The 72,089-nt window shown below is 45.5% G+C and overlaps 1 protein-coding gene and 1 pseudogene across 1 annotated transcript; one reads left to right on the forward strand and one right to left on the reverse strand.

Moving 5' to 3' along the window:
* Positions 1-10,616: 10,616 nt before the first annotated feature.
* LOC127318795 (uncharacterized) lies at positions 10,617-29,327 on the reverse strand (annotated as a pseudogene).
* Positions 29,328-39,466: 10,139 nt separating this feature from the next.
* On the forward strand, positions 39,467-41,433 carry LOC127318784 (WAT1-related protein At5g07050). Its single transcript, XM_051349260.1, has 4 exons — positions 39,467-39,785; positions 39,885-39,947; positions 40,132-40,248; positions 40,351-41,433. Exons 1-4 carry the CDS (start codon positions 39,592-39,594, stop codon positions 41,141-41,143), a joined length of 1,167 nt encoding a protein of 388 aa, XP_051205220.1. The 5' UTR covers positions 39,467-39,591; the 3' UTR covers positions 41,144-41,433.
* Positions 41,434-72,089: the final 30,656 nt, after the last annotated feature.

Here is a 72,089-nt window from a genome sequence, read left to right on the forward strand (position 1 = left end):
ATTGAGTGGCTAGCGAAGGATAAGGTAGTGGTGAGACGGAACACTTTAAATAGGTGTGAAGTGGAAGTGTGTGATTGCACGCAGCCAACTAGGGTGCGTTTTCTGAACATGTGTATATTTAATCTCGGCAAATATCAACTACTAATTTAATGTTCTATGTTTTTATATAATTTTCAAAAATAAAAACATAATTCCCACTAGAGCTCCATAATCATAATAACCAAATTACAAGAAGTAACACTCCCTTTGTCCCAAAACGAAAGAAGCACGGTCTTTGATGCATGTTTTGACCACTAATATATACCAAACTATATGGATTTGGAATTTATAAGTGATATTTTTGCATTTGTCTTCAAAAGTTCTTTCATTTGACATATTTGTATATTAATTTTAGATACATATAATAAATACAAATCATAGTGAATTATGAATTACTAAGCAACGAAAATGAAGACCATCTTACATTTTGGGACGGATGGATTATATTTCAGGAACATAAATTTATGGTGGCTATAGAACCGTACTATTTCCTATGACATGTTATGAAAGTTTTTGAAAGTAGAGAAAATAGGGTTGTGATAGTTGTTAAGCTTCATGCACTAGCCACTTGAACCAAAAGTCCGAACTGATGAAAAGGGCTAGGCAATCTACTTATACACTTAAACACCCCCTCTCACGTGTGAAGGGAAGACGAGAAGACAAGTCAACACGTGTAGAGAGGCAAAGAGGCAGCGGGAGGCCGGGTGCGGCAGGAGGCTGCGAGAAGAGAGGGGGGGAGAAGAGATAATTTTTAGAATAAATTGTGAAAGCCAGAATTTAAACTCGAGACCTGGGGCTCTGATACCATGTTAAGCTTCATGCACTAGCCACTTGAACCAAAAGTCCGAACTGATGGAAAGGGCTAAGCAATCTACTTATACACGTCAACAATAGTAAGTTCCTACTTTTCTAGTTCAGATAGCTCACAACGGTGCGTGTGTAACCCCCATAAAGTGACACGTGCACATATCCAAAGAACAAAGTATTTTATAAAATTGCGAAGATATCAATATTAGAGCAGTATAAAATAAACTATTGTGATTTCAAATTTGAAAGAAGTCGCTATCCATGAAAGTCAACTCTTAAATAGAAAGAGTTAACAAAAAGGTCGGCCCAAAAAAGTTGACCAAAACATTCAAACAATAAATATGAAATTGGTTTTGTACATCAAAAAGTAATAGTCTACTAGGAAAATAAGCTAAAAAGGGGTTATATGGCTTGAATCTACGGTTGATGGGGGTGCGCACGCTACCGCTGTAGGTACCGAATGGCCTCTCTACTTGTCAAAATTGCACACTTTTTGTTTCCTTTTCAAGCTTCCAACTTTGTAGTCATATTGTCTTATGCATCTCACTTTGAATGCATTTTGCAACATGTGTCTCTTAGTAATAGGGAGAGATATTAGGAAGATGGTCTCCAAGGAGGTGCCTCTATTGTTGAGACATTATCAAGAATGTCGCGTACAATGCCTTTACATGTAGGCTAAGAGATATTATGGAGAATATCTTACAGTTGATGTCCCTATCGCTAAGGCATTCATGGAAGTGTCTCTCTTAATACCTCTATAGAAATCTGGAATAGTTTTTAAGAGACATAGTGGAAATTGTCTACATAAAAATGTCTCTACTGCTCGTATTTATTGTAGTGGCAAACGATGAACGAAGAAAAGTCATTGCGAAGGCCCTCATATTCGCAGACGGTTGGTGGAACACAATCGTTCGTGGAAGTTTTCCCATCGCACAAGATTTTAGAAACCGCGTACGATGTAGAGACATATCGCCCACCCTTGCATACTGACGGTAAGGTTTATCGTGTGCGACAGGCAGTTTCAGCCGCGTGTGAAACCTGTTATGTACTAGTGTCCGAAAATTATCTCACTCTGAAATGTGAAATGTGAAATTCTGAAGGGAGTGATAACTCCATGACTATGTGATGCTTTAACTTTTGTAGACCGAAGATCATTGTGGTACATTGCTAAAGAGTAGACATGTATGCTAATTAGAGTTGGTAGTGAATCAGAAAAGCTCAGCGAAGCATATGCCGTAAATTGAATTGGTTTTGGTGTTCTACTATTTTATATGTACTCATCAAGCTTAGTCATGTCCAGATTTTTTGGGCGTGTCGAGTTTCCAACATGAGTGCGTGACTGACGCCGATAGCAAAAGAGAAAAATAGTAAGTTATTCTTCAGAGCCTTTTGCCATCTACTGCCACCGAACTGCACGAGGATCCACTACTACCGCCGCCGGCGCCTGGCATCGGAGATGTCTAGGTGCAGCTGGCACTGGCTCATTTTCTTCATTTCTGTCCAAATTGAACTGATTTTTTCTACATTTAAATTATTAAAATTAAAAAGTCGCTTGTGAAGCTCATGTGTCAAATTCCTCAGTTATTTTCTGCACTTCCTGACCAGGAATATAGAGAAAAGACAAGAGTTGAGCACTTCGTTTGCACCACTTTAAATTGCATTTGCGAGTGCCACCGTGCTATTTTTCATGAAAACAACCATTTTACCTATACACAATAAAATATGTGTTACGTCGCTCAAAGCTACATACCTCTTATGTAGCTTTTTCTATTTATGCGAACACGCAAATTAGACGAAAGCAGAACATAAGTAGGGGTTACAGTGATTCTTCCACCAGATTGGTGGGGTTTACAAGTTACAGTAGCAACATGTTGAGCTAAACCTGAAAAAGAACACATAACGACAACAATAACTTGTTTTACGGTAATCAATTATTTGGTTATTACATAGGTTGCGAATGGTAATATTATTTTAGGGAAACTCACAAGAAAAGGATCATACCTAATACCTACCCGTGTGATTTTTTCGTTATACTTCAAAAAAATAAAAGTAAAATGATTAACGCTAAGTTTCAAAAACAGAAAACAACGGTATTAATGTCTGGACTAAGTTAATCAGGGATCTAGCTCCAAACTTGACGTTTTGTTTGTCTCAGTGAGGTGGAGTATATTTTCCAGATATATTGTTCATGTCAACCGCGAGTTGCATATGGTGATTTTGTCACTTTTGATGGTCCATCATTCTGATATTCAGTAGGCACCGTGTGTGTGCGCCTGCTTTGTGTTGGGTTTCCTATAAAAATATAGCCGCCCTGGTTTTAGCAAAATATCTCAGTGTGAAATGTGAAATTGTGAAGGGAGTGATAACTCCATGTCTATGTGATGCTTTTGTTTGAGACTAAAGATCAGTGTGATCCATTGCCAAAGAGTAGACCAGTAGGCTTATTAGAGTTGGTAGTGTATCAGAAAAGTTCAGCCAAGCATATATGCAGTAAGTTGAATTGGTTTTGGTGTTCTACTACTGTTTTATATGCACTGGCCAAGCTTAGAAATGTCCAGATTTTTTGGGTGTGTCGAGTTTCCAGCGTGAGTGCGTGACTGACGCTGATAAGCAAAAGGGAAAGTAGAGGTTATTTTCATCAGAGCTTTTTGCAATCTTCTGCCACCGAACTGGCACAGGAGATGTCTAGGTGCAGCTGGCAGAGGCGAAGAGGTGGCTAGCACCGGCAGCTAATTTTCTCCATTTCTGTCCAGATTAACCTCAATTTTTTCTACATTTCTATTATTCAAATTAAACTGTCGCTTGCGAAGTTCTTATGAAATCCCCCGGTTCATGTACATCATGAATGAGTAATTTTTGCTGTATTTCCCGACGAGAAATATATAGAACTGATAAGAGTTCGGCACTTCGTTTGGACGACTCGCCCGGCTGGGATAGATAAAGCTCTGTTAGGCAACAGCTAATTCGGAGACGCTTCTTCGCTTTCCGCCATGGACACCACTTGGAAACTCATATATCCTCCCTTTCGTCTCTGTTTCCAGATGCATCATGTACGCAGCTTTCCGAAGCCGCTCGGCGACCGCGATCATTATAGTGCGTACGTGACAATGCTGCTGCTGTCCATGCACTCCCCGGACCCTGAATAATGTTCTTTTCAAAGGGAATGAAGCCGGTCACGATCATCAACTTGCTATTCTCAACCCAGCCTATGAACATAGCTATGTTTGCTGGTACATGAGTTGAATCCGTGAATTCCGCAACCCTTGAGCATCGTTCTTTAGCCACCGGAAAGGAACATGAGACAATTCCATGATTTGCTCTCACATGAAGACGACGTACCTACTTTCTTTTCCTGGAAAATGCAAACTTAATCGATCATCTAGAAACCAAGTCAACTAAGTCATCGTTCCCCAAAACACACATCGATCAATTCTTTACTCACCGTTAGGGAGTTGCCATACCTGTTTTTTTTTTTTTTTTCCTTCGTAAGAGCAAAGCGGCAGTGGGTTGTTGTTGCTCGCTATTGTCTACCAAGCGAATACAGACAAAACACACTGTTCGGGGCTCGCTTCTTAAGTCACATAAAATAAAGTCAGTTCCACCTCTCCATGTCATGCTTACAGTTACAGAAAACATTTACGTAATCCTAGGGCTTTTTGGAATGGAGTAATATTAAGTGTGTCCAGTCCATTCCAAACGAGACTTTAGGCTTTCTCCACTCCTGCGAAATAGCTTTGTGTGCTGAAGATCAACATTAGCAAACAGTATTCACTACAGGAAATAGGTCAAATGCCTACAACCACTAGCTAAGTCGACGGCCTTTTATTAGGGCGTCGGCATCACACGCAGGCGCCTACGGCTGGAAAAGGGCCGTCGGCATAGCGCAGCCGTATGCATAGGTCGAGGTAAGGCGACGGCCACTGTTGGTTTACCTAGGCCGTAGGCATATCGAGAGCTATGCCGATGATAGCCGTCAGCATAGATATTTTTCTGTTTGTAGACAGATCCCTCGCCTTCTCTAGGGCTATGCCGACATCAATGCCGTCCAGAGAGCTAAGCCGACGGCCCGCCCGAAACCCACAGAACGTGCCACGTCCCCAGGCTAGGCCGATGGCAACACCTTCTCTTGGAGCGTAATATCCCGACATGTTGCAGGCTGTGCCGACGACATGCCAACGGGTGGGCTAAGCCATTGGCATAGGTCGGGTATGTCGACGGCCTAGCTATGCCGACAACTTTATGGTTAAGCTGATTACAACCTAAACCGACGAACTATGCCGAGGGTGGCCGTCGGCATAGGGTATGCTGAGGGTTTTTGGGCCTATGCCGACGACAATGGTCTTAGGATTAGTTCTCATGTCGTATAGTGATTGTACAAATGTACCGACATCGACTCTAGAAGATTCCCCCCCCATTATTCTCTATTTTTATATTTTCTTGCTCCAAATAATTAACAATCATGTCTGAGGTTTGATGTAATGCTCATGCGTGCATTATCTTGATACGGCGTTTCAGTTTATAAAAACTCCTTTTGTCAGAAAAAATACCATCATGTGTGGATATGATGGAAATCAGCTGACTCTTTGTCCAAGTCTTTCGCCATATGATTATTCTCACATGGAAAAAGAGGGAATGAAGCTTATTCGTTAGGAATAGTTAGACAACATGAAGAGTCCAAGCTACTATAGGATCTCAGTATAAACATTCACTAGTGGAAAACGGGCCTGTAATCCCGGTTCGTCTGGGCCTTTAGTCCCGGTTTCCAAACCGGGACCAATTAGGCGGGACTAAAGGTCCCCCTTTTAGTCCCGGTTGTAAAACAAACCGGGACTAATGGTCCCGCCACGTGGGCTGCTGGTTATTTCGTTATTTTTTTAATCCATTTGGTTATGTCCAATTATTTTTCGCTCCTCTTTTTTTTTCTATTTTTTCCGAATTTCTAATATTTCAGTTATTTAACTAGTTTAGTTTGTAACTACACTTAATCTCTAACTACGCTTAATCAATAGTCAAATTATTTACCCGTGGTCCAACTTCCCGCTCGACCACCCATCCTCCCACTACTCCAGCACTAGCACGCTTAACTTCCAAGTTCCTTTCCCATCCCGCTTCCAAGTGCTTCGAGCGCATGTTGCGATACTAGTATCATATCAATCCTATTAACATGTTGGTCGATGTCACACTTATTTATTATTCGATTTCTAAATAATTATTTTAATAAACAAAACTAATGACGTAATAACATGTTGTGGTAATGGTATTATAATTATAATTTTTTAAATTTGTATTATAATAGTTTTTTAATTTATTATTTTTTTAATTTTTTTGCCAAACTTGAAAATTTGAAAATATAAAAATTGGCTAACTTTATGGTTAAGTAATAGTAATCTTTATGCATGATGTAATTATTATTTTAAAAAATTAAAAATATAAAATTCTGAATTTCTGGCAAAACTAAAATCTTCCTGCTTTCATATTTTCATTTGGAATTTTGAGAATCTAAAAAATGGCTAACTGGGTAAACCCCGGTGAATTCAGATGTAAATTTTTCCCACGATGATTTTGATATATTACACGTTTTTTTTCGACGTCGTATGCAAAAGTTAATGCGATTTTACCATTTTTCAAACCTTTTTTGCAAAAAAAGTGAAAACTCAAATTTGTTAATTTTCCCTAGTAGTAGGTTGCATAACATACAAGAATCTGAAAAGATTTTATTTTTTGAATTTTCTATCATTTTCTTTTATATTTTACAGTGTTAAAAAAGGCGATCAAGGGGGGGGGGGGGGGTGTGTGTGGAGGTGCATGGGGAGGCAAAAAACCCTTTAGTCTCGGTTCGTATTACGAACCGGGACTAAAGGGTAGACCTTTAGTCCCGGTTGGTAATACAAACCGGGAATAAAGACTTTTGCCCCATAGACCACCCTTTAGTCCCGGATTGTATTACCAACCAGGACTAAAGGGTCCAAACGAACCGGGACTAAAGGGTTTTCATGATGAACCGGGACCAATGCCCCCCATTGGTCCCGATTTGGTTCAAAACGGGGACATTTGCTTGGGACGAAAGGCCTCTTTTCCACTAGTGATTATATAAAAACAAAGCATTCCATAAAATATATTATGTATGCTTAACTTAATTACTATGCCTCGTGGCCCTATAATGAGAAAACCACCGATGAAAATGTTAAGATACCCAAAGAGTATGTAATATTCCATGTCAACTACCTTCTAAATGTCGGAAGTGATCAACGAGAGAGAGTAACCAAGAAGTGAGAACTGAACAAAAAATATAAATGACTTTACTAATTTACTCCAGGTTGAAGACCAACCATCACTTTAAACAAGTGATTAAATCATTTGTTGGTTATTGTGGCAAAGCAATTCATTTTCTTATGATGTTTGACACCTCCCGTAGAAGGCGGCACAAAGATATTCATGTCAAAGTTAGATTAATGACACATCATAAACAACGTATATATGGGTTTTCAAGTTTAATACGATTTTTTGTATTGTTATTTACCAATTTTGTTGGATATTTATAATAAAGTCTTTGTAAATTGCTATTGAACTTGGAAACAAATAATATCCTTTCGTGTAATCGGTTATTTCATGAGCCTTCCCTACACTCCCAGAAAACCTCAAATCCCAGAGAGTTGAAAACCACCAACAAAATACGAATTCCCGTCAAGTTAACAAAACCTAACGGTAACCTGAGAGGTATACTAGAACTGCTAAGTTAACGTGATTTAACATGAGAAGAATAATTTTACGGTCAATAAAATGCATTTTCTTGATGGCCTAGTGCAGGCCTCTTAAGAAAAATCCACCCAGTCAAGGATCCGAGGTTTTCTGGTAGTGCTAGAGATTTGCCACATCAGCTTGCTCCTAGGTATGTTGTTTTTGTTGCTAAAGTATCCACAATCACGGAAACTTGACGTATTGTTGATGCGGGTTGCCCATGAAGCTTCCTTGGTTATCTCCACAACCGCAGCCGCCGAACAACAACCCCCGAGGCTTGACTTACTATTGCGGGCTGCCAAGTGTAGCTTCTAAATTTATCTCCACAACAGCATCCACGAAAGCCACCTACACCGCCACTGTTGTCTCTGTTGTTGGATTACCCATGGCTACCCTTGACATCGAGTTCACCACCAGGAGATCGACAATGAGCTCATTCAAAGTCAGTGGAGTGCCGGTTTGAGTCGAGGCTGAAATACCGAAATGAATGGATTATAATCAGCATCGAGCCCCGCGAGGTCTTAGATCAGATCGTCACCCTAAACCTTTTAATTGTCTGTTGTCATATCATTTGAAAGCATCTGCATCTCTATAAAGTAGATATTCATGTTTATCTCTCCCTTCTTTATGTTGTTCAGTTGAATTTGTTTTTAAATTACTCATTCAAGTGATTGTGAAGATTACATCTACTCGATCTCCTTAGAAAATATGCCAATGGTGTTCAGGTCAAGAACTTGTGCCAAAACATAGTGGGAAACCTAGAACATGTTTGGTCCAGAGTAACCAAGAGGTGTTAAGTTGGATTCACCACCATCTTGATTTTGTTGTCCATGGTCATATCAAGAGGAACTTATCTGAAGCCAGTTTCTTGCTCACCGGATTGGGAATGAAGCTGGAGCGGAAAAACATTGTGGCCGACAAATCTTGGGACATGGTGTAGATGTTTTTATGGAAGAGTAGGCTATGATATAATATGATGAAAAAAGATGGTGAAGCGTTTCACATCCCGTAGGAGACCACCTGAATAAATTGGTGTCAAAGATGATAGAGTATAATGTGAGTTTGTTACAATCAAAACTATCACAACTTGCATTTCACACTTATCTATGGTGTAGACTTTAGATCAATCTAAATAAAACTGAAACAACTCAATTACATGTGACTTTTGAGAGATGTCGGTATACACAACTATTTCAACATTACTTACAAGGTGAAGAGACAAAATTTCGAGATCTTACTACATATAGCTTGATTTCCTCTTTCCTCCAAGTGTCAAGTTAACCTACTATAGGTGTTTTGAAATACTTGATATTAACTACACCTGATATATCATTTTTAGTTAATAACATTTGTCAGTACCTTCATGCTCCTACTATAGTACATTGGACAATAGTTAAGAGGATCCTAAGATAGATTAAAGATAGTCTCACAACATGAGTCACTTCTAAGAAGTTTATGTCTACCTTGATTCGTACTTTTTACTGCAGAAGTAGGTTGTGTTGATGATAGAATATATAGTGGAGGTTTTGTCATATTCCTTGGACCAAATCTTATATCATGTAGTGCAACAAAACAACTAACTGTGTCTAGATCTAGCACAGAAGTTGAATACAAATCCTTGGCAAATGATACAAACAAAGTCATATCAGTATAAACACTTCTAAATGAGCTTGGTACTAAAATCCATGAGGTACCATGTTTGTGGTGTGACAATATGGGCGCTACATATCTTTCCACTAACCCAAATTTTCGTGCACGTACAATACACATAGAGATCACTTTACATTGTGTCAGAGAAAGAGTTGCACTGAAAATGCTTGATATCTGATGAAGTTGAGACTCCAAGTGCAGAGTGTTGTGTGAGCAGAGTATTTTCCTCACAAGGGTGAATCAAGGGTTTATATCGAACTCTCGGGGAATGGAGTAAAGAGGTATCTCTCCCTCTCTTCTTCTAGCAATCCTGCAAAAAATAAAGCCGTGTGTCCCCAACTCTACCGTGTGGTAGAGATTTCGTGTAAGTAAAAGTAAAATAAAGTAATAATTAAAGTAAACTAAACTAAACTAGTAAAAGCTGTAAAGATTTGTTTGTTTTGGGTTCTTGTGTGCAAATAAGATAAATAAATATTTTTGTATTTTCGAATGAAATAGTGCAGTAAATAGAAACTAAGATAAATGCAATGGAAAGGTGTTTGTTATGATCAAAATTGAACCGGAATTCATGGGTTCACTTGACTATTCTCTCTTTTAAGTTGTAGTGAACAATGACAATTCATCAATGAGATATAAATAATATAACTTCAATATGTGTAAGAAATGCATTCATATGGTCCTAACATAGAGATGATGCAACATATCTCTCTTATAAGAGATAACACAAGAAAATATTCATGGGGCGCTCCCCTTCAGAGAACCCTCGGGGGTCATATATACACTACCAGAAACTGGTATTTTCCCCACGGCCATGATCCTACAGGAAATTAGCATAAACCGTCAGGATAATAATTCCTGTCGGCTGACCGACAGGATAATTCCGCCGGGATTATTTCGATGGGGAAATAAAAAATGCCTGACGGTTGGCTGACAGGAATTATTTCCCTGGCGGGTGTTCCTGACGGTGGCCCACAGGAAATTGTTAGTCCGTCAGGTTTACTAATTTTATTTTGGTGTCAATTGACCCACAGGGAAAAGCCTCCAGGAAAACAAAATCATATGAAAACAAGCCCACATGATAAATGCTTGTACCGCAAGGGATTGTAGGCTACATGACAATAGACTGCTCACAGGAATATGGGAGTACCGCCAGGAAAAATCATTCAGTGAATATAGGTTTAAGCCAACTAATGAACTCCACATCATATTCCAGAACGAGTCTACAAATAACAATGTAATAGTACACTAAAGGTTGGTGACAGACATGACACAAACTTGCACATGGCAGTGCAATGTAACAACAAAATACATGAACTTCAAAGTCATAGAGTTTCACGGTCAGGACCATCACCTACATACATAACTTCACTATTTCCCATACATCACTTAACCTAAGTTTATCAAAGATAGTCAAACCACAAAAGATCCAAAATACCATATGAGTGCCAATAACTAGCTGAAGTGCAAGGACACTAGTGAGAACCTCCTCCAGAAGCATAGTTACCATCACCATCTTCATTGTAGACAAAGTCCTTGCTATCACCACAAATGTTCTCACCATCATTGCTGCCTCCATTGTTTCCATGCCAACAAGGTCATCCATAGCAGGATCCTCCAAGTCTGTGTTCCCCTACAAAGTCATGTGCACCATGTAACAAATTAAGTATCTTATTAATGTACAGCTTATGCAATAGTAAGCAAAACTAAATTAGCTTAAGGTTCAAAGATGGGAAATGTATTCTGACCTGGGTATGAGCTTGGGTTTGACCTTGTTGGAACCATTCCGGCAGGTCCCTGCCCATCTAAGCAAAAAGCATCTGCGAGAAGAAAGCATATTTTATCATGATGTAGAACATATTTTTCCATTTATAGCTACATTGTAACAAATCATACTTATCATTACCCTGAACATTTGGTAATGCATTTCTGTTTTCCTTGTTAGAATCTCATCTGGAGAACGTAACTGTTGATTCTCTTGGATGACATTACGGTAAGCAACAGAACTTGAGGGCTTCAGATTTGTTGCCTTTGCAGCAGAGATAATGTGGGCTTTCTTGACGGCACCAGTAGCAATTTATAGGCGGCCATGTGGCATGCCACCCGATGTGTTGTACAAGACACTTTCATCCAAATCAATGTCTTGCCAATCCTCTGGATGTGCTTTCTTAAGACCATTGCAATATGCATCCTATAGCAGCAACAACTATTTAGTTTGCACAAAATTAATGAGCTAACACAAAAATAAAAGAAGCGGATGTCACATACAAGGCGTTTTTGTGCTTTCTGGCTGCTGATTGCACCGCTACAGCCACTTTCATCCAAATTTTTGATACCAGATTTCATTGCAGCATATGTGTTCATTATGGTAGCCTTCTCAGGTCCAAATTTATGTTCCTACATGTGCAATATATAGTGGATAAAACAATGCAAAAGATAGATTAGACTGAGTTAAACAGACAATAAGTTCATGTCATACCAAATACTGCCTTGTTTCTGTGAACGGTCGTGAACCTCCACGATTTGAGCAACATCTAGAGATTTTAAGCGAGAAGCCTGCCCTCTAGACCTTGCTTGCTTGAACTCTTTTGAGCACCAATATCTGCAAATATGAGGCCATACTGTAGGACTGAACCAGTCCACTCTGCTAGCTAAGTATTATTCAAGAGTAAGCTCCCTTGAACATGCCAGCTTGTCATCGAGTTCTTCTCCTTGGTTATCATAGTATATCTTGACAGCATCCACACAAGCTTGGTACATATTGTCTTTTACTTTCCTCCTCACACAACCCTTTAAAATACGGTTAGCCTCTGCCCTATTAGGCTCGGTAACTTCAAACATGTAGGATAACGTTGCATAGAAAACAAAAATTTTCCTACCGCGAACACGCAATCCAAGCCAAGATGCAATCTAGAATACGGTAGCAACGAGGGGTTTATCGAGTCTCACCCTTGAAGAGATTCCAAAGCCTACAAGAGGAGGCTCTTGTTGCTGCGGTAGACGTTCACTTGCCGCTTGCAAAAGCGCGTAGAAGATCTTGATCACGATCCCTCCGGCGCCACGAACGGGCAGCACCTCCGTACTCGGTCACACGTTCGGTTGTTGATGAAGACGACGTCCACCTCCCGTTCCAGCGGGTAGCGGAAGTAGTAGCTCCTCTTGAATCCGACAGCACGACGGCGTGGTGTCGGTGGCGGTGGAGAACTCCGGCGGAGCTTCGCTAAAGCACGCGGGAGCTATGGAGGAGAGGGGGGCGGCTAGGGTTTGGGAGGGGGTGGCCGGCCACTTGGGGGGTGCGGCCAGGTGGTGGTCTTGAGCTGGCCGGCCCCCTCCCCTTGTCCCTCATTATATAGGTGGAAGCCCCAAGGGTTGGACTACAAGTCTCCGAATGAGACCCGAACCCAAAACCTTCCATAAGATTGGGAAACCTACCCAAGCTAGGACTCCCACTAGAGGTGGGAGTTCCACCTTCCATGGAGGGGGTGGCCGGCCCCCCTTGGGGGAGTCCAATTGGGACTCCTCCCCCACTAGGGTTGGCCGGGTGATGCGTGTAGTTGACACGTCCGTTGGGAACCCCAAGAGGAAGGTGTGATGTGCACAGCGGCAAGTTTCCCTCAGTAAGAAACCAAAGTTTAATCGAACCAGTAGGAGTCAAGAAGCACGTTGAAGGTTGATGGCGGCGGGATGTAGTGCGGCGCAACACCAGAGATTCCGGCGCCAACGTGGAACCTGCACAACACAACCAAAGTACTTTGCCCCAACGAAACAGTGAGGTTGTCAATCTCACCGGCTTGCTGTAACAAAGGATTAGATGTATAGTGTGGATGATGATTGTTTGCAGAAAACAAGAGAACAAAGATTGCAGTAGATTGTATTTCAGTATAGAGAATTGGACCGGGGTCCACAGTTCACTAGAGGTGTCTCTCCCATAAGATAAACAGCATGTTGGGTGAACAAATTACAGTTGGGCAATTGACAAATAAAGAGGGCATGACCATGCACATACATATTATGATGAGTATAGTGAGATTTAATTGGGCATTACGACAAAGTACATAGACCGCTATCCAGCATGCATCTATGCCTAAAAAGTCCACCTTCAGGTTATCATCCGAACCCCCTCCAGTATTAAGTTGCTAACAACAGATAATTGCATTAAGTATTGCGCGTAATGTAATCAGTAACTACATCCTTGAACATAGCACCAATGTTTTATCCCTAGTGGCAACAGCACATCCATAATCTTAGAGGTTTCTGTCACTCCCCCAGATTTATGGAGACATGAACCCACTATCGAGCATAAATACTCCCTCTTGGAGTTACAAGCATCTACTTGGCCAGAGCATCTACTAGTAACGGAGAGCATGCAAGATCATAAACAACACATAGACATAACTTTGATAATCAACATAACAAGTATTCTCTATTCATCGGATCCCAACAAACGCAACATATAGAATTACAGATAGATGATCTTGATCATGTTAGGCAGCTCACAAGACCCGACAATTAAGCACAATGGGGAGAAGACAACCATCTAGCTACTGCTATGGACCCATAGTCCAGGGGTAGACTACTCACTCATCACTCCGGAGGCGACCATGGCGGCGTAGAGTCCTCCGGGAGATGATTCCCCTCTCCGGCAGGGTGCCGGAGGTGATCTCCTGAATCCCCCGAGATGGGATTGGCGGCGGCGGCGTCTCTGGAAGGTTTTCCGTATCGTGGCTCTCGGTACTGGGGGTTTCGCGACGGAGGCTATTTGTAGGCGGAAGGGCAGGTCAAGAGGCGGCACGAGGGGCCCACACCATAGGGCCGCGCGGCCAGGGGGGGGGGGCGCGCCGCCCTAGGGTGTCGCCACCTCGTGGCCCCACTTCGTCTCCTCTTCGGTCTTCTGGAAGCTTCGTGGCGATATAGGACCCTGGGCGTTGATTTCGTCCAATTCCGAGAATATTTCTTTACTAGGATTTCTGAAACCAAAAACAGCAGACAAAGAATCGGCACTTCGGCATCTTGTTAATAGGTTAGTTCCAGAAAATGCACGAATATGACATAAAGTGTGCATAAAACATGTAGATAACATCAATAATGTGGCATGGAACATAAGAAATTATCGATACGTCGGAGACGTATCAGCATCCCCAAGCTTAGTTCTGCTCGTCCCGAGCAGGTAAAACGATAACACAGATAATTTCTGGAGTGACATGCCATCATAACCTTGATCATACTATTTGTAAAGCATATGTAGTGAATGCAGCGATCAAAACAATGTATATGACATGAGTAAACAAGTGAATCATATAGCGAAGACTTTTCATGAATAGTACTTCAAGACAAGCATCAATATGTCTTGCATAAGAGTTAACTCATAAAGCAATAATTCAAAGTAAAGGCATTGAAGCAACACAAAGGAAGATTAAGTTTCAGCGGTTGCTTTCAACTTGTAACATGTATATCTCATGGATATTGTCAACATAGAGTAGTATAATAAGTGCAATATGCAAATATGTAGGAATCAATGCACAGTTCACACAAGTGTTTGCTTCTTGAGGTGGAGAGAAATAGGTGAACTGACTCAACAATGAATAGTAAAAGAAATGGTCCTCCATAGAGGAAAAGCATCGATTGCTATATTTATGCTAGAGCTTTGATTTTGAAAACATGAAACAATTTTGTCAACGGTAGTAATAAAGCATATGTATCATGTAAATTATATCTTACAAGTTGCAAACCTCATGCATAGTATACTAATAGTGCCCGCACCTTGTCCTAATTAGCTTGGACTACCGGATCATCGCAATGCACATGTTTTAACCAAGCGTCACAAAGGGGTACCTCTATGCCGCCTGTACAAAGGTCTAAGGAGAAAGCTCGCATTGGATTTCTCGCTATTGATTATTCTCAACTTAGACATCCATACCGGGACAACATAGACAACAGATAATGGACTCCTCTTTTATGCATAAGCATGTAACAACAATTAATAATTTTCTCATATGAGATTGAGGATATATGTCCAAAACTGAAACTTCCACCATGGATCATGGTTTTAGTTAGCGGCCCAATGTTCTTCTCTAACAATATGCATGCTTAACCATAAGGTGGTAGATCTCTCTTACTTCAGACAAGACGAACATGCATAGCAACTCACATGAAATTCAACAAAGAGTAGTTGATGGCGTCCCCAGTGAACATGGTTATCGCACAACAAGCAACTTAATAAGAGATAAAGTGCATAAGTACATATTCAATACCACAATAGTTTTTAAGCTATTTGTCCCATGAGCTATATATTGTAAAGGTGAATGATGGAATTTTAAAGGTAGCACTCAAGCAATTTACTTTGGAATGGCGGAAAATACCATGTAGTAGGTAGGTATGGTGGACACAAATGGCATAGTGGTTGGCTCAAGTATTTTGGATGCATGAGAGGTAATCCCTCTCGATACAAGGTTTAGGCTAGCAAGGCTATTTGAAACAAACACAAGGATGAACCGGTGCAGCAAAACTCACATAAAAGACATATTGTAAACATTATAAGAATCTACACCGTCTTCCTTGTTGTTCAAACTCAATACTAGAAATTATCTAGACCTTAGAGAGACCAAATATACAAACCAAATTTTAGCATGCTCTATGTATTTCTTCATTAATGGGTGCAAAGTGTATGATGCAAGAGCTTAAACATGAGCACAATAATTGCCAAGTATCACATTACCCAAGACATTATAGCAATTACTACATATATCATTTTCCAATTCCAACCATATAACAATTTAACGAAGAAGAAACTTCGCCATGAATACTATGAGTAGAGCCTAAGGACATACTTGTCCATATGCTACAGCGGAGCGTGTCTCTCTCCCATAAAGTGAATGTTAGGATCCATTTTATTCAAACAAAACAAAAACAAAAACAAACCGACACTCCAAGCAAAGCACATAAGATGTGATGGAATAAAAATATAGTTTCAGGGGAGGAACCTGATAGTGTTGTCGATGAAGAAGGGGATGCCTTGGGCATCCCCAAGCTTAGACGCTTGAGTCTTCTTAGAATATGCAGGGGTGAACCACCGGGGCATCCCCAAGCTTAGAGCTTTCACTCTCCTTGATCATGTTGCATCATACTCCTCTCTTGATCCTTGAAAACTTCCTCACACCAAACTTAGAACAACTCATTAGAGGGTTAGCGACAATAAAAATTAACATGTTCAGAGGTGACACAATTATTCTTAACACTTATGGACATTGCATAAAGCTACTGGACATTAATGGATCAAAGAAATTCATCCAACATGGCAAAAGAGGCAATGCGAAATAAAAGGCAGAATCTGTCAAAACAGATCAGTTCGTATTGACGAATTTTATCGAGGCACCAGACTTGCTCAAATGAAAATGCTCAAATTGAATGAAAGTTGCGTACATATCTGAGGATCACTCACGTAAATTGGCATAATTGTATGAGTTACCTACAGAGAAAACAGCCCAGATTCGTGACAGCAAAGAAATCTGTTTCTGCGCAGTAATCCAAATCTAGTATGAACTTTTCTATCAACGACTTTACTTGGCACAACAAAACACTAAACTAAGATAAGGAGAGGTTGCTACAGTAGTAAACAACTTCCAAGACACAAAATAAAAACAAAGTACTGTAGGTAAAAACATGGGTTGTCTCCCATAAGCGCTTTTCTTTAACGCCTTTCAGCTAGGCGCAGAAAGTGTGTATCAAGTATTATCAAAGGATGGTGCATCTACAGCGGGGTGTGGAGTTTTCTCAACCAGGCATAGTATATTAGATACATAAGTTTTAGCATCTCCCTTTTCATTAGTCTTGGGCTTGCTACTCTCATCAAACAAATTTTCAGGAACAAGCCAAGCATAGTTATTTTCTAGTGCATCATTCATCGCTAGGAGCTTACATGGTATTGGTGCTTTGATCTCCCCACCATCATTAATATTATTAGTGTACTTTATTCTATCCATATCCATCTTTTCAAGGAGACTAACAAAATTGGTATAAGAACCAAGCATATCATATTTAGCAAAGACCTTTCTAGCTTCTCTTGCTAGACCACCAAATTCTCTAAGAAGGGTTTCTAAAACAAAATCTTTCTTTTCCCCCTCTTCCATATCACCAAGTGTAAGGAACATGTGTTGGATTATAGGATTGAGATTAACAAATTTAGTTTCCAACAGGCGAACTAAATGCGCAGCAGCAATTTCATAAGTAGGCGCAAGGTCTACCAAGTGTCTATCTTCAAAATCTTCAATGGTACTAACATGGTTGAAAAATTCCTCTATATTATTTCTCCCAACTATAGACCCACGTCCTACCGGTATGTCTTTCGTGGTAAAATTAAAAGGAAACATGATGAATCAAGTAAAGTAAATACAAGTAACTAATTTTTTTGTGTTTTTTTGATATAGCAAACAAGATAGCAAATAAAGTAAAACTAGCAACTAATTTTTTTGTATTTTGATTTAGTGCAGCAAACAAAGTAGTAAATAAAACAAAGCAAGACAAAAACAAAGTAAAGAGATTGGGATGTGAAGACTCCCCTTGCAGCGTGTCTTGATCTCCCCGGCAACGGCGCTAGAAATTTGCTTGATGCGTGTAGTTGACACGTCCGTTGGGAACCCCAAGAGGAAGGTGTGATGCGCACAGCGGTAAGTTTCCCTCAGTAAGAAACCAAGGTTTAATCGAACCAGTAGGAGTCAAGAAGCACGTTGAAGGTTGATGGCGGCGGGATGTAGTGCGGCGCAACACCAGAGATTCCGGCGCCAACGTGGAACCTGCACAACACAACCAAAGTACTTTGCCCCAACGAAACAGTGAGGTTGTCAATCTCACCGGCTTGCTGTAACAAAGGATTAGATGTATAGTGTGGATGATGATTGTTTGCAGAAAACAGTAGAACAGTATTGCAGTAGATTGTATTTCAGTATAGAGAATTGGACCGGGGTCCACAGTTCACTAGAGGTGTCTCTCCCATAAGATAAACAACATGTTGGGTGAACAAATTACAGTTGGGCAATTGACAAATAAAGAGGGCATGACCATGCACATACATATTATGATGAGTATAGTGAGATTTAATTGGGCATTACGACAAAGTACATAGACCGCTATCCAGCATGCATCTATGCCTAAAAAGTCCACCTTCAGGTTATCATCCGAACCCCCTCCAGTATTAAGTTGCTAACAACAGATAATTGCATTAAGTATTGCGCGTAATGTAATCAGTAACTACATCCTTGAACATAGCACCAATGTTTTATCCCTAGTGGCAACAGCACATCCATAATCTTAGAGGTTTCTGTCACTCCCCCAGATTCATGGAGACATGAACCCACTATCGAGCATAAATACTCCCTCTTGGAGTTACAAGCATCTACTTGGCCAGAGCATCTACTAGTAACGGAGAGCATGCAAGATCATAAACAACACATAGACATAACTTTGATAATCAACATAACAAGTATTCTCTATTCATCGGATCCCAACAAACGCAACATATAGAATTACAGATAGATGATCTTGATCATGTTAGGCAGCTCACAAGACCCGACAATTAAGCACAATGGGGAGAAGACAACCATCTAGCTACTGCTATGGACCCATAGTCCAGGGGTAGACTACTCACTCATCACTCCGGAGGCGACCATGGCGGCGTAGAGTCCTCCGGGAGATGATTCCCCTCTCCGGCAGGGTGCCGGAGGCGATCTCCTGAATCCCCCGAGATGGGATTGGCGGCGGCGGCGTCTCTGGAAGGTTTTCCGTATCGTGGCTCTCGGTACTGGGGGTTTCGCGACGGAGGCTATTTGTAGGCGGAAGGGCAGGTCAAGAGGCGGCACGAGGGGCCCACACCATAGGGCCGCGCGGCCAAGGGGGGGGGGGGGCGCCGCCCTAGGGTGTCGCCACCTCGTGGCCCCACTTCGTCTCCTCTTCGGTCTTCTGGAAGCTTCGTGGCGAAATAGGACCCTGGGCGTTGATTTCGTCCAATTCCGAGAATATTTCTTTACTAGGATTTCTGAAACCAAAAACAACAGAAAACAGCAACTGGCACTTCGGCATCTTGTTAATAGGTTAGTTCCAGAAAATGCACGAATATAACATAAAGTGTGCATAAAACATGTAGATAACATCAATAATGTGGCATGGAACATAAGAAATTATCGATACGTCGGAGACGTATCACCGGCCATGGAGGTGGAGTCCCTCCGGGACTCCACCTTCCTTGGTGGTTTCTTCCGGACTTTTCTAGAACCTTCCATAGAACCTTCCGCATCATTTTAATTCACATAAAATGACATCCTATATATGAATCTTATTCTCCGGACCATTCCGGAACTCCTCGTGATGTCCGGGATCTCATCCGGGACTCCGAACAAATATTCGAACTCCATTCCATATTCAAGTTCTACCATTTCAACATCCAACTTTAAGTGTGTCACCCTACGGTTCGTGAACTATGCGGACATGGTTGAGTACTCACTTCGACCAATAACCAATAGCGGGATCTGGAGATCCATAATGGCTCCCACATATTCAACGATGACTTTAGTGATCGAATGAACCATTCACATACGATACCAATTCCCTTTGTCACGCGATATTTTACTTGTCCGAGGTTTGATCTTCGGTATCACTCTATACCTTGTTCAACCTCGTCTCCTGACAAGTACTCTTTACTCGTACCGTGGTATGTGGTCTCTTATGAACTTATTCATATGCTTGCAAGACATTAGACGACATTCCACCGAGAGGGCCCAGAGTATATCTATCCGTCATCGGGATGGACAAATCCCAATGTCGATCCATATGCCTCAACTCATACTTTCCGGATACTTAATCCCACCTTTATAACCACCCATTTACGCAGTGGCGTTTGGTGTAATCAAAGTACCTTTCCGGTATAAGTGATTTACATGATCTCATGGTCATAAGGATTAGGTAACAATGTATCGAAAGCTTATAGCAAATAACTTAATGACGAGATCTTATGCTACGCTTAATTGGGTGTGTCCATTACATCATTCATACAATGACATAACCTTGTTATTAATAACATCCAACGTTCATGATTATGAAACTAATCATCCATTAATCAACAAGCTAGTTAAGAGGCATACTAGGGACTTCTTTGTTTGTCTACATATCACACATGTACTAATGTTTCGGTTAATACAATTATAGCATAATATATAAACATTTATCATAAACATAAAGATATAAATAATAACCACTTTATTATTGCCTCTAGGGCATATCTCCTTCAGTCTCCCACTTGCACTAGAGTCAATAATCTAGATTACATTGTAATATATCTAACACCCATGGCATTCTGGTGTTGGTCATGCTTTGCCCTAGGGAGAGCTTTAGTCAACGGATCTGCTACATTCAGATCAGTGTGTACTTTGCAAATCTTTACTTCTCCATCTTCGATGTACTCGCGAATCGAGTGGTAACGCAGCTTGATATGCTTCAGCCTCTTGTGTGACCTTGGCTCTTGTGCATTGGCGATGGCACCCATGTTATCACAGTAAATGATTAATGGATCCAATGCACTAGGAACCACACCGAGCTCTACAATGAACCTCTTCATCCATACCGCTTCTGATGAAGCCTCTGAAGCCGCTATGTACTCTGATTCTGTTGAAGACTTCGCCACCGTGCACTGCTTCGAGCTTGCCCAGCTTACTGCAGCACCATTCAATATAAACACGTACCGCATTGTGACTTAGAGTCATCGGATCAGTGTTCCAACTTGCATCGGTGTAACCACTTACAACGAGCTCTTGGTCACCTCCATAACAAAGAAACATATCCTTAGTTCTTTTCAAGTACTTCAGGATATTCTTGACCGCTGTCCAGTGTTCCATTCCTGGATCACTTTGATATCTGCTAGTCAAACTAACAGCATGTGCTATATCCGGTCTAGTACATAGCATGGCATACATGATAGATCCTACTGCCGAGGCATAGGGGATATTACTCATCCTTTTTCTTTCTTCTGCCTTAGCCGGTCCTTGAGTCTTACTCAAGACCTTGCCTGGTAACATAGGTAAGAACCCTTTCTTACTTTCGTCCATTCTAAACTTCTTTAGAATCTTGTCCAGATATGTACTCTGTGATAGCCCTATTAGGCGTCTTGATCTATCTCTATAAATCTTGATGTCTAATATATACGATGCTTCACCAAGGTCTTTCATTGAAAAACTATTATTCAAATAACCTTTTACACTGCTTAATAGTTCTATATCATTCCCGATCAATAATATGTCATCTACATATAATATCAGGAATGCTACAGAGCTCCCACTCACTTTCTTGTAAATACAGGCCTCTCCATGACACTGTATAAACCCGAAGTCTTTGATCACCTTATCAAAGCGTCGGTTCCAACTTCTTGATGCTTGCTTCAGTCCATAGATTGAACGCTGAAGTTTGCATACTTTGTCAGCATTTTTAGGATCGACAAAACCTTTGGGTTGTACCATATACAACTCTTCCTCAATGTCTCCATTAAGGAACACCGTTTTGACATCCATCTGCCAAATCTCATAATCGAAAAATGCAGCTATTGCTAACAAAATCCTCACAGATTTTAGCTTCGCTACAGGTGAGAAAGTCTCATCGTAGTCAACTCCTTGAATTTGTCGGAAACCCTTTGCGACAAGTCGAGCTTTATAGACAGTAATATTACCATCAGCATCTGTTTTTCTCTTGAAGATCCATTTATTTTCGACAGCCTTTCGGTTATCAGGTAAGTCTATCAAAGTCCATACTTTGTTATCATACATGGATCCTATTTCGGATTTCATGGCTTCTTGCCATTTGTTGTAATCTGGGCTCATCATCGCTTCTTCATACGTCGCAGGGTCCTCATCATTGTTATCCACAATCATGACATTTAGACAAGGATCGTACCAATCAGGAGTGGCACGTTCCCTTGTCGATCTGCGAGGTTCAGTAGTTTCCTCGTTCGAAGTTTCATGATCATTATCATTAGCTTCCTCTGTTGCCGGTGTAGGCGGTACAGGTACAACTTCCGGTACTGCGCTACTCTGATCAACGAGTATAGATTCATCAATCTCATCGAATTCTACTTTTCTTCCAGTCACTTCTTTAGTGAGAAATTCTTTCTCAAGAAAGGTTCCGTTCTTAGCAACAAAGATTTTGCCTTCGGATCTGTGATAGAAAGTGTACCCTATAGTTTCCTTAGGGTATCCTATGAAGACGCATTTCTCCGCTTTGGGTTCTAGCTTGTCCGGTTGTAACTTCTTTACATAGGCTTCGCAACCCCAAACTTTAAGGAACGACAGCTTAGGTTTCTTATTAAACCATAATTCATACGGTGTCGTTTCTACGGATTTTGATGGTGCTCTATTTAAAGTGAATGCGGCTGTCTCTAATGCATAACTCCAAAAAGATAACGGCAAATCAGTAAGAGACATCATAGAACGAACCATATCTAAGAGAGTTCGATTACGACGTTCGGACACACCGTTTCGTTGTGGTGTTCCCGGCGGTGTCAATTGTGAAAGTATTCCGCATTTCTTTAAATGCATGCCAAACTCATAACTCAGATATTCACCTCCACGATCAGATCGTAAAAATTTAATCTTCTTGTTACGTTGATTTTCTACTTCACTTTGAAATTCCTTAAATTTCTCGAAAGTTTCGGATTTATGTTTCATGAAATAGATATACCCATATCTACTCAGATCATCTGTGAAGGTTAGAACATAACGATAACCACCGCGCGATGCTACGCTCATTGGTCCGCACACATCGGTATGTATGATTTCCAATAAGTCAGTAGCTCGCTCCATCATACCAGAAAATGGAGTCTTAGTCATTTTACCCATTAGACATGCTTCGCATTTATCAAGTGACTCAAAGTCAAGTGATTCAAGTAATCCATCAGTATGGAGTTTCTTCATGCGTTTCACTCCAATATGACCAAGACGACAGTGCCACATATAAGTAGAATTATCATTCAATTTAATTCGCTTAGCATCAACGTTATGTATATGCGTATCACTAATATCGAGATCTAACAGAAATAAGCCATTCTTTTGTGGTGCTCGACCATAAAAGATATTATTCATAAAAATAGAACAACCATTATTCTCAGACTTGAATGAATAACCGTCTTGCATTAAACAAGATCCAGATATAATGTTCATGCTCAACGCAGGTACATAATAACAATTATTTAGGCTTAAAACTAATCCCGAAGGTAGATGTAGAGGAAGTGTGTCGACAGCGATCACATTGATCTTGGATCCGTTTCCAACGCGCATCGTCACTTCATCTTTCAGTAGTTGTCGTTTATTCTTTTGTTCCTGTTTCGAGTTACAAATATGAGCAACCGAACCAGTATCAAATACCCAGGTACTAGAACGAGAACCAGTGAGATAAACATCTATAACATGTATATCAGATATACCTTCTTTCTTCTTCTTGACAAGGCCGCTCTTCAGATCAGCCAGATACTTGGAGCAATTACGCTCCTAGTGTCCCTTCTCCTTGCAGTAATAGCACTCAGCATCAGGCTTAGGGCCGTTCTTAGGTTTCACAGGAGGCGTGGCAGCTTTCTTGCCACCCTTCTTGAATTTTCCCTTAGACTTGCCCTGTTTCTTGAAACTGGTGGTCTTGTTGACCATCAACACTTGGTGCTCTTTCTTGATCTCAATCTCAGCAACTTTTAGCATGCCAAAGAGTTCAGGTAACTCCTTGTTCATGTTCTGCATATTGTAGTTCATCACAAAGTTCTTGTAACTTGGTGGCAGTGATTGAAGGACACGATTAATCCCCAGTCTGATAGGAATCACTATTCCCAAGTCACTGAGTTTCTTCGCATGCCCGGTCATGGCGAGCATGTGCTCACTAACGGAGCTGCCTTCTTCCATCATGCAGCTGAAGAATTGTTTCGATGCTTCATAGCATTCCACAACCGCATGAGTCTCAAAAATAGCTTTCAGCTCTTTCATCAACTCATGAGGATCGTGGTGCTCAAAACGTTTTTGAAGATCGGATTCCAGACTGCACAGGATGGCACACTGAACTTGAGAGTACCGAATTTTCGGAGTCTCATAAACAGCTTTTACTTCATCGGTTTCAGTTTCTGCAGGAGGGTCACCTAGCGGTGCATCAAGCACATATTGCAGATTTCCGCCAGAGAGGAAGATCCTCACATGACGGAACCAGTCGGTGAAGTTGCTACCGTTGCTCTTAAGTTTTTCTTTCTCTAGGAACTGGTTAAAATTGATTGGGGACGCCATCTCTACAACATATATTTGCAAAAGTTTAGACTAAGTTTATGACAAATTGAGTTCAAATTTTAATTCAACATAATTAAAAATCTAGGTGAACTCCCACTCAAAACAATATCCCTCGCATTTTCTTAGTGATCACACGAACCAAATCCACCGCACCTAAGTCCGATCATCACGAGACAAGGTGTGATTTCAATGGCGAACACTCAAAGTGTTCATCATATCAACCATATGATTCATGCTCTACCTTTCGGTATCACGTGTTCCAAGACCATGTCTGTACATGCTAGTCTCGTCAAGGCCACCTTAGTATCCGCATGTGCAAAACTGTCTTGCACCCGTTGTATGTACTTGTTGATTCTATCACACCCGATCATCACGAGATGCTTCGAACCGACAAGACTTGGTAACGGTGCTACTAAGGATGACCACTTTATTATCTTGAGATTTTAGTGAGGGATCATCTTATAATGCTACCGTCGAGATCTAAGCAAAATAAGATGCATAAAAGGATTAACATCACATGCAGTTCATATGTGATATGATATGGCCCTTTTGTCTTTGCGCCTTTGATCTTCATCTCCAAAGCACGGACATGATCTCCATCATCTTCGGGCATGATCTCCATCATCGTTGGCGTAGCGTCAAGGTCAATGGCGCCGTCTTCATGATTGTCCTCCATGTAGCAACTATTACAACTACTTTGAAATACTACTCAACATGAAATTTAAAGACAACCATAAGGCTCCTGCCGGTTGCCACAATACAATAATGATCATCTCATACATATTCATCATCACATTATGACCATATCACATCACCAAACCCTGCAAAAACAAGTTAGACGTCTCTAATTTGGTTTGCATATTTTACGTGGTTTAGGGTTTTCGAGAGAGATCTAATCTACCTACGAACATGAACCACAACGTTGATACTAATGTTTTCAATAGAAGAGTAAATTGAATCTTCACTATAGTAGGAGAGACAGACACCCGCAAAGCCTCTTATGCAATACAAGTTGCATGTCGAACGAGGAACAAGTCTCATGAACGCGGTCATGTAAAGTTAGTCCGAGCCGCTTCATCCCACTATGCCACAAAGATGCAAAGTACTCAAACTAAAGATAACAAGAGCATCAACGCCCACAAAATCATTGTGTTCTACCCGTGCAACCATCTATGCATAGACACGGCTCTGATACCACTGTAGGATAACGTTGCATAGAAAACAAAAAATTTCCTACCGCGAACACGCAATCCAAGCCAAGATGCAATCTAGAAGACGGTAGCAACGAGGGGTTTATCGAGTCTCACCCTTGAAGAGATTCCAAAGCCTACAAGAGGAGGCTCTTGTTGCTGCGGTAGACGTTCACTTGCCGCTTGCAAAAGCGCGTAGAAGATCTTGATCACGATCCCTCCGGCGCCACGAACGGGCAGCACCTCCGTACTCGGTCACACGTTCGGTTGTTGATGAAGACGACGTCCACCTCCCATTCCAGCGGGCAGCGGAAGTAGTAGCTCCTCTTGAATCCGACAGCATGATGGCGTGGTGTCGGTGGCGGTGGAGAACTCCGGCGGAGCTTCGCTAAAGCACGCGGGAGCTATGGAGGAGAGGGGGGCGGCTAGGGTTTGGGAGGGGGTGGCCGGCCACTTGGGGGGTGCGGCCAGGTGGTGGTCTTGAGCTGGCCGGCCCCCTCCCCTTGTCCCTCATTATATAGGTGGAAGCCCCAAGGGTTGGACTACAAGTCTCCGAATAAGACCCGAACCCAAAACCTTCCATAAGATAGGGAAACCTACCCAAGCTAGGACTCCCACTAGAGGTGGGAGTTCCACCTTCCATGGAGGGGGTGGCCGGCCCCCCTTGGGGGAGTCCACTTGGGACTCCTCCCCCACTAGGGTTGGCCGGCCATGGAGGTGGAGTCCCTCCGGGACTCCACCTTCCTTGGTGGTTTCTTCCGGACTTTTCTAGAACCTTCCATAGAACCTTCCGCATCATTTTAATTCACATAAAATGACATCCTATATATGAATCTTATTCTCCGGACCATTCCGGAACTCCTCGTGATGTCCGGGATCTCATCCGGGACTCCGAACAAATATTCGAACTCCATTCCATATTCAAGTTCTACCATTTCAACATCCAACTTTAAGTGTGTCACCCTACGGTTCGTGAACTATGCGGACATGGTTGAGTACTCACTCCGACCAATAACCAATAGCGGGATCTGGAGATCCATAATGGCTCCCACATATTCAACGATGACTTTAGTGATCGAATGAACCATTCACATACGATACCAATTCCCTTTGTCACGCGATATTTTACTTGTCCGAGGTTTGATCTTCGGTATCACTCTATACCTTGTTCAACCTCGTCTCCTGACAAGTACTCTTTACTCGTACCGTGGTATGTGGTCTCTTATGAACTTATTCATATGCTTGCAAGACATTAGACGACATTCCACCGAGAGGGCCCAGAGTATATCTATCTGTCATCGGGATGGACAAATCCCAATGTTGATCCATATGCCTCAACTCATACTTTCCGGATACTTAATCCCACCTTTATAACCACCCATTTACGCAGTGGCGTTTGGTGTAATCAAAGTACCTTTCCGGTATAAGTGATTTACATGATCTCATGGTCATAAGGATTAGGTAACAATGTATCAAAAGATTATAGCAAATAACTTAATGACGAGATCTTATGCTACGCTTAATTTACATCATTCATACAATGACATAACCTTGTTATTAATAACATCCAATGTTCATGATTATGAAACTAATCAACCATTAATCAACAAGCTAGTTAAGAGGCATACTAGGGACTTCTTTGTTTGTCTACATATCACACATGTACTAATGTTTCGGTTAATACAATTATAGCATGATATATAAACATTTATCATAAACATAAAGATATAAATAATAACCACTTTATTATTGCCTCTAGGGCATATCTCCTTCAAACAAGCGTTGCAAATATAAATATGATAAGAATTGCACGAGTAAATACGGTTAGCCTCTGCCCTATTAGGCTCAGTAGCTTCACCAACATTTTTTTCATTATGCATAACATCAATGTTGTGTGGGAGCTTTAGTTTAGAAAAGTACTCTAGCTGTGAAAAGCAACCTATGTGAGTCCAATTGTGCAACTTATTATAATTCTTGGTATCAGCGACATTCTTGTGCATGTGAGCAAGCAACTCCTTTCCCGTTAGACGCCTTGGTGGCCCCTCAAGCACTACAGTGTCCTTTCTAAATGCATTTTCTTGGAATATTAATTCATGATCTCGATGTAGAAAGCGCCTGTGGCAATCAAACCAGCAAGGCTTATGCCCATGAGTGAGCTAAAATGCATTGGAATCAGCCAAATATATATGGCAAGCTAGCTTTCCATGGGTGCTCCATCCAGAGACCATACCAAGAGCAGGAAAATCGTGAACTGATCATAGAAATGCGGCCCTCATAGGGAAGTTCTGCTTGACACTTTGACAGAGGCATCCCAAGTTAGCCGCCCCTCCCACAATTCTATAAGTTCATCAATTAAAGGCTGCATCAGGACACCTAGCTTCTTTCCTGGATGTTCGGGACCAGGAATAACAAGGCAGAGGAATATGTACTCTTTCTTCAAAAGTTTTCCAGGAGGGAGATTTAATGGAGAAACAAAGACTGGCCAACATGAGTACGGAGTAGCACCTAAACCATAGGATGTGAAACCATCTGTAGGAAAAACTAGCCTAACATTTCTTGGATCACTTGCAAACAATGGATAATCCTTATCAAATTGTTGCCAAGCTTCCCCATCACAAGGATGAACCATGAAATTAGAAGTAGATCGGCTATGTGACCGCATTTGTTTAGCAGTCTCCTCATGTGCATATAGCCTTTGTAGCCTTTCTGTGAAGGGGAGATATCTCAACACTTTATGGGGGACTTTATTTTGGCCTTGCACATAGCGAGAGGTACCACAAAAATCACACTTATCTTTTCGCTCGTTAGCTTTGTAGTATAGCTTTGTATAGTTTTGATCTTTTCTTTTGCTCTTGTAAGGTGTTGTGAATTATCTAATAAAAAAGCCGTGTGCATCCCTTGGATGCAGAAGCTGGGGTGATACTTCCCCTATTTCGAAAAAAAAGCTTTGTAGTATAGCATGCAATTATTCTTACATACATCAATTTTGACATATGGCATACCTAGGCCCTCAATCAATTTCTTGGAGCGGTAGAAGTCCTTACACATATTAGATTGCCCAGGAAGAAGTTCATGAATAAGTTCTAAGATAGCATCATAGTTTGCAATGGACATGTTGTACTGTGACTTTATAGCTAGCAAACGAGCAATGGCAGAAAGACATGAGTGTGTTGTGCTCTTATGCACTGGTTCATCGGCACTAGCAACCATCCTATAGAAGGCTTGAGCGGAGGCTGATGGCTCATCCTCAATTGATGGGGGCTGTTGACCGGCAAGGTCAATTAACATATTGTCCATCCGGTCAGTTAAGAAATCCTCATGAGCTAATGATGAGCCGGCCTGGTCAGACATAACACCACGGGTTTCACCATGTGCAGTCCATGTTTCATAGTTTTCCTTAAACCCGTTGTAACACAAGTGCATCTCTATTTCATCCCTTACATGACTAAAATAGTTCCGACACTTAGCGGCATGGACATGGACACTTGACAGTATTATCTTCAGCTACACCAACAATAGAGAAAGCACGATCTAAGAAAAGTTTGGTGTTCTCAATCCATTCATTGCTGGGGGATCTACCACGCTGCCAACCACTATACATCCATGTACGATCTGCCATAAATAGCTCTGTGTTTGAAGACTTAGATTCATTAGTTATAAATTAGATCACAACATTACAGCACACTATTCCTAGCGAATGTGTCAGTGTATAAAAAGAGACATCAGCAAATAACACGGTAACAATCAGCGCATCATTTATCCATATGTTAATTACCATATCAAGACAAGCATGTAGTACCAAAGTGTGAGAGGTACCTTATTAATTCTGTTTTGCGCTTGACTCCAAATTACACAATATAATTCCTTCCTTTTGACACGAAGATTTCTGAAGATGCAAAACAGCAGCTACAAGAGGTTGTATAGATAGGCTGCACCTTCCACAATAGCTCAGGACAAGAATTCAAGCTAGGTCGTCCCACCAGGCAACACATCAACCATGGAAAAAAAAATCAATATGTCACCTATCCAATACCATTCACTAGATATAATAAGATCAAATTTACTTAACTACCAATTAGGAAAAGAATTAGCTAGCTCCTACAACATGCGGCACATCAAGTATGGGTAATAAACAACCCAATACAGGACTTACCAGTTACCACTCCAAAACGAATATGCTGATGAAAAGAAAGGTGTATGCGGTTCCTGTCTAGGTCGACTGAGATGAGCTGGGCGACAGGCGCGGATGGATGCGGCGTCAGGCTTCGTACGGAGTTCCGGCCACGAATGGAGGCGGGAGGAGGAGGCAGAGGGTGTAGGCAGGGGCGGCGCTCGCGGATGCAGGCGGGAGAGGGTGGGAGAGGCGGAGCTACAGGTCGGAGATGGGAGCTATCCGTGCAGGGATATGGTGGAAATCGGCGGTGGAGGGCCTGGAGAGGAGCTAGGCTAAGTGCGGCGGCGGTGAGTACTGAGTACGTGGAGAAGACAAATAAATGGGAAAATTTTCTAGGGCTTGCCTTATCTAGTGTTCTTTTTTTCTCCCGTGAAGCCATGGCGCGAATACACTAGAGTTGGCGCGGAGATGGAAATGTTGGCCCTCGAACTCGCCTTTCGCGGATACCCGGTGGCGGGCTAACTGTAAAATAATTCCCGTGGGATGAGCTACACACAGGAAAATGAGTTATCCTGGCGGGCCGAGCGAGGCCACAACAAAATGTAGTATATTCCTGGCGTCCATAGAAAACCCGTCAGGATTATATTTATTCCTGGGAACTAATCCGGGCCTCACAGGAAAATAGCCAGCCGAGCGGAAAAGTTCGGTTTCTGGTAGTGATATATAGTGGTTTTTAGGTCAAAATATGTTGGTTTGCGAAAGAATCAAGCGAATTGGGCGATCGACGACTGAAAGAGGGTGGATGGCGCGCCCTAGCAGGCATATTTTGGCCCTCAAGCCTCTCCAGGTATGGTCCAAAAGCCCATCTTGCTTCTTATGGTGAAAAAATAACATCCCCAAAATTCTAGCTCAAATTGACTCCGTATAGGTATCTGAAAGTAAAAAATACACAAAACATGGTTTTCCTATTCTGTAGAGTTATAAACCAAATAAAGGGGATCATTGATAAATCCTCGTAAATCAATGTAAAACATGGTATTATCATCATATATGTTGCAAATATATGGGAATTCATGATAATAAAGTATAAAGTTCATGTACGCATTTTACATGCATCAATGTCATATTCATCTCAACACATGACGAAGTCGCAGATGGCTCACAACGGCTTTAGCTCATAGGGAATTAGAAAATTTGAAGATAATCTAAACTTGTACAAGTTTTAATTAAGAGGGATATTAGGAATATATCTTTAGGAAACATGTGCGCGGAATTATGCCATCCATATAAGGAAAATTCGGTATCGGAGGCAAGAAGGTAATCATGCCCAATTAGTAGGCTACAACAAGCAAACACATCATGTCATGATCGAGTCAATCACTGTGGTGTCGCTCCTTCCATTGCCTCCCCTTGATCGCTCTCTGTAATATCGTTGAACCATTGCGTTCTATTCAAATCCTCCATTTGGTAATATAAGAGGTTTAAGCAATCTAGATTAGCTAAAATGTCTTACATTTATAAACAGAGGGAGTATTTAGCACGTAAACAAAGGTGAAACAAAAGGTATCGCTTCCTCAAGGGTCCCTAAACCATAAACCCTAATATTACATTTCGCAAACAAACACAAACAACATATCCTTTTGTAACTATATTCCCTCAAGGCCCCTAATATTACTTTTGATAAATTTTGTGTCTACTGGACTATAAAGTTGGTGCAGAGGGGCACAAGAAACCCCTTGATGTGAAAATACAAGAAAAACTAGAAGCGTTAAAAAATGTGACTCATTGTATATATCTGGTTTATTGGATAAAGTGTGAACCTACTTATGTTGGTCCATTTTTTCTTTCTGTCGTAGCACAAGGCCACAATCTCATATTCCAGGTACCAAAAAAAAAACAAAACCAACTATAAAAAGTACGATTAATTATGTGGAAATTCTATTGTGTTCTGGGCTAATTAAACATGGTGCATGTTGTGGCTCTTTCTCTATAGTTGTGTAGGATTGTATTATGTCTCACAATTGATACAAAACTGTTTGGGGTACAAGGGATATAAATAGTAGAGCCAACCGACTAAGCCTAAAACCCTAGCTTGCGTTACAAGTCTAGCTTAACCGAAACATATAATCTAACATCCCCCGCAGTGTCAACGTGGGGTTCAATCACGTTGAGACTGAAACGAATGTCATGAAACGGCTGTGTCGGCAGTCCCTTGGTAAAGATGTCGGCGAACTGCGCTGTAGTGGGAACATGAAGAACTCGAACTTGGCCCAAAGCAACTTTTTCCCTGACGAAGTGAATGTCTATCTCAATATGCTTTGTCCTCCGATGCTGAACTGGATTGCTGGACATGTAAACCGCTGAAATATTATCACAATAAACAATAGTGGCATGCTGGATGGGACGATGAAGTTCAGCCAACAACTGCCGTAGCCAAACTGTCTCAGCAACTGCATGTGCAACAGCTCGATACTCAGCTTCTGCAGACGAGCGTGAAACCGTAACCTGTCGCTTAGAAGACCATGAAAGCAAATTGTTACCCATAAAAAACACAGTATCCGGACGTGGACCGACGAGTGTCGGGGCATCCAGCCCAGTCCGCATCAGAGTATGCTGTCAAACTGGTAGGTGAAGTGGTGTTTATGTGAAGACCATAATCTAATGTTCCTTTTAGATATCTAAGAGTGCGTTTCATGTGATTGTAGCGAGGAACTCGTGGATCATGCATATATAGGCAGACTTGTTGGACAGAATAAGATATTTCTGGGCGTGTTAAAGTAAGGTATTGTAGTGCACCCGCAATGCTACGGTAGAGAGTTGGGTCTGAGAATGGTTCGCCATCAGCAGAGAGTTTGGCGCTAGTGTCAACAGGTGTATGAGCAGGCTGACAGTCAATCATGCCTGCGCGGTTGAGAAGATCTAGAATGTACTGACGTTGGGAAAGAAAAAAACCATTAGAGTCACGTGTAACAGTGATGCCAAGAAAATGATGAAGCACACCAAGATCAGTCATAGAGAATTCAGAGTTAAGCAGTGTAATAATATGATCAAGAAAAGTCTTAGTGGAAGCAGTGAGAATGATATCATCAACATAAAGAAGAAGATAAGCTGTGTGTGTGGAAGTGTGATAGACAAAAAGAGATGTGTCGGTGAGAGAGGGAGTGAAACCGATTGTTTGAATGTAAGTTGAAAAACGTTGGAACCAAGCCCTAGGGGCTTGTTTGAGACCATAAAGAGATTTTTGAAGGAGACAAACATGATCGGGAGCAGAGGAGTCTTCGAAGCCTAAAGGTTGTTGACAATAAACAGTTTCTTGGAGAGCACCATGAAGAAAGGCATTTTTGATATCGAGTTGGTGAATGGGCCAAGAAGAGGAAGTGGCGATGCTGAGAACAGTGCGAATAGTGCTAGGCTTGACAACAGGAGAGAAGGTCTCGTCGTAGTCGATGCCGTGCTGCTGAGAGAAACCACGACAAACCCAGCGAGCCTTGTAGCGAGAGAGAGTTCCGTCGGAGAGAAATTTTTGGCGGAAAACCCATTTGCCGGAAACAATATTTGCACTGACAGGGCGAGGAACAAGGCGCCATGTATCATTGTGAATGAGAGCAGAAAACTCATCACGCATAGCGGCAGCCCAGTTAGGATCGAGAAGAGCACTTTTGTAGGTTTTAGGGATGGGGGAGATCGGAGAAGTGGTGGCATGAAGATTGAGACGCGGCCCTTTTGGAACGTGAAATCCCGTTTTGGCCCGAGTGCGCATTGGGTGATCATTTGTGGGAGCTTGGGTAGGAACAGCATGGGGTGGTAGAGGTGGAGTGGGATGAACAACGACGTCAGGCGCAGCGGATGAGTCAGACGTCAAAGATGGTGGAATAGGTGGAGAAGGAGCGGCGGGGGAGATAGGTGTATCGGGTGGAGCTGCGGACGCGGCAGAGGAAGCAGCCGACCCTGCTGTCGCGGCAGTGGAGTCGGCTGAAGGGTCTGCCACGGCAGGCGAGGAGGGCATTGGGGTGGCGGTAGGAGGGAGGTAGTGGTGAGGAAACCTAGCGGGGTGAGCTATGGGATGATGTAGGGTAGGCGATGGGTCAATGGGAGTTTGGGAGGATGTCCGTGTGGAGAAAGGGAAGATATGCTCGGAAAAAGTAACGTGCCGAGAGATGTGGACGCGGCCGGAGACGAGATCCAGGCAGCGATAACCCTTGTGTTCATCAGAGTATCCTAGAAAGACACAGGGAATGGAGCGAGGTGATAGTTTGTTGGTGGAGATGGCGGCAGTGTTTGGAAAACAAAGACAGCCAAAGACGCGAAGTTCAGAGTAGTTGGGATGACTAAGGTAAAGAGAGTAGAATGGTGTAGAGTTTGTGTTGGACTTGTGAGGCCGAATGTTAAGTAAGTAGGTGGATGTGCGTAAGGCTTCGGCCCAGAATTTTGGTGGCATGGAGGAGTGGATTAAAAGGGTGCGAATGATGTCGTTTATTGTGCGAAGCGAGCGTTCTGCCTTGCCGTTTTGAGGTGAAGTGTATGGGCATGAAAATCGGAGAAGAATGCCATGTTGAAGAAAGAAGTTTCGGTTTTGAAAGTTATCAAATTCTTTGCCGTTGTCACATTGGATAAATTTAATGGGAAGAAAGAAGTGTGTGGCGACATATTTGTGAAAGTTTAGGAAAATGGTGTGTACGTCTGATTTGTTGCGTAAAGGAAAAGTCCAGACAAAGTGTGTGAAATCGTCTAGAACGACTAGATAATATTTAAAGCCAGAGACACTAGTATGGGGAGATGTCCATAAATCGCAGTGCAAAAGTTCAAAAGGAAAGGTACTAGCAGTAGTAGAGGAACTAAAGGGTAAGCGAACATGTTTTCCTTGCTGACAAGAGGGACACATGGAGGTATTATGACTATCCTTATTACAATGTATTGAAAATTCGCTAAGTATAGAAGACAAAGTAGCGTTGTGGGGGTGGCCGAGACGGTGATGCCAGAGGTCGACGGACGCCGCCATGGAGGTGGGTGGGTCGTGGGTGGCGGCGCCATGGAGAGTGTAGAGGTCGCCGGAGCTATTGAACCGAGCGATCTCCGCTTTGGTCTGGTAGTCCTTCACAGATAAACCAAACGGATCAAATTCCATAGAAACAAGATTGTCACGGGTGAACTGACGAACAGAAATTAAGTTTTTGATTAGCGCGGGTGCAATAAGGACATCACGTAGGAGGAGTTGTTTGGTGGGTGTAGGTATGGTGGTTTGGCCGGTCCAATATATAGGTATAGTAGTGCCGTTTCCTAGGACTATGGATGAAAGTGGTGTGGTGGAAAAATTTGACAGCATATTACTAGAAGCAGACATGTGACTAGAAGCACCGGAATCCAGTCCATACCTGAGTTTCCCTGGGCAGCGAAGTTGTTCATGGCCTGCAAGAACGCAGATTGGTCCCAGCTCGGTGAAGGAGCGGAGGTCGGTTGATGCAGCGGGGCAGTTGGAGCAGGCGGCATGAGGACAGGCGAAGGCTGAAACATCTGGGGGTGCTGATATGGCATGTATGGCATCCCCCCGTCGTGGTAGGCCGGGGCGGCGTGGTAGGCGTTCGGCGGGGCGCGCTGGCTGAGGAGTCCAGGGGAACCAGTGTGGGGGCGAAGACCCGGCGCCCAGGCACCCGTGTAAGCTGGAGGAGCGCCGATCGGAGAGGGGGCCGCCCAGGGCATGGACCAAGCCTGAACCATGCCGGTCCAGGGATCATGAGGAGGGTGCCAGGTAGGCGGCGCGGCAGGTGCTGGCGCAGGCGACGGTACCGCCGGTGGCGGGCGCCAAGCGGGAGGAGCGGCGGGCGCTGGCGCGGGCGTAGAGGCGGCTGGTGGAGTGGCAGATCGCGGCGGCCAGTACATCGGATTCTTGCCCTTGTAGTTGGGGCTGGGACGCCAGCCAGGGGGAGGCTGCCCGGCCGAGGCTGGAAACGGTACCGGGGGTCCTGCCGCGGCAGTGGGCTGGCTCGTCGGGCCTGCTGGTGCAGGAGTAGGCAGCAGGGGCGGCCGGGTGGAGGCGGCGAAGACGTGAGGCCGCGCCTCCCGCCGTGTGAGGTCATCATCGGCGTTCTGCAGCAGGGACCGGATCTCCTTGAAGGAAGGGCGAGGCTGCATGAAGGGAATCATGGCCGCTTGAGGCTTGAACCGGTCGCCGAGCCCTTGGAGAAGGATGTTGATAAGCTGGCGATCAGGCATAGGATCGCCTAGTTCGTGGAGCTCATTCGCCATCATCTGGATGCGCTGACAGTAGACGCTGAGCGAGGAGTCCCCCTGAGGGGTGTTGCGGATCGCGGAGTGGAGGTTGTTGATCCGGGCGTCAGCGTTGTCCTGGAAGAGCTGGCGCAGGGACGCCCAGAGGGCGGCGGCGGTGGCGGCCTCACGGAAAACGAGATTGAAAATCTCCGTGGACACGCGTGTGTAGATCCATTGGATGATGGCGAGATCATCTGTGGTCCAGCGAGCGTCGTCAGGACGAGGGGCGGCGTCGGCGGCGATGTGGTGACGGAGGTTGCAGCGCCCGAGGTGAACCTCAAAGAGGTGGCGCCAATGGTAGTAGTTGTGTTGGGCAAGATCTAAAGTAATAGGTATGAAGGGGGTGACATCGGCTATGGTGTCTGCGTAGGAGAGAGGAGTAGCCGTGGGAGGGGTAGAAGAGGCCGAGGCCTTGGCGGCGGCGGCGGCCTTGGCCTGCTGGTCGAAGTAACCAGGCGGTGGCGGCGACGGCTTAGGTGGCGGCGCCATAGGTCAGGATCGATTAGTCTGATACCATGTAGGATTGTATTATGTCTCACAATTGATACAAAACTGTTTGGGGTATAAGGGATATAAATAGTAGAGCCAACCGACTAAGCCTAAAACCCTAGCTTGCGTTACAAGTCTAGCTTAACCGAAACATATAATCTAACAAGTTGCATGGAATTTTTGCATTAATGAACAACATCGATTATATACTAAAAGCAAAATACGGAACTAAAATAGAGACACCATGTTAATCCACATCACTTAAATTATTTTAACGGTTAGATCTAAAATTTATGGCTAGGATTTAACAAAATTTTAATAGTTACGTACGTAAAAAGCAGTTCAGTTGACACACTAAATATCAGTTTGGTTGGCACGATCAATTCCCTAAGGAAACTGTCGGGCCATGTTTCCACGTAAGTCATATAACAATGGGCAGTCCATGTGGTGTATGGGAGGATAAAAAGAAATTCCTGATTTAATAAATGTAGTACTATTTGTGTTACAACGTGTGTTCTATTTTGTTATACCAATCTAGCTACGGCCTTAAAAAACGTGGAGGTCTGTCTTCACTGGATATTATGCCATAAAATAGAGGTACACTTTGACACGTTATTATAATACATAACCCGCAAAAAAATTATGCCAATAAAAAGAATGGGACGATCAGCTTTTCCTTTGTATTATGAACATGATAAGTTATTTGCAAAAAAGGGAATGATCAGATATTCCTTTCACGTAACAATCTCCCTATCAAAAACATGTATCCAAACCGTAATATTTGTATATGACTATTAAAACTAATCTCACATTAAATTATAACTGTATATTTTAGATCCAACTATAAATCTAATTTAGATATCGTTTGACATGGTGTTTTTATTATATCTCCGCCTATGTATGGAAACCATCATTAACACATGTGACCGAGTACACGACAGCTGCATCTAGCTTCCTGAGCTCTGAGGTGCTTCCATTAAAGCAAGGGATGATTTTGATTAGTATGTGACTGACATCGACGATAACGACTAGGACCAACTTCCATGACGAGATAGGCGTGGACGGTTCTAAAATTCCGTTGGGGTATTCCATGGTGGACTTCCGTGATGGTTCGAGGCGCGTTTGGGTTGCAGTGGTGACAAGTGGGACGCCCGTCGCCAGGTTCAGATCCTGGTCATCACCCAAAATCACGCGCGTTCTATCAACGGTGCAATGGCAGAAAAATGTTCATGATCATGGGGTACGACGTGTAGGTGGGGGAGATGGAGACCAGCACGGTCATGTTCATGTTCGCCTGGCTGGTAAACTTGTCCAACGTGATGGTGGGCATGCACGGGGACAGGCTGACCAACATGGTGTCCCCCCCCCCCCCCCCCCCGCCGGCTTGTACTGATCTAGGTGATGCCCTATGACGGGTTGTAGTGGGTCGCTCACCGCACTTTCTGGGAGCCATCGGCGAACATGCAGATCCACTACATGGAGTACATGATCCAGCTTGATGAGACGACATTGAGCGAGCAATACCCAAGGGCCACCCAGTGCATGCATATAATTGCAGATCTATTGGCGGTGAAGGATGAGAAATTGGATTTTAATTCCTCCATGCAAGTGTATTATTTCCTTATTTTGGTATTTCAGTATTTCAAATTTCATTTATTTTCATAGTTCATATTTCTATTTGAGATATCATAATTGATCTCTAATAAGCATGGCATGTTATCATTTGAGTTAGAAAAGGCACACACACGTTGTTAAAACACGAAAAACACCTATATGATTTTTTTAATATAAGAAGTCTCCCAATAGATCGATTCGATATTTAGGTAATTTAGTAGTTATATTGAACAAAAAACAGTTTAACTACATACTACCCACGCAAATGCTAGGTCATTCTCTTACAAAGTCAAAATTAATAAATTCACATTCTTAGTGTATGGGCATATGGAATAGTGAATTCAAATGGGGTCAAGCTTATCAATGTACTAAAGTAGATAAATTCATGTAGCGTGTGGTGGATACTGCATCAAATTATTTTCAGTCATATAATTTATATGTGAAGAACATATTAAATTAAAGATGACTCCCTCGCATTCGCGAGGGCCACCTTGCTAGTTGTAAGAAAAACAAATCTAATCAATTCATCTCAGGAAAAGATAGTGGCCTTATAGAGATAATTTTTTTTTGTAGTGGCCTTGTATTTAAGAATGAAAGGAGTACATCTTTTAGCTAGAAGAAAACCAACATAAGGCTGGATGGTTAGGACTATGGTTGTAATTAACTCGGTCCACACATTCCCAAATTTGATATTAGGTGTCTCATTAGGGCATAATATTTTTCCAGTGAGAAACAAAGTTCAAAATTTCGTCACTCTGGGCATTTTATTGTAGTTCGTGTGAGTATATGCATCTACATTATACTTCGGTTCCTCAAAAGAAACTTTTAGCTTGGTGGTGTGCCTACGCACAAACCATAAGCCACCTGCCGGCGCGTAATTGAGTATTTAAGTGCTTTCCGCAAACACTATGCAAGATACAGATCTGCATACCGTATATGTGTACTATATGCATGTGCATACAGGAAAATATCGTTGCGAAATGAAAATCTATCAAAGACAAACGGTAGTCACGTACTCACGTGCGTGCAACACGCGGCTTAAAGCCATATGCATGATGATCGGCATAGTTAGCAGCAAAGGATTCTTCTACCCCTTTGTCCATAAAAAATACCGGGCCGGAGTTCGACTCGGCAGCCACTACGCGGAGCTATGCTGAAATATTTGTGGAATCTACGAATCCCAAAAACATTTGGTGAAATTAGCCCCCCCACGCCCCCCGCTAACCCTATATATATAGTGGTGGAGTCTCCCCATTTCAACTCATAGGCTCTTGCTTGGTTCACTCATTCCTTGACTTGTGAACTTACCCTGCCTATTCAGCTCATAGCTAGTCACTTGCTATCTAGGGTTTCAGAGTAGAGCTAGGGAGAAGAAATTAAGTCCAACAGTTTGGTCGCTATGGCTTTCTCTGGTGGTTTCATGGAGAAGGCCAAGCCTTACTTCGCCATGATCGCCTTGCAGTTCGGCTATGCCGGCATGAACGTACTCACCAAGGTCTCCCTCAACGGCGGCATGAGCCACTACGTGCTTGTGGTGTACCGCCACGCCTTCGCCACTGTCGCCATTGCTCCCTTCGCCCTCATCCTCGAGAGGTAGCTAACCATTTTGTGTTAATTACCAGCGTGGCATGACCAAGCTTTTGTTGCCATATACATTTTGTCTAACGAAGCTGCTGATATGCAAATTTGCAGGAAGGTGAGGCCGAAGATGACGTGGTCTATCTTTTTCCAGATCTTCGTCCTTGCTCTCCTCGGGTACGATTTTTGCCTGCCTCTCTGGATAACTGCATCATGTCATTGATCAGCTTCCGTCCAAATTTGAAGCTCCAGTACTACGTACTATGGAATGGAGGATTGTGGCATCTACAACTGAAACATGAGATGATCATATCTGAAAATGACACGCTCACTTACTTTCACTTGTTGTTGATTACTGCAGACCGGTGATAGATCAAAATTTCTACTATGTCGGCTTGAAGTACACAGGGCCAACGTTCGCCTGCGCGATGAGCAACATCCTACCTGCGATGACCTTTGTCATGGCGGTTATCTTCAGGTACGTACGATTGATTTCTTTAGCTACCAACTTAGTTCATACGTTGGATACGACAAAACGTTACTTAACTTTGCATGCTGTTTGACTGTGATGGATATACAGGATGGAGAAAATAGAGCTGAAGAAGGTGCGGTGCCAGGCCAAGATCTTCGGCACGGTGGTGACGGTGGCCGGCGCGATGCTGATGACGCTCTACAAGGGCCCGCTCATGCACCTGGCGTGGACCAGGCACTCTCAGGCCAGCGGCGGTGGGGAGGCGCCCGCCGTAGTCGACCCCACCGGCAAGGAATGGTTCCTGGGCTCCCTCTTCGTCATCATCGCCACCCTCGCCTGGGCCTCCCTCTTCATCCTGCAGACCCACACCATCAAGCAGTACACCGCCCAGCTCTCCCTCACCACGCTCATCTGCTTCGTCGGCACCATCCAGGCCGTCGTGGTCACCTTCGTCATGGAGCGCCGCCCCTCCGTCTGGACCATCGGCTTCGACATGAACCTGCTCGCAGCCGCCTACGCCGGCATCGTGACGTCGAGCATCGCCTACTACGTGCAGGGGCTGGTGATCAAGAAGACTGGGCCAGTCTTCGCGTCGGCTTTCAGCCCGCTGATGATGATCATCGTGGCGGTCATGGGGTCCTTCATCCTCTCCGAGAAGATATACCTCGGGGCCGTGCTGGGCGCCGTGGTGATCGTCGTCGGGCTCTACGCCGTCCTCTGGGGCAAGCACAAGGAGACGCAGGAGAAGGAGGCAACGCCGCTGCCGGTGGCCACCAATGGACACGGTGCCACGAACACGGAGATGATCGGCGCCGCCGGTGCCCGAAATGATCGTGACGCGACCGGGCCGACGAGGCCGGCCTCCAACGGACGTGGAGGTGGATCAGCTAGTGCAGTCTGATGGGCTGAGATCTCCAATAATTTGTGCTCCTGACATGAGAAGACGTCGTCGTACGAGTGGCAACTTTGAATTGCTCATCCACGACGCACGCACTGGTGCCCATTCGGATTGGAGCTAGGTTTTTTGCTTGGAATGTTGCCGTTCTCCGTGGAACTCCCATGAAGAAATCTCTGCATTTCAAACACGCCAAACCATAGCCACCATCAAGGGCCAGTGGTGGCTCACATTTTTGCTTATAACTATGTTTGATTGATCAATATACTACACTACATATACTTTTTTGTTACTTCTATCTCTCTCACCACCGAAGAGTGATGGTGTGTTTTGCCTTCCCTATTTTACTTTTGCTTCAGCGGGCTCCCTTCTCCCTAAACGTAACACATCAACGATCCAGAATTCCAGATCGGTCCATATGTATCTCCATGTGGTCGTCGATCTAAATGACCATGGACTTGACGAAATATTTCTCTTACCTTTGAATCCGGAATAATATCCGGCGCCGGATAATTAATCACATAAGAGCTCAAGTTAGGTTTTGATGAATTTTATTTGTTTGCATGAATGCTTCCTAAATAAAAGCAATCTATCGGAATAGGAGATGAGTAGCTCTGGGAGCTCTGGCGCTCGCGTGGGCGACAGCCTGTCGCCGGCGCCCGACCGCTCGTCGGCCAGCGCCGCCCCTCTCTTAGCCTTAGGCAACGTTCCTCCTAGCCTCCTGCTTCCTCCACCCACCTCCGCGCACACCGTGTCGCTGCTGGCAGCGTCGCTGGGCGCCTCCGCCGTCGCCTCGACGGTAGAGGCACCTGCGACCGGAGCTTCTGGTGCCGACGCTACCCCTCCCCGTGCGGCCACTCCAACTGACGTCCCGGCGATCGTGGCGGTGCTGCGCCTGCGCGCGTGGCGGCTCCCGCGTCCAGACGGGCCGGCGTTTCGCGCCCCTCGCCAGGTGCGCGTTTCCTCGACTCAATTCTTTCCTTGTTCCATTCCTTGGTTGCAAACCCGATCGGTGGTTCGTGCGAGTTCGTTCGCTTTTGGATTACACCGGCCAGCCTTTCCCCCCGGATTAACAAACACTGTGTTGCCAACGCCCTGAATTACAACTTCACGGTCTCGTCGGACTGTTTCCTGGTGCGGAGCCACGGCGGCGCTAGGTTCTCCGCACTGGCTGCTTCGCCTGCCATTAGAGAGTTCATCCTTGCCTCTAAGAGTTTCCGTCTAGGGAAATCCCTGTTCCTGCTGCACCGTGATGGCCGCGCGGCGGCGGCGGCGGTCGCTGCCCTCCCCTCGTGGCCTCCTTGCTGGGATCTGGTGCCCTTCCGCGGCGGCGGTGACGGCGGTCAAGCTGCGCTTGGTTCCCCGGCAACGGTGGACGAGAGCTGCATCGCCCGTGCATGCGGTGGAGAGGGCCCCACCGTTTTGGAGGTTTCTGCCGACGTTGCGGTTGACGTGGAGGACGACCGGTCAAACGCCTTCGGGCTCGTCTCTGGGCCCACCGACGCTCCTGGGCCTACGTATCCCTCCACGGCATCTTCTGGTCGTCCTTTCTCCCTCTTCTCATCGGTCTCTCCCCCTTCTTCCCCAAATCGGAACAGCACCCAGCCCATCCCCTATCCCCTGCTCGCCTGTGAGCTAGCTCCCCTTCCCGTGTCTCCGCTCCCCTTTTCAGAGACGCAGGGCAGCGACCGCGCTCGTGAAGTCTTGTCTTGGCCGCCCTCTTTTTCCCCGCCCTCCCAAGGTCAGCGCGTGCCCCCGTTTCCCGGCGGCGAGCGAATCTCGGATGAGGACAGCTCTGGCTCTCAGCTGCGGGCTCCGTGCTCTGACCGGTCCGTCGCTGGCTCCCCCGGACCGAGCTCGGGAGCTACCTCTCTGCCGCTCTCCTATAAGGACGCCCTCCTCTCCCCTTCGCCTCCGCACCGTCGATCTGCTACACCTCGCCGCCTTGTCTTCTCGCCGGTCAAGGGGAAGCGCCTGTGTTTCCGGTGCCTCTCCGCCCACCACTGCGTCTGCGACTGCAGAGATCCTCTCCGCTGCGCTGCGTGTGGGCGCTCCGGCCACAAGAAGAAGACATGTGAGTCTCCTCCGCTCACCTTCTCCCGATCTGCTCCTAACCTCTCAACCTTAGCTCACACCTCTCCCCTCCCCAGGTTGCGCCGCTCCCTTGCCCGGACCTCGCCACCGCCGTCTCCTCGCTCTGCTGCGGCTGCGGGCACCCCCTTGCAGCAGTCCGCGGCCGTGGGTTCATGACGCGCCCTGCCACCCCGTACCCCCATGCCGAGGCTGCTGCCCTGGCTCCTGCCGTCGACGGTCAACGTTCGGTGGCCCGCGCCCACCGCGGCCCGCCCACCTTCGCGCCAATCCCCTTCACCTCGCCCCCAGCGATGGTTGCCTCCGCCTCGGCCCCTCGGCGTCAGGAGGTTGCTGAAGTGTTCCTTCCCCGCTCGATTGGTCCTAGCTGCAAAAAGCGCTTCGCCTTCGCCTGCGTCGAACCTGCCACGGCTTCGCCGGGGTTCCTCCTGCGTCGCGCCTTGGAGCAGGAAGGTGGAAACCCGCATGTGGCCCTCGCCGCCAGTGATTTCGGCGCCCTCCTAGTCGTCTTCGCCTCTGCGGACGACAGGGAGGCCACGCTCTCCCGCTTTCCCCTGAGGCTGGACGGACACACCATCTCGCTGGAGCGACCGGAGGACGGCTGCAACAGGGCGGCGTGGGCCTCATCGCGCTTTGCCCTCCTGTCCGCCACTGGCTTCCCGCCGGAGCTGTGGGACGAGGCGTCGATCCGCGCAGCTTTCAGCACCATCGGAAGTGTGTGCTGCGTGGATCCCCTCTGTCTTTTGGAGCTGGACTACTCCGCGCTCCGCCTGGTCGTCAAGATGGGAGCTGCCGGAGACGTGCCGCCGGTTCTCCTCCTCCACGACGCCTACGCCAGCTGTACCACGGAGGTCCGGGTGCACGCTGTCCGCATCTGGGATGGTGAAGACGACGGCTCTTCCCCGCTCTGCATCCACTTCGACAGCGCCTCCGGCGGCGCCCCTCCCCGCCCCGCCCCGCGCGATGGCCGCCACCCCTCAAGGATGAGCGACATCGATGAGGGCTCGGTTCAAGGTGGCTCGCCGATGAGGGACGCTCCGCCGCCGGGCTCCTCTGTCCTTGGCCTGTGGAGCCGTATCGTGGCTCGGCGCCAAGCAGACATGGCGCGTGCTGCCGCCCTCGACTCCATTGATGGCCTGCCGGCGGACACCGCCGCTCCCCTTCCCCCGCCATGCGAGGCTCCCCCGGTCGAACTCTGGGATCGCATCCTTGCCCGTCGCCTGGCCGGCCAGTTCCGTGAGACTGGGCTGAGCGCTGATCAGGTAACCCAACCCCGGTGCTCCCCTTGCTCCCCGTGTTCCCCCTTGCACCCCACGCTCACTCTCGGCTCTTCTCTCCCTCGCCTGCAGTGGTACGACACCTTGCAGATGCCTGCCACCCCTCTCGTGCCCGACTCCAACGACGAGGAACCCCCCGTGCCCCCGCCAACCGCGCCTGCCGAAGATGCTGGGGCTGTGCATGTGGGGGCCGTCCCTGCCATGCCGCCCTCTGGTGTGGTGGACGATGACCACGCCCCTGCGCTCCCCCTTGACGGTGGCATGGACGAGCACGAAGACTCGGCGCGCAAGCAACGCGTTCGCCAGAAGCGGGCTGTGGACTCCGCGTTCAGGGCGCGGCGCAGCTCTCGCCTCGCCGTGAAGGAGGCCCCCATGTTCGTCAGCATGGTGAACAAAGCCAAGGCGATGAAGGCGTCGCGGTTCGACCTCACCGGCGGCTCTCCTCGCCTCCGTTCTGCGGCGGAGGCAGCAGGGTTCGCCTCCTCCTCGGCGCCTGGACCGATTCCGGTGCCAAAGCTCAAGGCTCTGGCCGCCGCCTGCGGCGTTGACCCGGAGGCGGTTGCGAGCGTGCCGGCGGTGGCTCCGCCGTCCCCATGATGCGATCATCTGCGCATTCGCGCGACGGGTGCTGGTGACGATCCCTTGGACCGCTCGCTAGCATGCTGTCGGCGCCCTCGCTCCCAGATGGTGGGAGCTGCTGCTCACGCTCCAGTCGGTGCTCTGTTGGGCTGCTGGGGCCGTGTAACCACCCCTTTTTTTTTCCTTTTTCCCTTATGGATTGTTTGGGCCTTAAGCCCATCGGAGCAGCCTGCCTTTTTTGTTTCTGTACCTGATGCTTCACCGTTATATCAATGAATGGAGGCCCTGTTTACTCTCTTGGCTCATGGAATGTCCGTGGGCTTGGTGACCCCTCCAAATGTGATTCAGTGCGAGCTGACCTCTCCCATTCGAAACCCCACCTCCTGGGCCTCCAAGAATCCAAGCTTTCCACGATTTCTGCGTCCAAAGCCGCAATGTTCCTTCCTCCTAGCGTCCGATCCTTCATTTCGGTGGATTCTGTTGGCACTTCTGGAGGTCTGGTGTCTGCCTGGAACCCTAATTTTTTCACCCTTGCCGCATCTTTACCATCCCAACACGTCCTGTCCCTTGATCTCACCATTAACGATAACGGCGCGACTTTTCGCTTCTCAAATGTCTATGCCCCTTGTGAGCATCACGCTAAAGCTGCCTTCCTCGAACACCTCTTGACCCATGAACCAGATGACGGAGTCCCCTGGCTCGTTGCCGGCGACTTCAACCTAACCCGCGACCCCGCAGACCGCAATAATGACAATTTCTCTGCCGCGGAAGCAGAACTCTTTAACAATGCGATCAACGACCTGGGCCTCATTGAACTCCCCCTTCGGGACAGGTTGTACACTTGGTCCAACAAGCGTGCTGTTCCTACTCTTGTTCGCCTTGACCGTGTGTTTATTAACCATGCCTGGAATGAATGTTACCCCTCCTCCTCCCTCTCGTCCACTACTCGTGACACTTCTGACCATGCTCCCCTTGTAGTCAAGGTGTCCTCCCTCACTCCGCAACGAGGCTTATTTAGATTCGAACCTTCCTGGGCCCTTCACGACCGTTTTCGTGCGTCTATCTCCTCGGCCTGGGGCTCCACCTTCAGGGGAGACCCCACTGCCAGGCTGGTTGCCAGACTCCGTCTTTGTAGGGTCGCCTGCAAAAGGTGGACCAAAAAAATCGCTCCCACCGCGCAACGTGAAACAGACTGCCGGCTCCTTATCAACCTTCTGGATCTTCTCGAAGAAGATAGACCCCTGTCCATCTACGAAAACAACCTCCGGGCTCTCACTGTGGACGCCCTCCAGCTTTCGATTCGTGAACGTGCTCTCTATTGGAGAACTCGGGCTAAAATTCGCTACGCCCTGGAGGGGGACGAGAACACCAAGTTCTTCCATGCATCTGCTACTTGTAGGCTTCGGCGTAACTCCATCCCCTCTCTATCCATCGACGGAGTCGACACCACCGACCATCATGGAAAAGTGACCATCCTCAAAAACTTTTTTTCCGACCTCCTTGGGTCTGTCTCCCATACGACTGGGGCGCTTGACTTAGGCTCCCTTTACCCTAACGCCAACCCGATTGGGGCCTACCTTAGTGCCCCCTTCACCCCTGATGAGATTAAAAATGCCGTTACCAGTATGAACAAGCTCGCCAGCCCCGGGCCTGACGGGTTCGGCCCTGCGTTCTTCTCCTCCTTCTGGGAGCTCGTGTCCACGGACGTCATGGCTGTGTTCTCATCCTTCTTTGATGGCACCATTGACCTTACTCGCATAAACCGAGCCTTCCTGGTGCTCCTCCCCAAGACGGAATCTGCCAACCACCCGTCCCAATTTCGTCCCATCTCCCTTCAAAACTGTGTCATGAAGGCTATCACCAAGGTCCTCACCACGAGGCTCCAGCGTGCTATCCACTCCTTGGTGGACGCAGACCAAACCGGCTTCCTCTCTGGCGGACGTATCTCTGAAAATATTGTCTATGCTGCAGATCTGCTTAGAGTCTGCCACTCCAGGAAAGCGCCTACCATTGTTTTCAAAATTGACTTTAGGAAGGCCTTCGACTCGGTTAACTGGACCAGTCTTCTGGCGATTCTCCGAGCTCGAGGGTTCGATGATCGGTGGTGCCTCTGGATGGAGCGGATTCTCCGGACAGGGCATACAGCTATCCTCCTTAATGGGGTTCCTGGAGACTGGATCCGCTGTCGTAACGGCCTTCGGCAGGGGGATCCCCTTTCCCCTTACCTTTTTATCATTGTTGCGGATGTGCTGCAGCGCATGTTTCGGGAGGCCTGGAGCTGTGGTGCCTTGATGCACCCCATCTCCCCCTCAACCCCCTGCCCGGTCTTACAATACGCCGACGATACCCTCATCCTCTGCAGGGCTGCCCCCGGCGTGGCTTCCTGCCTCAAGAAAGTTCTCGATGACTTTGCGGATGCCACAGGGCTAGCTATAAACTTCCACAAGTCCTGTTTCATCCCGATGAACGTCGACCCCGCTAGCGCTGCCTCTTTGGCTGCTCAGCTAGGCTGCCCTATCTCCACCTTCCCCCAGCCGTATCTGGGGCTCCCTCTCTCGCCCACTAAGCTCCCAGTCGCTGCCTATGCACCGCTCATCCAATCTTTCGATCGTCGTCTTTCAGGTTGGCGTGCCCAGTTGTTGTCCTCCGGGGGGAGGCTGGTCCTGTGTAATGCAGTTTTGAACAATCTTGCTACTTACTACATGTGTTCGTTTTTGCTTCCTCGGGGTGTGCTAGAAAGTATTGATAAGAGGCGTCGCGCCTTTTTCTGGACCGGGAAAGATACGTGTTCAGGTGCTCGCTGCTTAATTGCTTGGGATAAAGTTGTGTTGTCCAAACAGGAGGGCGGTTTCGGCATCAAGGACCTCCACCGGCAGAACAGGTGCTTGCTGCTCAACTTCATCCACCAGCTACACCGCCCCGAGCCTCTACCATGGAAATGCTGGTTTTTTTCTCATACAGGTCGGGACTTGGGGGAGCTCTCGAGTTCCCCCTCGTTCCTTGAGCGGATTGTCCAGGAGTGCCTTCCTCTCTACCGTGCCGTCACGCGCGTGACGGTGGTCTCCGGCTGCACCACCTCCTTCTGGCACGACCGGTGGCTCCCGGGGGGGCCGCTTGCGACGCGGTTCCCCGCTCTGTTCTCCCACTGTACCCGCCCCCAGGCGACCGTGGCGACGGTTGCCCATCTTGGCTTCGACTTGCAGCCTCGTCTGACTGCTGCTGCTGCGGAGGAGCTCTCCGTTGCCCTCCAGCTCGCCCACAGCATCGCGCTCCGGGGCGGCCCGGATCTGAGGTGCATGGACTCCCTGGCAGCTCCACGCTTCTCCACCAGGCAGGCTTACAGTCTACTCTCCCCCGCGCACCCGCCGGACCCGTCGTCCGGTATCTCCTGGAGCCTGCGTCTCCCCTCGAAGGTGAAGCTGTTCGCCTACCTCGCCGACATCGACCGCTTGAGTACTCGCGCCAACCTCTTCACCAAGAGTTGTGCGCCTTCCGCCGTGTGTGCGGCTTGCCCCGCTGTGGAGACGGCCAGACACCTGTTCTTCGACTGCCCCGTCTCTGCCAGGCTCTGGCGGCGGCTGGATGTCCCAATCCCAGCTGGGCAGTTCTCGGTATGGGACCTGCCGGCCCCTCTCCCCCTTGCCTCGGACTTCTGGCGTGCGGGCGTTGCGGTAACCCTCTGGAGCATCTGGAAGGCGCGCAACGACCTGGTGTTCAACGCCGTGCGCTCCTCCCCGACAGTGATTCTCAGACGGGTCTGTGATGACCTCTTGCTCTGGCGGTGGCGATATCGGGTTGCCGACCGCCCGTCGCTCGACTTACTGCGATCCTTCATTCTCTCCCGCCTGTGGGAGAGCTAGGATGATCGCCCCCTCTGCCCCCCCCCCCCCCCCCTGTATTTTCCCCATGTATACATACAGAACGGCTCCTTGGCCATTTTCGAGTAATGAAATAACAAACGGTGGGGTTTTTCCCCCCGTCACCCTCGAAAAAAAAAATTGCTTCCTAAATATCTAATCAAGGATATTATGCTGGAGTTGCAATCAACCCTAGCTCAATGTACTAGGTGTTTCCTGATTTCCACAACGTGATCTTCTCGCTGCTTTTTCAGATCTAGCGAGATCTGTTTTCCAACGTGTCGCTAGCGTTCGTCGTTACCACGCCAGCGCTGGGGCGGAGGTGAGGTGGATGCTCTAGAGAAAGGATGCTGGTCCGGAGGTGGTGATTATGTCATTATTCCTCCACTTTATCGATGGGATGCGGTGGATCATGGTCCAAGATAGCGCGGGGATGTCCCTGGTTGACATGCTACAGCGACATGGGCATGTTTGCTTGCAGCGGATCTATTCATTGACTCACACAGATTCGTTCGCGATGGTGCTTTTTTGGATCTAGCAATGGTGGAGGTTCGGTGTCTTTCCAATGCGCCTCTAGGCGACAGCCTATGGCTTCAGCAAGCGGAGGAAACGCTTGGGATAGTTTTGTATTTTTCTATTCTTTAGGATTTTTTCTACTCCCTCCGTCCCATAAAGATTGTCTAAGATTTGTCAAAATTTAGATATATCTAGATACTATTTAGTGTCTACATACTTCCAAAATAAATTTAAAATTTGACAAATCTTAGACAACCTTCCTGAGACGGAGGGAATACAAAGTTTGCAGCTGTTTTCTCATGTTAGTTTCCATGTAACTCGGTGCTCTCAAACCCCCCGGCGTTGAGTTCTGGTAACAAAATCTGGTTTTCCAGGAGTATCTAATGGGCTTTTACAGAGTTTAATGTATAGATTAGCTACAAATTATAGTAGGAAAATATTTTACCTTTTTACAAGTTTGGCGGCCTTCCAATATGTTGTAGTAACCTGCAAAAGAGACATTGATATGGCCATGTATATCAATTAAAATCATGGGAATCTAAGATTATTTAATTCGGATCGATTCCCAAAGGACGAAATTTTTGAATTCCTAGTGGCAACCAGGTATAACCAGCTGGATAGGCATGAATCACAAGCACCGAATTAAGTTGCACGTTGCAGCTAGCTCTCCAGTGCTGTGGTTACGCAAGTATAGACTACAAAAGCACACACAGTCGTCACGAAAGATTCATTGGGAAGTTCCTTTCGTGGAAATACTGCTTGTGCAACAAATGCAGGTATGCCGTCACCCAAGAATGTTTTGCCTCTCGTACATGGAGTTGGATTCAGACTCCACTGAGAATTCTAGTGCCACTTTCGACACTTGTTGCTTTCTGGTAACTTGAGCAGTCACTTTGGTAAACATGCAGAGAACCGTAGATGTGGGAGTGCTTCTAACTAAGGGTAGATAACGAAAGTGTGTGACAGGAGCTTGGGTGTACCTCGAACTTGTTCTGGTCGACCTAGCTAGTGCCTACCGTGGTTGGTTTGCTCAAAAGGAGGAGTGAGAAGATGGGTGCTGCCACGGCTAGTGCCTACCATAGTGTTGTATCCTTGTAGACTTGTAGTGGTTAGACTGATCAAAGTCTCAGGGCTTATCTTTGGACGCACAGCGTTGGCTTACCAAGAGAGACTATAGATCGATTAAGTGAACTTGAAGAGAGCCCATGCATGTTAATAGCAATGTACACGCTCTTGTCTTGCATGCAAAGTCACAAAAGAAATACATTAGTTATGTCCTGAGGAAAAAAAAATCAGTGTTCTAAGTTCTAACAAACATGTATCAATCTGGTTTTCCCCACATGCCACAATACTTAAGTTTTATCCATAAAAGTTTACCTGCACATTTAGGATATGGACATGTTGGGTAAATTATTTTAGATTGTTTAATATTGGAAACATCATTTATTTCACCGGGAACATATATATGCTCCTGAGTGGCAAAGACCCACGGGGCGTGGCGGCGGCGGGGGCCCTTCCTCGTCGACGCATGGTGGACGGCGGCCGGATCTCCCCTCCTCGAGCATGGCGGACGCGCAGATGGGATGGGTGGCGGCGGCCTGCGCTGCGCCGCCTTCTCCCGTCGGCTCTCCCATGGTGGATCGGCCGGCGCGGGCAGCGGCGGCCTGCGCTGCGCTCCCTCCTCCCGTCGGCTCTCCGCAGCACTCCGGCAGGGGATGGTGGTGGGCGGCGGCCAGGCCCATGGCCTGCGCCAATTTCCCCCCGCCTCTCGCCGGTTAGTGGAGGCGATCTTGGGCTTCACCCGCGACACGAGGTCGCCCGGGGCAACAGCCTTGGGTACGACGGTGGAGGTGGCCCTCTTCTTCGCCGGAGAGGGTCGGCCTGCGGTTGGTGGTGGTGGATCTATCGGTCTATCACCGCGTTCCGGCGGCGAGATGGAGATGCTTGGAAGCCGGCGACGGAGTCGCCGGTGGAGGGTTGGAGTGGCCATCCCGGGATGGTCGCCGACGTGGGGGTCCGACCTGAATAAAGGATGTGGTCCTAGGGTCTCTCTTGCGTGAAGAGGAAGACCTACTGGAGGCCTGTACTCGTGATCTAGCCGGAGTGTTGAGTTCCGGAAGGCTCCGCCGGCGAATGTAACAGTGCTTTGTGCCTGGAGTTTGCTGGATCGGTGGTATTCGGTCGTGCGCACCCATGCTTTTGTTCCGACCGATTGGTTCTGGAGGGAGCGGCGCGAAGCTCTTTTTCTGTGTTGACATCAAGTGACTATGGATCCATGATGAAAGTCGGAAGAAGAGAAGTTCATGAAGGCCGGAGGGGAGGACTAGCTAAGGGAGGTTCAAGTCTCCACGCTGTTGAGGGACTTGCTTGGTGTTCCGGGCTTCACAACAGCGGTATGATAGTGGGGGCGACAACACAGGTGAAGTTCAGAGTCCTACCTTTCAGGGTGAAAACCCAAGGTCTGGCCTTAACTGGTTGTGCCTGGCAATGACCTTGTTGGAGGCATTGTTTTGAGAGTGGGGACTATCTTCAGGGTGAAAACCTAAGATCGTTGATCGGGCGACGGCGGTGTTAGAGCACTGTTCCCTTCTTGGAGGCGTCGTTTTTGGAGAGTCTGTACTTCAGGTGTTGTCTTGGCGGTGGATGTATTGTTGTTGTTAGGCCCGAGATACTGTAGCGGGACTTTTGTTTCTTAGTTTTCTTTTCCTTTTTTTTGCTGTGTGCATCCGTAGTGCCATTAGGGTGCTGCGTTGTTGCAGAAGCTGGGTGTAATTGGTATCTTTTTGATATTAATGTATTCCCTTTATCGAAAAATATATGCTCCTGAGAGCCAAGTGAGTATCACTATATGAGCTCTGTTTTTCTTCTTGTGGAATAAAACCATTTGACATCTCCATCGAGGTATAAAAGGATGTCAAATTCCTTTACTTTTCTTAGGAACACTAGTATCCCACTTTTAGTTATAAGAAGCGCTTTTTCTAGTGATCCACTTGTTGGTTGATAGCCAGAATAATTGATCCGCGTGTAAAGTGATACGGTTCAATTGATTAATGACTCTCTATGTTTGGTTTAAGCAAGAAAACATCAAAACCTTGTGCTATTCCTGTCTCTATTTAATTGAAATACAAACTAGAGTGATTCTCTAATCGGTAAGTCAAGTAGGTCAAGCTGAGTCAAGTAAGAGATAATAATGAAAGAGAAAACCAACCAAAGTGCAACCAAAGTTCTCTGCAGTGTGGAGCAACTCTACCATGAAAGAGAGAGATCAACAAGTTGAGTACAATTTTTTTCATGAGCATTCAGTTCATGACCCAGATCCTTTCCAGCAAAATCTTCAGTTTGATGGAAATCAAGTAAGTAGTGTAATAAAGTCGTGCTTAAAGCCCCCTTCTTCACTCTCATGGTTATAATATACATTAAAGAATTGTGATGCCCTTAACTTTATGGCACAAAATAGGGAAATTATATAGAAGAGTGTGAAATGTCAGGAAAATCAGAAAAATTAACAATAAGGGTAAAAGCTGGAATATTAGAACTTGTGCTTTGTCAATCCCCTCTCATTTTTTTTTGACTAAGATGCCTACTGGCGTGTCTATACTCTCACAGTCTAATGTACATGAAAGCATTGTGATGTCCTTAATTTTATGACACAAAATATGGAAATTATATAAAGTACAAGGAGATGCGATGTAAATTAGAATAGTAAACTGTACGGGATTAAAGCCGGAATATTAGAACACGTGCTTCATCAATGTCCTCTTTTTTTTTTTTACTAAAATGCCTGCTCGCATGTCTAGACTCTCGCAGTCTGATATACATGAAAGAATTGTGAAGCCCTTACTTTTATGACATAAAAATAGGGAAGTTATATTAAAGACTAGGAAAAGCCATGAAAATCAGAAAATTTAACTAGAGATGATAAAAGCTGGAATATTAGAACTCTTGCTTCACCAATCCCTTCTTTTGTTTTGACTAAATAGCAACTCCCATGTCTAGACTTTCACGGTCTAATATACATGAAAGAATTGTGACGTACTTTTATTACACAAAATAGGAGATTTACATAAAAGTCAAGGAAATGCTAGGAAGATCAGAAAAGGTATGAGTAGAGGATAGAAACTGGAATGTTACAGATAATGTGGACATTCTAGAAAAATTAATATAAAATATGGAATTTTCTATTCTTTAGAAAAATAGAAACGAATAAAATAGTGAAGTGTTCTGAACAACATAAATCCATGAAAAACCAAGAATGTATTATTTTTTTGTTTTTGATGTATTCCGGCTATATATTGGTCTTCTCTCTAGAAAAATTTCTGAATTTTTAGTTATCGACATTTTTTAGTCTTATATTTTGTATTTAAGGGACAACCACATGTTCCAAAACATACTTGTCCAGAACCCATGATAAAATCGAACGATAGGGAACAGAGTTAACCTTTAGGGTTCTCCTGGATTGTATGATATTCATGGTAATTTTGGAGAATTTGAATCCTCATCTTGTTTTCGTGTGAATGCACTTTCCATCATAGCATTGGAGTCATTCAATTTCAAAAATCCATGACTCCACCCCTCCTTTTTATTTCATGGGAATCTCAACATGATGCAGTTCGTTATATTTGTCCTTGGTGAAATATAATTATGAGGTGTACCATATGTGTGTTCAGTTGTGCGTTTCCCATACTACTGCGATTTAGAGAGGCACTAAGCTGACAAAAAATGTGAGCACCCTGAATTCTTGATAATCGGATTACAAAATGAATTTTTGAAGGGCCATGACTTGTGACCTGATGAATCGTTTGCACTGCGCACACATCTTTTTAATCCTTTGTCTCTGTAATCGAAAGCCCCCTCCCCGCTAGGTTTAAAAATCCTTCTTCAGATTTGGTTAATCTACACGCTTGTTACATGCACTCAGAGTGAAGCTTTACGAGGCATGGACGGCCAAACCAATCTGCAACTGCTTTGCCAGCCAGCCAAATCGATTCAATGAACCGACCACATATGCGGGCCGGAAAGGAAAGTTTTGCATGTGAGAAGGAGGGGAAAGTAGAGATGTTTGCTGGGTGTCAACTGCAGGACAACACATATTGGCGGGAAATATATTTTTCTCAGAGCGGCAAAAAATATTTTAATATTTTATTGCGAGGCCTAAATTAGAGGGTGCAATGCCATTTTGGCTCTCGGGAACTTATGTTCTTCCATGAACATTAAAATATTTTTTAAAAAATGGCAATTTACACACTCTTATGTTGCATTGAAAGTTTCACAAAGGACAGACATTAGTTATGTTCCTGAGGAAACAAAAACTCAGTGTTCTAAAAACAAAAGTGGAGTATCGTTCTGGTTTTTTCCCACGTGCCACAATACTTATGTTTTATCCATAAAAGTTTACATGCACATTTAGGATATGAACATGCTGTGTAAATTATTTTAGACATCTTCATTGAGGTATAAAAAGATATAAAATTCCTTCACTTTTCTTGGGAACACTAGTATCATACTTCTAGTTATGAGAAACGCTTTGTCTAGTGATCCACTTGTTGGTTGATAGCCAGAATAATTGATCCACATGCAAAGTGATTCGGGTTCAGTTGATTAACGACTCTCTATGTTTGCTTTAAGTAAAAAACAACAACAAAACTGTGTGCTAGTCTTGTCTCTATTTAACTGAAAGACAAACTAGAGCGATTCTCTAATCGGTGAGTCAAGTAGGTCAAGCTGAGACATGCAAGAGAAAATCTAAAAAAGATAAAATCAACCAAAGTGCAACCATAGTTCACCACGTGGTGAAGAAGCTCTATCATGAAAGAGAGTGATCAACAACTTGAGTACAATTTTTATCATGAACATTTAGTTTCATGACCTTAATGCCTTTCCAGCAAAACTTTCAGTTTGAGGGAAATCAAGTTAGTAGTGTAATAAACTTGTACTTAAACCCCCCATCTTCACTCTCATGGTTCTAGAATATGTTAAATAATTGTGATTCCCTTACTTTGATGTCACAAAATAGGAAAATTATATAAAAGAGTGGGAAATGCCAGCAAAAATCAAAAAGTTAAAAATAAGGAATAAAATTAACTTAGAATGCTAGAACTCATGCTTCATAAATCCCCTTTTTTGACAACAATGCCTACTCGCATGTCTAGAATCTCACATTCTAATATACATGAAAGAATTGTGATGCCCTTACTTTTATGACACAAAAATAGGGAATTTGGAGTGGAAAACGCTAGTAAATTTTCAAAAGTTAACAATAGGGGATAAAAGCTAGAATAGTACAACTAATGCTTCATCAATCCCCTCTTTTATTACTACAAGCCTACTCGCGCTTGTCTATACTCTCATAGTATAATATACATGACAGAATTGTGATGCCCTTAATTTTATGACACAAAAATAGGGAAATTATATAAAAAACTAGGGAATGCCAAGTTAATTATAATAGTTAACTATAGGGGTTTTAATTAATCTGAAATATTAGAACATGTGCTTCATCAATCCCCCTTTTTGACTAAAATAGCAACTCGCGGGTCTAGACTTTCATGGTCTAATGTACATGATAGAGTTTGTGATGTACTTTTTTTTACGCAAAATAGGGGAATTATTTAAAATTCTAGGAAATGTTAGGAAGATCAGAAAATTTAATAGTTGAGGATAGAAGCTGGAATATTAGAAATAATGTGGACATTCTGGAAATTTAATCTAACTGTATGGGATTTACTATTCTTTAGAAAAATAGAAACGAAGGAAATAGTGAAGTGTTCTGAAATACATTAATCTATGAAAATCCAAGAATGTATTTTTTTAGTTTTCGATTTATTTTGCTATATTTTAGTTTTCTTTCCAAAAAAATCTCTAAATGTTTAGTTATTGACATTTTTTGATCTTATATTTTATACTGAAGGGACAAGCACATTTTCTAAGAGCCATCACATATAATCAATAGTATTGTTTTGACCAAACATGGTCCAAAACATACTTGTCTATGACTCCTGATCAAAACTGAAGGATGAGGAACAAAGTTAACTTTTAGTGCTCCCATGTATAGTATGCTATTCATAGTATTTTGGGAGGATTGAATCCTAATAAAAAATCAGGAGAATGCACTTTGGATCATAGTATAAGAGTCACTAAATTTCTAAAATCCATTAGTCCATCTCTCCTTTTATTTCATGGGAATCTCAACATGATATTAGTTCATTATTATTTTCCTTTCTGTAATAGAATCACGAAGTGCACCATATGTGTGTTCAGTCATGCCTTTTCCATATTGCTGCGATTTAGAGAGCCTCTAAGCTGGCAAAAAATGTAACACCCTGAATTTTTGATAATCGATTATTAAATAAATTTTGGAGCGGTCATGACTTGTGACCTGGCGAAAAATCTGCACTCCACGCATCTTTTAATCCTTTCTCTCCTTGGACGAAAGCCACTCCCAGCCACTTAAAACTCCTTCCGCGCATTCGGTGAATCTACACGATCATTACATCCACTCGGAATGAAGTATTACGGGGCATGGCCAGCCTAACCAATCTGCAACAGCTTTGCCATCAGCCAGCCAGATCAGTTCAATGAACTGGTACATTTTTGCACGGGAGAAGGAGGGAAAAGTAGAGATGTTTGCCGAATTGCCGGGTTTCAACTGCAGGACACTCGGCAAACATTGGCGGGAAATGATTCAATTTTACGGGGCAGCAAGAATTTAGAGGTATTCGGAAAACATGGGTCATCGGCATGGAGCCGTTAAGAGCAATTTCAATAGTATAGCCAGCTAATGGCTAGAAGAGCAAGTGTCATATCATCTATAGCCAATTTAGAGCCAACATATACAATATTTAGCTATAAAAATATAGTACTTTATCAATGTATGATCCACCTTTCACTCTCACAAAATGTCTAGGAGCACGTGGTAGAGCTGGCTCTTGCATAAGAGCCCACACTTCTTCTCCCTCCTCTTTGCTCTCTTCCAACTAAGCAATAATATACTATTTTAATCCTTATAGCCAGCTGACTATAACTTGTTGTACTTGCTCTAAGTGGGGGCATCACTAGTGGAGAAGAGGTCTTTGGTCCCAAGCAAATGTCCCAGTGCAGAACCAAACCGGGACCAATGGGGGGCATTGGTCCCGGTTCGTTTTGCCCAGGGCGACCCCACTAGCTCAGAGCCTGTCCGGTAGTGGCCTTTGGACCCGGTTTGTAATACAAACCGGGACTAAACGGTCCACGGCAGGGCGCGGCAGACCGTGTCAGGCGTGGGGAACCTTTAGTCCCGGTTTGTATTACAAACCGGGTCCAAAGGCCCCCCTCTGGACCCGGTTTGAATTACAAACCGGGACTAAGTCCCCAATCTGGCTATATAACCTTGCCCCTGCCCAAGTGTGAGCCACACTTGGCCATTTTTTCACTTTCTTCACAAGAGGGGTGTATTGCTCTCCTCTCTTCTTCACATGCACAAGAGGTGTTCGATGAAATGCTTAAGAGGATTTGTCACTTGAGTTTACACAAATCAAGCCACACTTAACTTGTTTTTTTCTTCTTCATCGAGGTTAACAACTTTATCCTTTTCATCTGCAATTGATAAAATGCATGTGTATATATACATCTTGATGTTCTGTAATGGTATTGATCAGCTTAATTATATCATGCAGATGAATCGACAATGGATGTACATTGACCGACGGTTTGACGAGTTCACTTCGGGCCTGGATAATTTTATGGCCGTGGCGGAGGCAAACAAACATGGTGGCTTCATGTATTGTCCATGTCTTGACTGCAAGAATACCGTAAATTACGCTCACTCGAGTCTCATTCACAGCCACCTTCTGCGATCCGGTTTCATGCCCAGTTACTATTGTTGGACCAAGCACGGAGAAAGAGGGGTTATGATGGAAGACAATGAAGAAGAGGAAGAGGATGATGACGGTTATCCCAATTTCCCTGAAAAAGATGATACTGCAGAAGGCAATGAAGACAATGAAGTAGAAGATCAAGAGGCACCAGATGAGCCTGCTGATGATGATCTTGGTCGGGCCATTGCTGATGCAAGGAGAGAATGTGAAACTGAAAAGGAAAGGTTGGCCTTCGACAAGATGATAGAAGATCACAACAAATTGTTATACCCAACTTGCGAAGATGGCCATAAAAAGCTAGGCAGCACACTGGAATTGTTGCAATGGAAGGCAGAGAACGGTGTCACTGACTCAGGATTTGGAAAGTTGCTGACAATAATTAAGAGGAAGCTTCCAAGGGGTAACGAATTGCCCGCCAGTACGTACGAAGCGAAGAAGATTGTCTGCCCTCTAGGATTAGATGTGCAAAAGATACATGCATGCATTAATGACTGCATCCTCTACCGCGGTGAGTACGAGAATTTGGATGCATGTCCGGTGTGCACTGCATTGCGGTATAAGATCAGACGAGATGACCCTGGTGATGTTGAGGGCGAGCGCCCCAGGAAGAGGGTTCCTGCCAAGGTTATGTGGTATGCTCCTATAATACCACGGCTGAAACGCTTGTTCAGAAATAAAGAGCATGCTAGGTTGTTGCGATGGCACAAAGAAGACCGTAAGAAAGACGTGATGTTGAGGCACCCTGCTGATGGCTCCCAATGGAGAAAAATCGATAGAGAGTTCCCAAACTTTGCACAGGATGCAAGGAACTTAAGGTTTGGTCTAAGTACAGATGGCATGAATCCTTTTGGAGAGCAGAGCTGCAGCCATAGCACCTGGCCTGTGACTCTTTGTATATATAACCTTCCTCCTTGGTTGTTGATACGTCTCAAACGTATCTATAATTTCTTATGTTCCATGCTACTTTATTGATGATACTCACATGTTTTATACACACTTTATGTCATATTTATGCATTTTCCGGCACTAACCTATTGACAAGATGCCGAAGAGCCAGTTGCTGTTTTCTGCTGTTTTTGGTTTCAGAAATCCTAGTAAGGAAATATTCTCGGAATTGGACGAAATCAACACCCAGGGTCTTATTTTTCCACGAAGCTTCCAGAAGACCGGAGGAGATACGAAGTGGGGCCACGAGGCGCCGACACAACAGGGCGGCGCGGCCAGGGCTGGGGCTGCGCGGCCCTGGCATGTGGGGCCCTCGTGACGCCCCCTGACCTACCCTTCCGCCTACAAATAGCCTTCGTCGAGAAAACCCCAGTACCGAGAGCCATGATACGGAAAACCTTCCAGAGATGCCGCCGCCGCCAATCCCATCTCGGGGGATTCAGGAGATCGCCTCCGGCACCCTGCCGGAGAGGGGAATCATCTCCCGGAGGACTCTTCATCGCCATGATCGCCTCCGGATTGATGTGTGAGTAGTTCACCCCTAGACTATGGGTCCATAGCAGTAGCTAGATGGCCGTCATCTCCTCATTGTGCTATCATTGTTGGATCTTGTGAGCTGCCTAACATGATCAAGATCATCTATCTGTAATGCTACATGTTGCGTTTGTTGGGATCCGATGAATATGGAATGCTATGTTATGTTGATTATCAATCTATCATATATGTGTTGTTTGCGATCTTGCATGCTCTCCGTTGCTAGTAGAGGCTCTGGCCAAGTCGTTACTTGTAACTCCAAGAGGGAGTATTTATGCTCGATAGTGGGTTCATGCCTCCATTAAATCTGGGATAGTGACAGAAAGTTATAAGGTTGTGGATGTGCTGTTGCCACTAGGGATAAAACATCAATGCTTTGTCTAAGGATATTTGTGTTGATTACATTACGCACCATACTTAATGCAATTGTCTGTTGTTTTCAACTTAATACTGGAAGGGGTGCGGATGCTAACCTGAAGGTGGACTTTTTAGGCATAGATGCATGCTGGATAGCGGTCTATGTACTTTGTCGTAATGCCCAATTGAATTTCACACTACTCATCATAACATTGTATGTGCATTGTCATGCCATCTTTATTTGTCAATTGCCCAACTGTAATTTGTTCACCCAACATGCTACTTATTCTTATCGGAGAGACACCACTAGTGAACTGTGGACCCCGGTCCATTCTTTACATCGAATACAATCTACTGCAATACTCGTTCTTACTGTTCTCTGCAAACATCATCATCCACACTATACATCTAATCCTTTGTTACAGCAAGCCGGTGAGATTGACAACCTCACTGTTAAGTTGGGGCAAAGTATCTTGGTTGTGTTGTGCAGGTTCCACGTTGGCGCCGGAATCCCTGGTGTTGCGCCGCACTACACTCCGCCACCATCAACCTTCAACGTGCTTCTTGACTCCTACTGGTTCGATAACCTTGGTTTCTTACTGAGGGAAAACTTGCTGCTGTACGCATCACACCTTCCTCTTGGGGTTCCCAACGGGCGTGTGCTTGATGCGTCATCAGTTGTGCATGAAGCGGAAGTTCATTATGATGCCAGTGCTCATACAACGCCCGAAGCAACCCGGGAACGACATTGATGTGTACCTGAAGCCATTAGTCGAAGAACTTCTACAGCTGTGGTCCCTAGCAGGTGTACGTGTGTGGGACGAGCACAAGCAGGAGGAATTTGACCTGAGAGCGCTGCTTTTTGTAACCATCAATGACTGGCCTGCTCTTGGTAACATTTCAGGATAGTCAAACAAGGGATACAATGCATGCACGCACTGTTTACATGAGCTCGAAGGTGATTATTTCGAAAAATGTAAGAAGGTCGTGTACCTGGGGCATCGTCGATTTCTTAGGACTACCCATCCCTTAAGAAAGAAATGAAAACATTACAACGGTGAGGCTGATCACCGGAGGAAGCCTCCCCATCGTGATGGTGTTGATATATTTGGTATGGTCAAGGATCTAGATGTAATATTTGGAAAGGGTCCTGGCGGACGGTCTGTTCCGAATGACGATGCCGGACACGCGCCCATGTGGAAGAAGAAATCTATATTTTGGGATCTACCCTATTGGGAAGTCTTAGAGGTCCGCTCTTCAATCGATGTGATGCACGTGACGAAGAATCTTTGCGTGAACCTGCTAGGCTTTCTGGGCGTGTACGGGAAGACAAAAGATACACCAGAAGCACAGGAGGACCAGCAACGTAGGAAAGACCCCAAAAAACTGCATGAGAGAGTTAAAGGACGTCATTACTCCAGCTACGCTCTTACAAAAGCAGAGAAGGAAATATTTTTTGAATGTCTGAGCAGTATCCAGGTCCCGTCTGGCTTCTCCTCCAATATAAAGGGAATAATAAATATGGAGAAGAAAACATTCCAGAACCTGAAGTCTCATGACTGTCACGTGATAATGACACAGTTGCTTCCGATTGCATTGAGGGGGCTTCTACCGGAAAATGTTCGACTGCCCATTGTGAAGCTATGTGCATTCCTCAATGCAATTTCTCAGAAGGTAATAAATCCAGAAATTCTACCGAGGTTGCAGAATGATGTGGTCCAATGTCTCGTTAGTTTTGAGCTGGTGCTCCCACCATCCTTCTTCAATATTATGACACATCTCCTCGTTCACCTGGTCGATGAGATTTCCATTCTCGGTCCTGTGTTTCTACACAATATGTTCCCCTTCGAGGAGTTCATGGGAGTCTTAAAGAAATATGTTCATAACCGTGCTAGGCCAGAAGGAAGCATCTCCAAGGGCTATGGAACAGAGGAGGTCATTGAATTCTGTGTTGACTTTATTCCTGACCTTAAGCCGATTGGTGTTCCTGAATCGCGGCATGAAGGGAGACTAGGTGGAAAAGGCACGCTAGGAAGGAAATCAATGATATGTAGGGACGGGATTTCTTTGACTCAAGCACACTACACAGTTCTACAAAGTTCCACCTTGGTGGCTCCGTATATCGGTGACCACAAGAACTTTCTATGCTCCCAGAACCCGGGGCAGTCGAACGATTGGATTAGACGTGAACACATGTCGACTTTCGGCGGTTGGTTGCAAAAACATCTCCTGAATAACAAAGATATTGAAGATCAGCTGTACTTGCTGGCCCAGACACCATCTTCGACTGTAGTGACTTTCCAAGGGTACGAGATAAATGAGAATACATTTTACACCATCGCTCAAGATAAAAAGAGCACCAACCAAAATAGTGGTGTCCGATTTGATGCAATAATGAATGAAGGCCCAAATGACACATATTATGGTTACATAGAGGATATATGGGAACTTGACTATGGACCTTCTTTTAAGGTCCCTTTGTTTAGGTGCAAATGGGTCAACAAAACAGGAGGCGGGGTTCAGGTAGACAAGTTGTATGGAATGACAATAGTGGATCTCAACAATCTTGGGTATAGAGACGAACCATTCGTCCTAGCCAAGGATGTGGCCCAGGTTTTCTATGTGAAGGATATGTCTACCAAACCAAGAAAAAGGAAATATAAGGAAACAAATACATCAAACGATGAGCCAAAGCGCCACATAGTTTTTTCTGGAAAAAGAAACATCGTGGGAGTGGAGGACAAGACAGACATGTCAGAAGATTATAATAATTTTGATGAAATTCCACCCTTCAGAGTGAACATTGATCCAAGCATCAAGTTAAATGATGAAGATGCTCCATGGTTACGGCCGAAGAAGATTAAATGATGAAGATGCTCCATCATCAAGTTAATTGAAGAATGTTCATGGCACAAATGAGTATCTCAACATGGCAATCAATTTCCCATTTATTTTTTTGTAATCATTTAACTGTATGTAAGATATTAAAAGTGGAGATGCGCCACGGGAGATTTCCCAACCCTTTCCCCAACACTATTAGAGGAGATGTAGTCGTTCAGGGGCTTGCAGGGAAAAATTCCAAGGCGCAGTTTTTGAAGATGTCGTAGGGCGTGTGCACCAACGACATCTTCGAGAAACTGCGCCACGGGAGATTTCCCAACCCTTTCCCCAACACTGTTAGAGGAGATGTAGTCGTTCAGGGGCTTGCAGGAAAAAATTCCAAGGCGCATTTTCTGAAGATGCCGTAGGGCGTGTGCACCAACGACATCTTCGAGAAACTACGCCACGGGAGATTTCCCAACCCTTTACCCAACACTGTTAGAGGAGATGTAGTCGTTAAGGGGCTTGCAGGAAAAAATTCCAAGGCGCAGTTTTTGAAGATGCCGTAGGGCGTGTGCACCAACGACATCTTCGAGAAACTGCGCCACGAGAGATTTCCCAGCCCTTTCCCCACCACTGTTAGAGGAGATGTAGTCGTTCAGGGGCTTGCAGGGAAAAATTCCGAGGAGCAACTTCCGAAGATGCCGTAGGGCGTGTGCACCAACGACATCTTCGAGAAGCTGCGCCACGGGAGATTTCCCAACCCTTCCCTTCATCCATGGGAATGAAACTCTGCTTGGCTTGTTGATCTGCTTGGCAAGGCGTATCGATGCTCCTTTTATAGGCACGGCACCTCTTCTACTTTGTATTGTTCCTTCGACAGGGCGTCGTGCGCTACATGCTCTCATCGAGCAGTGCGTCCACCCATGCGTTCTTATCCTGCCGACATCTTTACTCCCGGTTGTACCCACCAGCAGGGACTAAAGGTTACCCACACGTCCTTATCCCACCGACAGTTTTGTTAGATGACAAAACAAAAGGATCTTTCGTCCCGGTTGTACCCACCAGCCGGGACTAAAGGTTACCCACATGTCCTTATCCCACCGACAGTTTTGTTAGATGACAAAAAAGGATCTTTAGTCCCGGTTGTACCCACCAGCCGGGACTAATGTTTTCGGCGCCACTGCGTTCCCGCCTACTTTTCTTCCCGCGCTTTCCACTGCTTCCCGCCTCCATCCTCCCGCCATTTTTTCACTATATATATGTAGGCTTGGCCTCCATTTACATATCACATCTAGACTCTTATCTGCAAACCTCATCACTCTGTTCCATGGCTTCCATCGTATCTCTAACCCTCCGGGAGGCGGAGGCGCATTGTGCATCGAACTACCCCTGCCCGCCGGGCTACCGCGTCCCGACCGGCTGGTTGCTGAGCGTCGGAGGCGTACCGGTCCCTCCTGTCCCTCTAGGTGTGGCGCGCGAGATGGCCATCACGAACCACTACTACTTCGAGCTCACGCCAGAGCAGCGGAGGAATCCCCAGTGGCATCCCGACTACAGCCCGACTTGGGAAAGCTTCTTCATCAATCGGCGTGAGAGGGCGCTTGCCAGGCACGAGGAGGGCGGCCCGCCTCCTTCGAACTTCAACGAGGCCGGCCGTCGGCTGTGGTGGCGCGGCCGGACTCTCCAGGGCGTCATGGCCTACCGTGGCCCCCGCCTGCGCTACCCTCAGTCCCAGCCCACGCGTGCTCTCCCGCCGAGGTTCGACTACCGCGACCCCGATGCCAGCGACGATGATGACAGCTACTACGACGACTACAGTGGCGAGTACTATAGGGCTAGGCACGAGTATGACTGAATGACTCGAACAGTCGAATCTGGCCATGTATCTTAATTAATTTTCAGTTGAGCTCTGTACTTTAATTCCATGTATCTGGCGGGAAACTTTTCTCATCATCAGCGTCTGCCACAACGACTTTATTGAAATTACAATTAAAATAGATAAACAACTAGTCTAGTCGATCTACTCGTCGTCGGAGGTTGTCTCGGTCCAAATGTCGTCCCACCGAGGGTCGTTGTCGGCCCAAGTTGTATTCGGGTTGTCGAGCTTGAACACGGCGACGGCCCGACGGTGGCGCCTGTTGGACCTGCGATGTGCCCGGAGGTCAGCGAAGAACGTGTCGGTGTTTTCGACGTCGTTGGGGAACTGCGCCCTCCACTGGCGCATCAACTCCTCGTCGTGCTCGGCAATGGCGATCCGGCGCTGCACCTGGTGGTGGCGGCGACGGTCCTCGTCGTCGACGAGGCACGGCGTCGGCGCGAGGAACTCTGCCTCCTCTAGCGATTCGACGTCTGGGAAGTTCATGTCGCGCCGTGGCCGCCGAAATCGCCATGCGGCCGCGTCGTAAGCGCGCGCCGCCAGCTCCGGGGTGTTGTACGTGCCGAGGGTGAGCCGGAAGCCACCAGCGCGCATCTCGGCGTAGAACCTACCGTTCGGACGCGCTCGGACGGCACGAAAGCCAGATGAGCCGCGACGGCGCGGCGGCATCCCGGTGACGAATGAACGGAGGCGACGGCGACGTGTGGTTCCTCGCGCACGCGGCGCTTTATAGCACAGCGACGCGACAAGTTTGGCGACAGGTGGCGCGGGGAAGCGGCGGGGCGTGGCACGTTGAAGCGGCATCTACACGTCGCACGCCGGCGGCGGCGGGGCGAGGCACGTGGAAGCGGCAGCGACAGGTGGCGCGGGGAAGCGGCGGGGCGTGGCACGTGGAAGCGGCATCTACACGTCGCACGGCGGTGGCGGCGGGGCGAGGCACGTGGAAGCGGCGGCGACACGTGGCACGGGGAAGGGACACGTGGCACGGGGAAGGGACACGTGTGGCACGGCGGCGGCGGTGGCCAGTACATGGTGGTGGCGGTGGTGGCCAGTACACGGCGGTGGCGGCGGTGGCCAGTACATGGCGGTGACGGTGGTGGCCAGTACACGGCGGTGGCGACGGTGGCCTGTACATGGCGGTGGGGGCGGTGGCCAGTACACGGCGGTGGCGGTGGCCAGTACACAGTGGTGGCGGTGGCGACGGTGGCCAGTTCACGGCGTTGGCGGTGGCGACGGTAGCCAGTACACGGCGGTGGCCAGTACACGGCGGTGGCGGTGGCGGCGGTTGATGACGCGTAAAGCACACGCCCGTTGGGAACCCCAAGAGGAAGGTGTGATGCGTACAGCAGCAAATTTTGCCTCAGTAAGAAACCAAGGTTTATCGAACCAGTAGGAGCCAAGAAGCACGTTGAAGGTTGATGGCGGCGGAGTGTAGTGCGGCGCGACACCAGGGATTCCGGCGCCAACGTGGAACCTGCACAACAAAACCAAAATACTTTGCCCCAACTTAACAGTGAGGTTGTCAATCTCACCGGCTTGCTGTAACAAAGGATTAGATGTATAGTGTGGATGATGATGTTTGCAGAAAACAGTAGAACGAGTATTGCAGTAGATTGTATTTGATGTAAAGAATGAACCGGGGTCCACAGTTCACTAGTGGTGTCTCTCCCATAAAAAATAGCATCTTGGGTGAACAAATTACAGTTGGGCAATTGACAAATAAAGAGGGCATGACAATGCACATACATGTTATGATGAGTATTGTGAAATTCAATTGGGCATTACGAAAAAGTACATAGACCGCTATCCAGCATGCATCTATGCCTAAAAAGTCCACCTTCAGGTTAGCATCCGCACCCCTTCCAGTATTAAGTTGCAAACAACATACAATTGCATTAAGTATGGTGCGTAATGTAATCAACACATACATCCTTAGACATAGCATTGATGTTTTATCCCTAGTGGCAACAGCACATGCACAACCTTAGAACTTTCTGTCACTGTACCAGATTTAATGGAGGCATGAACCCACTATCGAGCATAAATACTCCCTCTTGGAGTTACAAGTAATGACTTGGCCAGAGCCTCTACTAATAACGGAGAGCATGCAAGATCATAAACAACACATAGATGATAGATTGATAATCAACATAACATAGCATTTCATATTCATCGGATCCCAACAAACGCAACATGTAGCATTACAAATAGATGATCTTGATCATGTTAGGCAGCTCACAAGATCCGACAATGATAGCACAATGAGGAGAAGACGACCATCTAGCTACTGCTATGGACCCATAGTCCAGGGGTGAACTACTCACACATCAATCCGGAGGTGACCATGGCGGTGAAGAGTCCTCCGGGAGATGATTCCCCTCTCCGGCAGGGTGCCGGAGGCGACCTCCTGAATCCCCCGAGATGGGATTGGCGGCGGCCGCGTCTCTGGAAGGTTTTCCGTATCGTGGCTCTCGGTACTGGAGTTATTATCGACGAAGGCTTCTTATAGACGGAGAGGTAGGTTTAGGGGCCACGCGAGGGGCCCACACGCTAGGGCCGCGCGACCAGGGCCTGGGCCGCACCGCCCTGGCGTGTCGCCGCCTCGTCGCCCCACTTCGTTTCCCTTTCGGACTTCTGGAAGCTTCGTGGAAAAATAAGATCCTGGGCGTTGATTTTGTCCAATTCCGAGAATATTTCCTTACTAGGATTTCTGAAACCAAAAACAGCAGAAAATAGCAACTGGCTCTTCGGCATCTTGTTAATAGGTTAGTGCCGGAAAATGCATAAATATGACATAAAGTAAGTTATAAAACATGTGTGTATCATCATAAAACAAGCATGGAACATAAGAAATTATCGATACGTTGGAGACGTATCAGCATCCCCAAGCTTAGTTCCTACTCGTCCCGAGTAGGTAAACGATAACAAAGATAATTTCTGAAGTGACATGCTATCATAATCTTGATCATACTATTTGTAAGCATATGTAATGAATTCAACGATCCAAAGCAATGGTAAAGACAATGGTTAACAATTGAATCATATAGCAAAGACTTTTCATAAATAGTACTTTCAAGACAAACATCAATAACTCATAAAGCAATAAATTCTTAGTAAAGGCATTGAAGCAACACAAAGGAAGATTAAGTTTCAGCGGTTGCTTTCAACTTGTAACATGTATATCTCATGGATATTGTCAATACAAAGTAATATGATGAATGCAAATATGCAAGTATGTAAGAATCAATGCACAGTTAACACAAGTGTTTGCTTCTAAGATGGAAGAAAATAGGTAAACTGACTCAACTTAAAGGTAGAAGAAAGGCCCTTCGCAGAGGGAAGCAGGGATTGCAATATTTGTGCTAGAGCTTTTATTTTGAAAACATAGAAACAATTTTGTCAGCGGTAGTAATAAAGCATATGCATTATGTATAAGATATCTTATAAGTTGCAAGCCTCATGCATAGTGACAAGGTATCAACTTGTCAATGCCTACGGGTTGTAGACTAGGGTTTAGTTGGAAGTAGAGGGCAAGTAGATCTCGAAGGTTTCAGCCGAAAAGTACTCGACGATATGAAAACTAGGGTTTGTAAGACAATGATTCGATGCTTTCTTTGCCCCTGGGCTCCCCCTTATATAGGAGGTGGAGCCGAGGGATTCGCGATGTACAAGTTACAGAGTCCGGGAAGGTTTCTAACTCATCCCGCAAGATTACAAACAATGCTTCCTATTACAACTCTAGCTTTCCTTAATAGTATCTTGGGCTTCTGAATCTTCTTATCCTTCGGGTCGTAGGCCTTCAGTAAACCCCGGGTACCTTCTTCGGCAGGCCCATTGGGGATGCCTATGTCAGTAGCCCCCGAGATTTTGCTTGAATCGTAGAGTCAGGGAAAATCTCCACGTTTATATTTACTCGACAACTTTAAACTTCTCTATATTTCTTCATCTGAATTCTTATATTGTACAGGGATACTGGTAGTTGGGGCTAGTTCATCTGACGGATCAGGTACTAGTTAACTGCTCTAGTGGCAATCCGCAAAAACCTACTTCAAAATCACGTCCCCGGACTTGATCTCGGGATACTGGTGTAAACTTCGACAGGTGCCGCTTAAGGTCTTACCATTCTGTCGAGTCCCAGCAATATTTATCGGGTACCTAACGCGTCCGTTAGGATTTTTCTTCGCATCTGTTGATACGGATAAAAGTAGCAAACCGACGTCAGAGACGGTGCCTGATACGTCTCCGACGTATCGATAATTTCTTATGTTCCATGCCACATTATTGATGATATCTACATGTTTTATGCATAGTTTATGTCATATTTATGCATTTTCCGGCACTAACCTATTAACGAGATACCGAAGAGCCGATTCTTGTTTTGCTGTTTTTGGTTTCAGAAATCCTAGTAAGGAAATATTCTCGGAATTGGACGAAATCAATGCCCAGGGGCCTATTTTGCCACGAAGCTTCCAGAAGACCGAAGGGAAGACGAAGTGGGGCCACGGTGCGCCGCCACACTAGGGCGGCGCGGCCCAAGGGGGGCCCGCGCGGCCCTAGCGTGTGTGTCCCCCGTGATGCCCCCTGACCTGCCCTTCCGCCTACATATAGTCTTCGTCGCGAAACCCCCAGTACCGAGAGCCACGATACAGAAAACCTTCCAGAGACGCCGCCGCCGCCAATCCCATCTCGGGGGATTCAGGAGATCGCCTCCGGCACCCTGCCGGAGAGGGGAATCATCTCCCGGAGGAATCTTCACCGCCATGGTCGCCTCCGGAGTGATGAGTGAGTAGTTCACCCCTGGACTATGGGTCCATAGCAGTAGCTAGATGGTCTTCTTCTCCTAATTATGCTTCATTGTCGGGTCTTGTGAGCTGCCTAACATGATCAAGATCATCTATCTGTAATACTATATGTTGTGTTTGTTGGGATCCGATGGATAGAGAATACTATGTTATGTTGATTATCAATCTATTACCTATGTGTTGTTTATGATCTTGCATGCTCTCCGTTATTAGTAGAGGCTCTGGCAAAGTTTTTACTCTTAACTCCAAGAGGGAGTATTTATGCTCGATAGTGGGTTCATGCCTCCATTAAATCTGGGACAATGACAGAAAGTTCTAAGGTTGTGGATGTGCTGTTGCCACTAGGGATAAAACATTGATGCTATGTCCGAGGATGTAGTTATTGATTACATTACGCACCATACTTAATGCAATTGTCTGTTGTTTTCAACTTAATACTGGAAGGGGTTCGGATGATAACCTGAAGGTGGACTTTTTAGGCATAGATGCATGCTGGATAGCGGTCTATGTACTTTGTCGTAATGCCCAATTAAATCTCACAATATTCATCATATCATGTATGTGCATTGTCATGCCCTCTCTATTTATCAATTGCTTAACTGTAATTTGTTCACCCAACATGCTATTTATCTTATGGGAGAGACACCTCTAGTGAACTGTGGACCCCGGTCCATTCTTTACATCGAATACAATCTACTGCAATACTTGGTCTACTGTTTTCTGCAAACAATCATCATCCACACTATACATCTAATCCTTTGTTACAGCAAGCCGGTGAGATTGACAACCTCACTGTTTCGTTGGGGCAAAGTACTTTGGTTGTGTTGTGCATGTTCCACGTTGGCACCGGAATCCCTGGTGTTGCGCCGCACTACATCTCGCCGCCATCAACCTTCAACGTGCTTCTTGGCTCCTACTGGTTCGATAAACCTTGGTTTCTTACTGAGGGAAACTTACTGCTGTACGCATCACACCTTCCTCTTGGGGTTCCCAACGGACGCTTGTTGAACGGAAAGACATACGTCAACTACGCGCAGCAAGTAAATTTCTGGCGCCGTTGCCGGGGAGATCAAGACACGCTGCAAGGGGAGTCTCCACATTCCAATCTCTTTACTTTGTTTTTGTCTTGCTTTACTTTTATTTACTACTTTGTTTGCTGCACTAAATCAAAATACAAAAAAATTAGTTGCTAGTTTTACTTTATTTGTTATCTTGTTTGCTATATTAAAAACACAAAAAAATTAGTTACTTGTATTTACTTTATCTAGTTTGCTTTATTTACTGTTGCTAAAATGGGTACTCATGAAAATACTAAGTTGTGTGACTTCACAACCACAAATAATAATGATTTCTTATGCACACCTATTGCTCCACCTGCTACTACAGCAGAATTCTTTGAAATTAAACCTGCTCTACTGAATCTTGTTATGCGAGAGCAATTTTCTGGTGTTAGTTCTGATGATGCTGCTGCCCATCTCAATAACTTTGTTGAACTATGTGAAATGCAAAAATATAAGGATGTAGATGGTGACCTTATAAAATTAAAATTGTTTCCTTTCTCATTAAGAGGAAGAGCTAAAGATTGGTTGCTATCTCTGCCTAAGAATAGTATTGATTCATGGACTAAATGCAAGGATGCTTTTATTGGTAGATATTATCCCCCTGCTAAAATTATATCTTTAAGGAGTAGCATAATGAATTTTAAACAATTGGATAATGAGCATGTTGCACAAGCTTGGAAAAGAATGAAATCTTTGGTTAAAAATTGCCCAACCCATGGACTGACTACTTGGATGATCATCCAAACCTTTTATGCAGGACTAAATTTTTCTTCGCGGAACCTATTGGATTCAGCTGCTGGAGGTACCTTTATGTCCATCACTCTTGGTGAAGCAACAAAGCTCCTTGATAATATGATGATTAATTACTCTGAATGGCACATGGAAAGAGCTCCACAAGGTAAGAAGGTAAATTCTGTCGAAGAAACCTCTTCCTTGAGTGATAAGATTGATGCTATTATGTCTATGCTTGTGAATGATAGGACTAATATTGATCCTAATAATGTTCCGTTAGCTTCATTGGTTGCTCAAGAAGAACATGTTGATGTGAACTTCATTAAAAATAATAATTTCAACAACAATGCTTACCGGAACAATTCTAGTAACAACTATAGGCCATATCCTTATAATAATGGCAACGGCTATGGTAATTCTTATGGGAATTCTTACAACAATAATAGGAACACACCCCCTGGACTTGAAGCTATGCTTAAAGAATTTATTAGTACACAAACTGCTTTTAACAAATCTGCTGAAGAAAAGCTTGGGAAAATTGATATACTTGCTTCTAAAGTCGATAGTCTTGCTGCTGATGTTGATCTTTTGAAATCGAAAGTTATGCCTAATGAGAATCATAATAATAAGATTGTTACTACATCAAATGC

Source organism: Lolium perenne, chromosome 1 (genome assembly GCF_019359855.2).
Source record: "Lolium perenne isolate Kyuss_39 chromosome 1, Kyuss_2.0, whole genome shotgun sequence".
Lineage (NCBI taxonomy): Eukaryota > Viridiplantae > Streptophyta > Magnoliopsida > Poales > Poaceae > Lolium > Lolium perenne.

What these genes read in the sequence shown, in the direction of transcription:
- LOC127318784 (XM_051349260.1), top strand. Translation starts at nt 39,592, where the DNA reads ATGGCTTTCTCTGGTGGTTTCATGGAGAAGGCCAAGCCTTACTTCGCC. An exon ending in TTCGCCCTCATCCTCGAGAG is followed by an intron (nt 39,786 to 39,884) that starts GTAGCTAACCAT and finishes GCAAATTTGCAG; the next exon opens with GAAGGTGAGGCCGAAGATGA. An exon ending in GTCATGGCGGTTATCTTCAG is followed by an intron (nt 40,249 to 40,350) that starts GTACGTACGATT and finishes ATGGATATACAG; the next exon opens with GATGGAGAAAATAGAGCTGA.